This window comes from Puma concolor, chromosome D3 (assembly GCF_028749965.1).
Source record: "Puma concolor isolate L17-30 chromosome D3, mPumCon1.1.hap2, whole genome shotgun sequence".
Classification (NCBI taxonomy): Eukaryota; Metazoa; Chordata; class Mammalia; order Carnivora; family Felidae; genus Puma; species Puma concolor.
Window position 1 is genome coordinate 35,091,448 of NC_141678.1, and position 72,089 is coordinate 35,163,536.

Genomic DNA, 72,089 nt, shown 5'->3' on the forward strand with positions numbered 1-72,089 from the left:
TCTCTCGAGGCTGAGAGTCTCATCAAGTGGGAATTATCAGAAACCAGACAAGAGGCCCAAAACAGTCGCTTACGCTAAGTCCCATGTCAGCAAACCACCACTGAATTACAGGTTCAGCTCTCCCGGTGATGGAATCTTAACCAGGAATGTCAGCCCCTAAAGGAAAGGGACTTTGCAATAACCGACGTGCCCTCCTGCCACGTTGGGCCGACTGACCTGTGCGACATTTTCGAAGGGCACGTTCCACTGTCCACAGGACGTCGCTCACAGAAGAAGCCGCAGACCCGATCCCGGTCGGCTGGCTGTGCAGACGTGCTCCCTCAGCAGGTAAGCACCTATTGGGAAGGAGCACAGTAAACCCTAGAAACCAGCGAGGGGCACCAAGTCCACCGGGGCGAGGAACACACGGAGAGTCCAAACAGAAGGTTAGTTCACTCTTGGAAGCAGTATCAGACCAACTCCTTGTCAGCCACAGGACGCTACTTCAAAGAAAGGTGCACAAAAAAACAAGATGCTTTTGTTTGTTGGTTTGTTTTTCCTCAAATGGCTGTTGAATTTATTTGATCAATAATGGTCCTGGCAAAAATTAACGAATGCGGAGACAGTTGTAATGAAATACTAATTTTAAAAATCCATGACACCTTGATAGAAATTAGAGTTTACACAAACAAAAAAGAAACCTTCGATATTGCCAGTAAATATAAAATAAATGTAATATGACCAACAGGACAGCAAGAAGGCTTTTATACGTTTATATTTGACACCTGACCATATTTTCAGTCACCATAATATCTTCTCTCCAGATTTAAAAAAATAGTATGCTGATTTCTATAACAAAGCTTTTTTTCGTACAAAAATCAAACAATGGCCAACAAGTCACAACAGTGCAATAGGTAGAGAATAAAAAACCGCATCAAACAGGTGCTGAAAATAAATAGTAACTAGGAGAGGACAGAGCCCTCGTGGGGGGTTTGTTTCCATCACCTTGAGTGCGTGGGGTTTATCTTCACAGCCATGAGAGCTGACCTACCTCACGGGTGCCATTTATTCAGACAGAGCGTGACTGAACAAAGGTGCCCGAGAGCTGACCTCCCAGATGCCTCAGTCACCGGAGAAGTTACAGAAGCAAGAAAACGGGGTCGGGGAATCACAGCTATCATTTAAAGGAAAAGTTTTTTTCTATTGCTCAATCTTGTCAATTGGGAGTCCGTCAGCAGGTTCACTGAGATCATAGGATACGGGTAATTGAACACTTTTGTTTAAGAGCATATATGGCTTATTCAGGCAGAGAGACTTTTACATTCCAGCCCAAGCAAGCAATCTAAGTCATCCTGTGTTTAATGGAAGATCAGTCACACGAGAAGATCTCCGGGTTAAGGAACCGGTCCTGTGTGTGGAGGCCTCAGGTCAGGCGGCTACCTCCGACCAACCCACTGAAAAGCATGTGATCACCGGCAGCGGAGCCCGCAGGAGCCTGGCGGCTGCTCCTACACGGGGGCCACGCTGCCCCGGGGCCAGCGGGCGGGCTCCACTGGCAGCTCTGTGACAGGTCAGGCCATCCGGTGACTCAGGTTCATGGACTGGTTTAGGGCCGTCAAAGGAAAGGGTGACAAGGGTGGGCAAAGGTAACCTCAGTAACAGCCATTCTGGCCAGTCAGGAAATCTGAGGCAGCTCCCCATTATAGAATCTGCACCGAGAAGGTGTAAAAGGCACAAGCAAGAGTGACTAGTAAGCAGAGATCCCGGAGGGTGACACTACGGGGCAATCCACAAGGCAGGAACAGGATTTACCTTGTTTGGCTCCACCCCCCCCACCCCCACCCCAACCCAACCCCCGCCGAGAGAAAGAGATCCTGATTCTGCTGTAATAAAAAAGCAAAGAAAGACGATTTTTGGTTTAAAAAGAAGCCACTCAAGGGTTAAAATAGTTTTAAGTTAACAAGGAAAATTAATCTTCAAATAAGCTGACACTATCTGGAAAACTCATCTGTCCCCTACAAGCCCACAATGCGTGCACTGCTTTGTCCTCCCGTGTAACCTGAGCCTGACGCGGAGAAGTCATACGTGTGAGAGAAGAAAGAGTCTGAGGAGAAAAGACATCTTTACAGAATGTACAGCACAGAGTTGTGCACTCTGACTCTCGGGATTACAGTAAGATGCACGGGTCTCGTTGGGTCTGGGCTGCTCAGATGGGCGTCTCCTTCCTGTCTCTGCTCGGTGACGGCTTGGCCTGCTCCTTAGCCGCTTTCGTCTCCGGGGCGCCGTCTCTGGGCGGCTGGCCGGCCCCGCGCCTCTCGGGCTCCTCGTCGTCCTGCCCTGGCGGCTCGGGCTTGGCTCGCTGCAGCTGAAGCAGGCGGAGCTGCACCCGCAGCTCGACGATGGCCTCTCGCTCTTCGTGAATTGCTTGATTCAAATGATTGTTCTTTATCTTGAGGAACGACAAAAGAACAGTCGTCACTTAAGCAAGAAGGTCCAAAGGAACAGATTCAGGAATAGAGAACAGTTAGCAAGGGTGTGCTACACAGCAATCTATTCTGTTTTAGTCAACTCAGTTGTGAGACTGGAGACAGGAACACGGATGCGCAAATGAGACACGTCAACACCTTGACCCCGAATGCACAAAATTCAAGAACGAAACTGCTGCTAATTACAGAAGAGTGAACACATCTGGAAAACATAAATGTACCAAGAGAAAACAGTCCGCTTAATAATAATAAATATCTCAGTGTTTCAAGTAGGTGTATGTTTTGAACTGGCTCCTGACTAGCCCTAAGTAAGCAGAAGATGAGAGGGACTTGACCAGCAATTAGAGGGGGACGTCAGAGACAGGATCAAATCCCAGATTTATCTCAAAAGTGAACGTCCTTTGTCTTTTGTGAATGGCATTTCTTTACACCTGAACTGTGCTACTGAAGCAAACTACAGAAAACTATCAGTTCTAGATTATCTGCCTGCATTCAGCAAAGTCGAGGTAGCGAGACAGTAGCTAATCCCAGAATCCTACAAACCTCCCTCGGTAGCAGGCTACTTACTGGCTGCACGGCGCACCCTCTCCTCTCTGTGCTGTGGCATTTCTATGCAGCCTGCGTTGCCCAGGCTCCCTGGCAGCTACCTACAGCCACGTGACTGTGCCTTTGCTAACAAGGTATGAGCGGAGGCCCTTAACCACCAGGCATCCTTGGATTCCTTCCCCCTTCCTGCTGAGAGTGGGCAAGACCTAAGGCCACTCTGGACCCCAAATGTTTTCCACGTGGGGGGAGGGCTTCCCGTGTGGAGGGTGGCAGACGTGCATGTCTGCCAGGCGAGGGACATAACCGTCTTGTCCAAACCGCGAGAGTATCCTCTCTTACAGCGGCTACACCTAGATCCCAAGTACTGCAATTCTGGAATAGATCTTCCTACTTAGGATTTTCCCGTGGTCTGCCAAGTGTTAGGAAAGCAAAATAAAGTGCCAATGGGAGGCCCTTGTAAAGAAGGGAAGCCACCTGGTGGCCCAGGCCTCAACCGCTGCTCTGCTTCTCCCACGACACACCCGTGGCCGTAGCCAGTGTCCTGGGACGTGGACCTTGGTGGGCAGCCCCTCTGAACTCTGTCCACGGGACTTCTGTGGGCGGCAGTTTTGTGCGGGATTCTATTTTCTATGCAGTGGGAGGCTGATTTGCCCCAGCAGCTGAGTGCATCGGGACGAGGGAAAGCAAGCCGTCGCCCTGTTCTTAGAGCAAGACGAGAACGGCTCTCCTCTCTCAACCCCTGAGGTACATCTGGAGACAATGATTAATCTGGGGTAAGCAGGGGAACTCCGATCGCGATCACAGAAATCTCTTGCTTTTCACCACGCGGTTGCCTCCCCGATCCCTGGGGCCGACACACTGGCTGCTCCGAGGGTTAAGGGACAAGAGAAAGCTCTGTCCCCATTTTACCCACAGGAGAGTCAGGAGGCTTTTCGACCTCTTCCACCAGCATTGCTCTTTCTGCTCATCTCTAGGAACTGAGCCCAGATCTTTCGCAGCGGTTCGAGGGCAGTCGGGGCAGCCGCCACAGCCCAAGGACGCCCGCTGAGGCCACACTGTGCGGCGCGCCCGGCCGGCTCCGGTGAGACGTCCCCTCAGCTCTCTCCTCAGCCTCCCCGCTCGTTCCCACAGAAAGGAAGACCGCTTCTAAGGGAAACTTTCTGGAAGCCGGTGCTCACTTCTAGCTCCTCGTTCTGCCTCTGGAGGTCCTCCAGGATGATCTGCAGCTCCTCCTCGTCCTCGCTCTCGCTCTCGCTGTCGGAGGAGTACTCCTCGGTCTCGCTGCGGCCGTGCTGCTGGCGGCTGCGGGCGGGAGGCCGAGAGAGCCGGTGAGCAGAGGAGCGCGCACCGCTGCCCTCCCGCCCTTCCTTCCCCTTCACCAGCGCTCCACGGGTCCACTCAGTGGAGCCACTTAGGAAGAAACGGTAAAGCTGACCGGTTCGGATGCCCACTTCTTTTGCGTGGAAGTCTGAGAGTTGAAACAACTACGTGCATTTTTCAGTAAACGTTCTTGCGAACTTAAAACTAAGACCCTCTGCTTTCCTCTACCTCTGAATTTCAGCAATCTCAGCTCTGAGGCGTTCGATCTCTTCTTTTTCGGAGGCGATCTGTCGGCGCAGAAACTGCTCCATGGCTAGAAGCTCCTCCTGTTCAGTCAGGATCTCGTTCTCCTGAAATAATGACCACTGGTGAGCACCTTCGAGAGTACGAGTCTAGGGAATGTCACCTTTTGGGGTCTCCTATGTTGCCTTAAATTCTTTAGCCCCATATGTAACACAAGTTATGGGAAAGCTTGTACTACAAAGCTTATAATCCTGTTTCCCTAACTAATGTCATGGAAAGGCTGAGAAAAAGTAGACTAAGTTATTTGGGAGGAATATCTAGATTTTTCCCAAGACAAAAAATGCCACCTCAGAATCCCCTGTCCTCAATTTGCAAAGGCTCCCGATGAACCAGTACCCTGGGCACAAAGGTCTGTTTTTGATTCCCAGTCCCTCCTGAATGCCTTTCTACTTCTCAGTAAGGACCTCTCTTATCTATTTCGGGGTCAAGATAGAACTAGGAAAAGAAGGACCCAGGAGATACACAGCTGGTATATTACCTTAAAGCAAATCCTAGTAAAGGGAAAACATTCCCAGATGAAATCTTTCCTCCTCACCAAAATCCACCGTCCTCCTCAACCCACGTCCCCAGAGATGATAAACAGTAGATATTCTGCTTTCACAGATATGCATTTCTAAAACTGGATCACCAAAGGGAAGCTAACCCCTCCAACCTATGAGTCTAGAAATGAGTCTAGAAAAGAACCAAAGCAGACAAAATTTCAGAGGCAGAAATGTCAGGCTATGGAAAACAAGGAGTCTGAGGCAAGGGTCTACAGCATTGCCTTCTCAACTTCTAGGTATTGAAAGGATAAGCACCTGTGTTTGAACCTGAACGCCACTGGGGTCAAATTCTAGAGGGAAGTACTCAAAGCCTCCAGCAAGCACGAGCAAGCTCTCAGAGATGTAATATGCAGCGTTCCCTCCCCATGTGTTTCTAAACACAGATGCTTTCCCTTTACCCCAGGGGACCCATTAAAGCTCATGTTCTGAAAAATGTCAGACTGAAAAACTCTGAACTAAAGACATAATCTGGGACTTTATCCTGTCTTCAGGGGAAGAGCTGTGTTCCTGCTAGGCAAAACAATGTCCTTCTCAGAAGTGAAAGAAAAGGGGGACCCCTGGGTGGCTCAGTTAAACGCCCAACTTCAGCTCAGGCCATGATCTTGCAGTTCATGGGTTCGAGCCCCACATCGGGCTCTGTGTTGACAGCTCAGAGCCTGCTTCAGATTCCGTGTCTTCCTCTCTCTCTGCCCCTCCCCCCACTAGCACTCTATCTCACTTTCTCTCCCAGAAATGAATAAACATTTAAAAAAAAAAAAAAAGTGACAGAAAAGGAACGGAACTTGTAAAGCTTTAGGTACCCCACACAGGTGAATTTCTGGAAATACACAGACTGCCATCAGAACCTAGGACTTCATTTCTGGTTAACCTCTGGGAGTTTCCAGAACAGAGTGAGGCTGACTTGAGAAATGCAGAGAAAGACAGGAGCGCATTTCCAACTCTATGCCTGGAATACAGTAGATACTCAAGAGCTATTTGTCAAACCAATGAATGAATAATAAAGCAATTCATCTCCAACAAATGAGTTCACCCACAAAGAATAAAATGAAAATATCTAAACAGGTGTTATCAGCAACAACAATCAGATAAAATCTATACTGTTACATTTCAAGGATCCCAAACTTTGTGGTCAGGAAAAACACATTTTAAAATATTAAAAGTCTGGGCGCTTCCGTGGCTCAATTGGTTAAGTGTCTGACTCTTGGTTTCAGCCCATGATCACATGGTTGATGGGCTCAAGCCCTGCGTTGGGCTCTGTGCTGGCAGGGCAGAGCCTGCTTGGGATTCTCTCTCTCCCCCTCCCCCGCTCACTCACACACTCTTTCTCTCTCAAAATGAAAGAATAAACTTTAATTTTTTTTAAACTGCCATCTCATTAACATGAAACAAATTAATTACAACTCCCCTGTAAGTTACGGAAAACATTATAACTCAGCCCTGTGTGTGGATAAAATGAGATTAAGCATCTAGAACAGTGTCCAGTAAGTAGCAGTCAGTAGAGGATAGTTTCTCTTGAACACTTCAGCAAACACCACATAAAAGTTAAAACCAACAAATACAACAGGCATGATCCCATTAAAGCCACTTAATCATCTTTCGAGTTTCTTTAAAAGACTCACACCTCTGTGGTTGAGCTTCTCAAATTATAATATATGAGGACCATTTAGAGTCTTGCAACACACTCTTGAAGGACCAACGGGTCAAAGAAGAAATCAAATATCTACAGATGAATGAAAGTAGAAACACAACGTGTCAAAACTATAGGATGAAGTAAGAGCAACTCGAAGAGGGAAGTTTATGGTGATAAATGCCTTCATTAAGAAAAAAGAAAGATCTCAAACAACGTATCTTTACAGCTGAAGGAACTAGAAAAAGAACAAACTTACAATTGGCAAAAGGGAGGAAATAATACAGATTAGAGCAGAAATAAATGAAATAGAGACTAGAAAAACAATACAAAAGATTAATGAAACTAAGAGTTGTTTTTATTTTTGTAAATGTTTATTTTTGAGAGAGCACACACGTGCACAGTAGCATGCACAGAGGGGCAGAGAGGGAAAGGGAGAGAGAATCCCAAGCAGGCTCTGAGCTTTCAGTGCAAAGCCCAATGTGGGACTTGAACCCACAAAGATCAAGACCTGAACCAAAATCAAGAGTCAGACACTCAAACGACTGAGCCACCCAGGCACTCCAAGAATTCGTCTTTTGAAAAGACAAAATTGACAAACCTTTAGCTAGAATAAAAGGACTCAAAGTTATACATGAAAGAGGAAAAACTACAACTGATACCGCAGGAATACAAAGCATCATGAGAGACTACTATAAACATTTATACGCCAACAAACTGGATAACCTAGAAGAAATGGGTATGTTCTTAGAAACACAGTACCTGCCAAGACTGACCCATGACGGCATAGCAAATCTGAACAGAGTCGTACAAACACTGAATCAGTTCTCAAAAATCACCCAACCAAGCAAAAACCACAACCAGATGGCTTCACAGGTAAATTCTACCAAACATTTAAAGAAGTAATGCCAATCCTTTTCAAACTCTTCCAAGAAAATGGAAAAAAGAATGCTCTCAAACTTCCTTTTATAAGGCCAGCATTATGATTACCAGAGCCAGACAAAGACACTACAAGAAAAGAAAATTACAGGTCAATATCCTTGATGAACACAGAAGCAAAGAGATCATACACCATGATCAAGAAGGATTGATCTCTGGGGCGTAAGGATGGTCCAAAATATGCAAGTCAATAAATGTGATATACCACATTCACAGAGCACACTGTTGGTAGGAATGTAAACTGAACCCAGCCGTTATGAAAAACAGAACAGAAGAACTGCCATACGATCCAGCAATTCCACCTCTGGGCATATACCCAAAGGAAATGAAAAGAAGACTGAAGAGATACCTGCCCTGCCATGTTTACTGCAGCATTATTCACAATAGTCAAAATATGAAAACAGCTTCGTGGTCAATGCATGAATGGATAGATGCGGGGTGTGTACAAACACACACAGACACAGGAATATTATTCAGCCATGAGAAAGAAGGAAATCTTGCCATTTATGACAATGAACCTGGAGGACACCATGCTAAGTGAAACAAGCCATACATAGAAAGACAAATACTGTATGATCTCACTTCTATGTGGAATGTTAAAAAAAAAAAAAAAAAAAGAACTCATAGAAGTAGAGAGTAGAACAGTGGTTACCAGAGGCAAAGGGATGGGGAAAATGGCGAGATGTTGGTCAAAAGATACAAAGTTGCAATTACAAAGGATAAGTAAGTCTAGAGATCTAGTATACAGGCATGAGGACTATAGTTAATAACATTGTATTAACTAGTGGAAATGTACTAAAAGAATAGATTTCAGGTGTTCCCATCACAAAAGAAAAACGTAACTGTATGAGGAAACAATGTTAATTAGCTTCACCATAGTAATCACTTCACTATGTATAGGTGTATCAACCATCACGCTGTATACCTTAATTATGTACAATTTTTATTTTTAAGAAAGGATCTTGCAAAGTAGAGAAAAAGTTTAGCTTACCTGAGCAAGGAGAATATTTATAACTTCTTCATTTTCATTCATTTCTTCTTTGGAAACATCCTCTTTTGAAAGACTGGCAATCTCTTGTGCAATCTTGGTTTCACACTCCTATTGGGTGAGACAAATGAAAAAGAACTGCTCAGCCCCTATGTAACACATATTCAACAATTCCACACCATCACCAAACTTCCTTCTCACTTCCCAGAATTGCAAAAGTAGCAGTAACAGTCAGGTGACCCACTGGATAGATGAGCATTTGTTAACTGTGCTTCCAAAAAAGGTGTGCATCTTAGTCTGTGGTCGCACTATGAAAAATGTTTAATTCTGGTTAACGTGCTCACCATTTCTGGAACCCATCCATATAAATGACCTTCTGTGATCTTTTTGTTTGTTTGGATGTTGTCAATTTTAAGTATACAATTCAATTAGTTTGGCAAATGAATACAGTTAAGTAACCGGCACAATAATCACATTACAGAACATTTCCATCACCACACAAAGTACCCTTGGGTTCTTCCACCATCTGCTGGCCTCTGGCAACCACTGACCTGTTTTCCATTGCTATAGTTTTGCCTTTTCTTGAGTGTCATATAAATTGAATCAGTCAGTATCTTTTTTTATGTAGCTTCTTTCACTTAGCATTATGCTTTTTTTTTTAAGTTTCTTTATTTTGAGAGAGAGGGAGGGGGAAACAAGGGGAGGGAGGGAAGGAGGGAGACAGAGTGAGAGAGTGAGAGTGAGAGAAAGAGAAAGAGAGAGAGAGAGAGAGAGATAATGAATATCCCAAGCAGGCTTCACCCTGGCAATACAGAGCCCAACAGTGGGCTCCAACCCACAAACCATGAGATCATGACTTGAGCCAAAAAAGCAAGAGTCAGATGCTTAACTGGCTGAGCCACCCAGGTGCCCTCAGCATAATGCTTTTACTATTCATCTATTTTGTTGTTTGTATTGGTAGTTTGCTGAGTAATATGCCATGACATAAATGTACATCAAGTTGTTTATCCATTCACCAGCTGATGGACATTTGGATCCTTCCTGGTTTTGAACCATTATAACCAGAGCTGTTATGTACATTTCGTACATATATGCTTCGAGTGGGTACATATGCTTCCTTCTTTTAAATACTTAAAAGTGGGATTGCTTGGTCATATGGTAACCATATGTTTAACTTTATAAGAAACTGCCAAACTGTTTTCCAAAATTACTGTACCATTTTGCATTACCAAGAGCAACAATGAGCATTCCCGTTGCGCCACATTCTTGGCAACACCTGGTATTTTTATTTTTAATCATTCTTGTTGGCGTGTAGTGTTATCTCACTGTGGTTTTCAATATGTATTTCCTTTATGATAAACGATGTTGAGCACTGTTTATTTGCATGTGCTTATTTGTCATCTGTACGTGATCTTTAGTAAAGTGCCTGTTCAACTTTTTTGCCTTTTTAAAAAAAAATGTTTAAGAGAGTGTGCACACACACAAGGGGGAAGGGGGGCAGAGAGGGGAAGACAGAGAATCCTAAGCAGGCTCCTCACTGTGAGCGCAGAGCCCAACGGGAGGGCTCAATTCCATGAACCATGAGATCACGACCTGAGCCAAAATAAAGAGTCAGACGCTTAACTGAGCCACCCAGTCACCCCAGCTTTTTTGCCCTTTTAAAAACTGAATTCTTATTATAACAAATGTACCATACTCTGGTGGGAGAGCAGAGGGTATATGGGAAATCTCTGTATCTTCCTCTCAATTTTGCTACGAACCTAAATCTGCTTAAAAAAAATAAACTCTAAAAAAAAAATTTTGTTGTCTTAAGTTTTTTATATATTTGAGTCCTTTATCAGGTATGTGTTTTCGCAAATATTTTGTCACAGCCTCTGCCTTGTATACTCATTTTCTTCAGTGTCTTTTGAAGAGCATGTTTTATTTTTATTTATTTTTAATGTTTATTTATTTTGAGAGAGAAGAGAGAGCATGTGCATGTGTGAGCAGGGGAGGGGCCGAGAGAGAGGGAGAGAGAGAATTCCAAGCAGGTTCTGTGCCATCAGCGTAGAGCCCGACGCAGGGCTCGATCTCATGAACTGTGAAATCACGACCTGGGCTGAAACCAAGAGTCAGGTGCTCAACCGACTGAGCCACCCAGGTGCCCCTGAAGAGCAGGTTTTAGAATGCTGAGGAGATGTAATCTAACAATTTTTTTTTTTTTTTTTTTTACAGTTCATGGGTATTGTGTCCTATTTAAGAAATTACTGCCTGACATGAGTCAAAGTCAGTAAGATCTTCTATGCTTTCTTCTGGAAGTTCTTTTTAGGTCTTAGATTCACTTTGACTTAGTTTTTGCATATGCTGTGTAGAAAGAGTCAAGGATTTTGTTTTGGTCATTCTTTTCTTGCATACAGATATTCAATTGTTCCAACACAATTTGTTGAAAAGAAAATCCTTCCCCACTGAATTGTCTTATCATCTTTGTGGAAAATTACCTGCCCATATATTGGTGGGTCTATTTCTGGACTTTCTCCTCTATCTGCTTCTCTTTATCCAACATCTACTATCTTGGTTACTGTAATTTCACAGCAAGTCTTAACATCAGGTAGTACAAGTCCTCCAGTGTTGTTCTTTTTCTACAACTGTTTACATCATTTGTATTTTCACATAAATTTTAGAAGAGCTTATTAATTTCTACAAACCCACCTGTTTAGATTTTGATTGGGATTAAATCCACAGATAAATTTGAGAAAACCTAACATTTTAACAATATTAAGATATATCACTCCACCTATTTAGGTCTTCATTTTTCTTTTTAGGTCCAATATCTGATTGCTCATTGCTAATATACAGAAATACAGCAGACTTCTGTGTATCTAGTCTTGTATCCCACAATTGTGCTAAATTCACTTATGAGTTTTTTGATAGATTTTGTATGTAGACAGTCATGTTGTCTACATATAAAGGATTTTTGGGGCGCCTGGGTGGCTCAGTTGGTTAAACATCCGACTTCAGCTCAGGTCATGATCTCACGGTTTGTGAGTTCAAGCCCCACATCGGGCTCTTGGCTATCACAGAGGCTGCTTTGGATCCTATCTTCTCTCTCTCTGCCCCTGCTTGTTCTCTGTCAAATAAACATTAAAAAAATAAATAATTTATTTCTCAAGGTTGAAATCAACTTGACAAAACCTTTTGAGAATTTTATAAATGAACGAGCAGCTATAAAGAGATAGCATAAAGAAAACTGGTAGAGAAAGTAATCCATCCTTTCTAAAGTGCCTCTGGTTTGCTCTGTCACAATTCTTTTATCCAAGAGAGAGGAGAAGCAAGAGTAATGAAAACCAAACATCCGTTATCCCTGTCACAGGTCAGAGACCCTTCATTTCAAGTCTGAGAGGCAATGCCACGTGGGTAATAATTACAACCATGAGGGCTAATCGGTCAGTCACTGGTTCCAGACTGAAGCATGAAGAGAACGACAACAGGCATAGGGAAAAAAAAAAAAAAGACAGATAATCGGTAAGCAGGAGAAAAGAAGGAAGAAAAACACACAAAGGGCTTTTGCCAGTCTGCCAGTCCTAGAAGGCATGTGCAAACACCTCATGTTTCCTCTCTGACAAAGCTAACTTCCACATAAATGCAAATCTCTAATCTCAGAGCGACATAAATACATGAGCTGTCTTTGTCTGTTAGCACAACCACAATGGTGACCCACCACTGATCATGCTCTAGCAGTCTGATGGATGCTGACTAACGTTCCCTGGAAGTACTGTGGGGCCTGCCATTGAATCTGAACACAGGTTGTAAGAGGGTCCACAGATCTGAGATCTCAGCCTTTTGGCTAGGCAACCCACGGCCCCAGAACCAAGAAACATACATGAGAGGAGATGAAAAGTCTGATTCGTGTGCCCCAAACTTAGCAGGAGTCACAGGCTACTCTTCCTTTTATGAGGTGAATAAAACTGCCTCCTCATGTTTCCCAAGAGCTGACTCAAAGGCTTCAAATTCCCCAGCAGTCTCTGAAATGTATCACTATCCAATTGCTTCTGTTTACAAGTACAACCAAGCAGGAAATGACAAGCTTTTAGTAAAATCATGTTTGACTTAAAAAAAACAAAAACCAAAAAACCAACTTCCTAAATGATCATTTCCCTGATACCAAAATGAAGGATCAATAATCCAGAACTGGGAACACTCAGGGAACTTTACTTCAGGAGACATGTACATATTGTGTTTTAAGAGAAACTTAACTTAAAAAATTCCGGCGCATTCTGTTTATATTCTATTATCGACATGACGTACCAAAATGCCAAATTTACTCACTTGTCTCTTAGCTTCTCTCAGTTTCCTTTTGAGGGCTGTCAAAATTCTTTGTACTTCCCATAATCTTTCTTCTTTAGATAAATCCTTTATCCCAGCCTGCAAATCTCGATGTAAACAATTTAAAAGAAACTCCTAGAAAACAATATACCACACACTGAGTGGTATCCCATGTCTCATCATCGCAAAATAAAACCATATGAAATTTCTAAAGATGTACAACCAACTATTTTTCAATTATTAGTAAGGGAATTTTAATGGCATGAATTATTTTTTCGAGGCTATCACTGAAAATCCTTTTTTGCCTGGGCATTAGGTTCTCATCATTAATTTACATTGGTTCAGTAACAGTTCATTCACATCCCTTTCCCACAACACATCAACAACTAATGATGGGAGCTCAGAGCAGATAAAAGGAAAGAAAACCAAGCAAAAATTTGATAATATGTATGCAAATAAAAAGTATAACAATAATCAAATATAGGTAGATTTCTTGGCCCTGAATTTCGTAATCAGTTTTGCTAAACACACACACATCAAATGAACGGTATTTTCTGTCAGAACAGAACGCTGGAAAAGCACTGGATTTGGGGTCAAATTCTGGTTCTATACAGTTTACTAAAGCCACGTGACACAGTGAGTTAATTTCCACAAGTTTATTTCTATCTGGAAAACATGGCTGATAACAGCAACCCTGTCCAGATAAGTTAACACTTTTGGACTCCTTACAACGTGCCTGGCACCATTATCTCATTTATGGTAGTAATCTTCATGCCAAACCACAAGATGACCCATTTTAAAATGGGATCATCAAGGTTAACAGAGGTTAAGCAGTATGCCTAAAAATCAGTTAACTTTAACCACAGCAAGAATTTAAAGCCAGGTCTTTTGGGTTTCAAAATCTGTATTCTTTCTACCACAATATTCTGACTTCACCGGCATGAAATAGGGCCAGGCAGAGATTTCTGCCCTCAGCGTGCCACGGACAACGTGCCCGACAATTTCCAGACCCACAGAAAGTGCTCAGTGAACAAGAGCTCCTCCTCCGAACCATCCCTGTTGATCATCATCATCATCCAAAAGGGTCAGAGGAAAGGTAGGCTCTTTAGGGTTGAAGGTGGGGCTGAGCACACACACACCTGTCTTCTGATCTCCTCCTTGATGTTCTCCTGGGTCTCTGGCAGTGTAGGCATAGTGGCCATGTTAGACCATCGAAGAGGTTTGGTCACTTGCTTTAGTATCACATTTCCAAAGAGCTCTTGCACATGTGTGAAAAACACATATAGGACACGATTGCTAATCTAAGAAAAAATAAATAAAAAGATTTGCAAAAAAAAAAAAAAAAAAAAAAAAAAAACCAACCAAAAAAACCCCAAAAACCTATTCAAATTATCATTTTATTTCATTTAATTTGTGTCTGCTGCATAGTACATCCTTTAATCGTAGACATGGGAGTGACTTTTTTCCAAGGCAGTGACTGGACATGCTCTGCTAATCATTGACCAACTTAAGAGAATGGAAAAACAGCATATATTCAAGAATGTATTCAAGCACCATAAGGAATTTGAAAAAATAAATAAACAAAAGGACAGGAAAAAGGATGCAGAACTCAATGATCATCAATTTTCTTTTTTTTTTTTTTAGCAATACTGATCTTAAAAATCTTCTGTTCTTTACTCTCGAGTTATTCTGAGACCTTTAACACATACCAGTGTATGTAGCGAGGGACGGGGCAAGGAAGAGTACCGGGAGTTGTCAAGCTGGGCTTGACATGAGAGCCATTACTCTGGAAATCAATGCTTTGCAGGCACATATGGACAACCAGTGTTTAAATATCACGTTCATATGCTAGGAGATCAGGACATCAATTACTTTCTACCTAAAACTTAACAATACACTTGAACCTTCTATGAAACTACCATCCCTACTATAGTGATATTAAGTAACAATATAATATTTACCAAATTCTGAAATTCTGACTAGTCTGAACGATCAAACTGAAATTTGAGAAACATTTTGCTTCCAAAATATAGTCAATGAGCGATGAAAGAATCTTGAATACAAGAAAATACACCCTTACAACAACAGTGCATTGTAACAATGGCTGATAATAACCTAGTATACTGGTCAAAAAGAGAGCTTAAAATAATACAAACGTCAGCACTTCATTTTTTTTTGCCTTTTGTGTCTGGCCTGAATAAAATATCGAGCATACCGTATAACTCTAATTAAATGACAATAAACGCTCTGTGCCAGCACCCAGTCAACAGCAATAAACAAAGGCCAAGTATTTATGCTGTAAAGAGACACCAATTAACATACTACCAACTCCCTGAAATGCCTCCTCACATTAAAATTCTATAAAATCCTTCTCTAGGATCTATCTTTATGAATGAAATCATCAGGATAAATCCCTGACCAAACAAATGATGTCAGGTCCCTCTGTGCTGGAGTCTGATATAGGGTGTAATATAATTAAGCAATGAAGCTTAATGAAGCTATCTGAAGAAATAAATGAAATCTCCCAAAGTCTACAGATGAACTTTGTAACTGTGGGTACCATGGGCTCCTCCTCTACTCATGAGGGATCACTGTCATCAGGAACTGGTTTGGAGAACCACACCAAAGACTGTACAACACTCAAATTGCACAGCTACATGCTAGTCATGACACTGTCCGTGTTCCGAGAGAACAAGACCAATACTCTAGTATCTACTTTTGCTGGTTAACTGCTTGGTGTGCGATTTAGCAATAGAAAATGACTCCCCAGGGTCAGCATCAGAGGGCACGTGTGCAGGGAAGGCCATGTACCTGAACAGTTGGGCTGAGCACTATAGAAATGTTCTGTATATTCATTTTTGTTTCCAGTTCCTTCGCGATAACATGGTCCATGTGCACGACCAGCCAAGAAATCAGAAGATGATTACATTCTGGCAGCTCTTTGAGCAAGCGCTGGAATTCCTGCACCTTCTCGCTCTCCGTGCTCCGCCCACAAGCCTCTTCAAAGCGAGGCATCAGCTCTTTGGTAAGCAGATTCTCGGGAAGGTCTCGCAAATACTGCTTCAACAAACTGGCCACGGTGTTAGGCTCATATTCTTCCAAATTTGGAGACTCCTCTCTGTCATAGGCTGCTTTCAGCTCGTCCACCTTTGATTTAATTCCTAAAAACATCCAAATTCCGAAGGGAAAGAGGGTATCAAGAAAATAATCAAACACACAACTTTTTTCACCATGACACCCACTGCTGTGGGAAGAGATTTGAGGAGAGCCAAACATCTAGTTATGAAGCAATGACCTGCTCGAGGTTCGTACAATTCCTCCGTAAGGATGATAACATAAAAGACTACACTGTGAGGGTGAACTCAACCAAAAGCTAAATGATACCAGGAAAACTCAATATTCAGAACAAAAGTCAGAGCAATCAGGGAACGTTTTAAGTTTTAAAACATGCCAAGTGATTCAAGGGACATTTTTTTTTTTTCATTTAAAGCTAGGTAGGTAAAAATTCAGGCAAAAATTCAACTACAATCCAAGCGTAAGTCTTGCTCCCCAAAAAGGGCCAATGGCCTTTTCTAACAAGTCACAAGACTGACAACATACAGCACAACTCGGTATTTATAAGCATGTTCCAACAAGTTGTAGGTCATTACTTTTTATAAGCAAACGTTGTATCATAAATACAAAAGGTGGGTTTGCTATCTAAACACACTCTGTGAAAAAAAAGTGTCCATTAAATAATCCCCATCTAATTTCTATTTTTAAATTTGAATTTTTGTATATTTTCTTAATCTGGAACACAGCTGGAACCACCACAAAAAAAAAGCGAAACTTGGGTTTCTCAAATCCAATTGTTTTGTTTTTCTTACTGCACAGAAACACTGACACACAAAACGGCTGGTTTTCAAACATTTTGTAAGTTTTGAAGCCCTCAGTCCAATCTGAATTTAAGTGATATGGATTCAGTGCCAGCAAATGCTCATAAAAGCACAAGGAAGCTTTCTGTTGTGTTTAACACTTGAAATTCTAGGCCAATTACCTGAAACAAGATTAAGGCTGAGAGACTGTAATGGTCCAGGTGCAAATGCTTAAGTGTCATCTAACCTGAAGAGCATTTTATAATCAATAGTGCTTATTACATCTGGGCTTATGTGAAAACCTTCCAAAGGCATTACAAAAAATGTGTCACTTATCCAGTGCTAATAAAATCAATAACTCTAAATATGAAAGTAACAAAATAAAGCCTATTTCTGTATAATCTTCATTTTGACATAAAAGTTACAAAATACTCCCCATTTTCTTACTTTTATGACATGACAAAAACATGGTGAGTGATAACTTTAATTGAAACTCTTAGCAAAGACCTCTTCTCTCTCTCACATGTATTTATATGCATCTAATTTTTCTCTCCAATAGTGCCTACCCAGAAAACTGCACAAATAAACAATTAGAATGTCTCTGGTTTGTTGTTACTCTGAAGTTATCAAAATTGTTTTCTTTTTAAAGACTGGATGCTTAAAAAAACATCTCAGGTAGAGAGAGAGCATACACAAAATGATCTGTGTGTTTTAAAACTGGAACTTATAGGGGCACATGGGTGGCTCAGTCGGTTAAGTGTCCAACTTTTGTTTTATGCTCAGGTCATAATCTCATGGCTCGACAGTTCGAGCCCTGCATCAGGCTCCGCACTGACAAGTAGAGCCTGCTTGGGATTCTCTCTCTCTGCCCCTCCCCCACTCACACACATGTGCATGCACATGCACACTCTCTCTCAAAATAGATAAACTTTAAAACACAAAATAAAAAATAAAACTAGCACTTATAATAGGAATAAGAACCAAAAACACTCCAGCAGAAAACAGTCTTATGAGCATTCAAAGAAAGAAAAAAAAGTCACAGCCATTAACTCTAGTCCACGGTATCCTGAATATAGCACACTGTCAGAGCTTAAAAAATGATAAAAAATTGATCAAAGCAGGAGCTCAGCCTCCAGGAATCAATGATCAGGGGAACAGCTCCCTTTGAGTGCTCTGACACACAAACAGAGTTCTGCAACTCCAACTCCAAAAGAATGCAAACATCAAAAATAGGTCAAAGACAAAAGAATCCTTTGAACAAAGCTGTAGAAACTCTTCAGAGAAACTTTCACCTAAAACAAAATTCCTTCCTATCAGACTCAAGTGAGAGAAGCAGCTATGTTGGTATTATTTAAATATTTAAAAATCAATTCATCATTAGTTTTAAAAGTCAAATTTTCAAGTTCATTTAAATGTGTTTATTTTCATGTTACTAAAGAATTATAAATTCAAATGCAATGCCCTATCTGTGGATTATATTTTCTATAAAATGGTAGCATGTTAGCCAAAATATTCTTAACGATGATACGCTAAGGGGTACTATGTTAAGGGTTCCCCAATTATCAGAGATGCCTGTCCTTTCCCCAAAAGCCAAATATATCAAATCTGCCCTCTAAAAATTGATTGTGTGAACCAAATCAATGGAAAAACTAAGTGTAATGTCTCTATATTCTAAATGTGTATGATTTGACTTATCATGAAAATGTGTGACCAACAACAAGTTTTATAAAATAGATCTCCAGAGGCAGCTGGGTGGCTCAATCAGTTATGTGTCCAACTCTTGATCTCGGCTCTGGTCATGATCCCACGGTCGTGAGATGGAACCCCCACATCGGGCTCTGCATTGACAGTGCTAAGCCTGCTTGGGATTCCCTCTCTATCTCTCTGTGCCCTTTCCCCACTTACATACACACTGTCTTTCTCTCTCGAAATAAATGTGTTAAAAAAATAATAATAATAGGGGCTCAGTCGGTTAAGCGTCTGACTTTGGCTCAGGTCACGATCTCACAGTTCGTGGGTTCGAGCCCCACGTCAGGCTCTGTGCTGACAGCTCAGAGCCTGGAGCCTGCTTCAGATTCTGTGTCTCGCTCTCTCTCTGCCCCTCCCCTGCTCATGCTCTGTCTCTCTCTGTCTCAAGAATAAATAAAACATTAAAAAAATAATAATAATTAAAAAAATAATAATAATAAATAAATAATTTTCCAGTATCAAGAACTAAATCATGGGAAAGTAATGATTTAGAACACAGATGTTGCCACAGGTCAGGACTTCCATCCTGTACAGTACAAAAGAAAGAAATAAAATCTTTTTTCTTTAAGTAGCATACATTTAGCTGGATTTTAGACATCCAATATGAATTACATTCTTGCCAAATAAGAAATCTGAACTTTCACATGTATGGAAAACATAAACAGAAAATCAATTTCACTAATGTATGTAATAGCTGCACATGGCTGACAAAAACACTGACATTTGGGGCCTAAACATTTAGCAAATAACATTTCACGTTCTTTCAGCCGAACTCAGGAAATACATTCTATGATTAGGTCAATAAAAGTGTCTCCTGGCCAAGAAGCGTCCCTTAACTGAGATATCTTTCCTTGTCCTGCTGATCTCCCTCACAACACTGAGCCCTGCTCAGAGGGAAGGAGGTGAGAAGAATAAAGCATAGTCTGAGGGCACCCAACTGAAGGGACATGACTCATATACTTTGTTTAGACTCATCCGGGCTCCTGAAAACTGTGAACAACTCGTGTATCAAGGCTCCTGATAGAAGAGAATATCACAAAAAAAGCAAACTGCTAAAATACACACACACACACACACACACACACACACACACAGTGTGGGGGATGTCTGTGCAACTAGAAGGACTGAGGAAATGAGTAAGACTTATTAGGAACCATGCCACAATTTTCCTCACAAGTTCTTCTTTTCCCTTCCTTTGAAAAATGGAAGTGAATTTTTAAAAACCCCTAAGAGAAGCACGTGTGCCCAATACCTGAAACTCTGTAGATGCCTTCACACTTCATGCCATACTTCTCTACATAATCTACACATTCACGGAAAACCGCCGGCAGCCGAATGCCGTCGTACATCATGGTCCTCTCTACTGCATCGGCCAAAGGAACTCCAAAAATGGGTTTGAGATTCGGAACGTCAACCTGAGGCACCTCTGGTTCCTGAATTGGCTTCTTCTTTTTCTTCTTTTCCTTCCACTGTTTAACAACATCAGCTGCTGTCAAGTCTTTTGACTTCTTCTCTTTATGTTTCTCTTCTTTGTGCTTTTCTTCTTTATGTTTTTCCTCTTTGGGTTTCTCTTTTATTTTAAAATCCTTCTCTTTCTTTTTAGAAAAGCTGGGCTTCTTGAAAACATGGATTCCCTTGGACCTCTTCATTTTGGAAGGACTTTCAGCCTCATCTCCAGAGCTATCTTCCTGAAAGGCAGCATAGCCTTCAGCTGCCAAAGAAATGCAGGGAATATAAGTCATACACCTGTTTCATGTCAAACCGTCCATGAACTTTTGGAAAACAGGACCAAAAACAGTGCCACCTGGGACTGGCTACCTTGCTTTTCACTTCATGGCCAATCCCTCCTGGGTGCTGCCAGTCATGAAAGGGGTTTCTTCTCAGCTAACATGAGATGCTGCACTGACATCTCCTGACCACAAGAGGGCGAATGCGGCGTGCCAGTCACCTTTGTAACCGGGTTCATGTGTGTGCCCGTGGAATTTTGGCAAACCAAACCAAATATTGTAAACACACAACAAAGGATCTGCAGAGAGGGCTAATGCAAGGAGTCCTTCTATAATATATGATGAAAAATGATGAAAAATCATCATCTGAATAATGGCCTCTTATTTAGATTTTTTTTTCATATATTTGGTCCCTGTTATTGAAGCAATCTGACACCACGACACAAATGGCCCTGCCGTTCAGATGCTCCGGCCGTTCCCCTGTCACACTTTGCCCTCCTGTCACTAGCTGTGAAGTTCTTTCTGGAGACCAGCAGGGGCTGAAGTCTCAACTGGGTAGAGGGCAGAACCAGGAAAGTTCCCTAATCTCTGGATGGCGGCCGAATGCATCAGCCCACTTCTCTGCATCTAGAGCCCTGGTTTTCACACACTGACACTGGTTTTATATCCTATCAGTTATCCTACTTTGGTTTGGTTGTTATTTTAAAATATGATTTTCCTGTTCTTTTCTTTAGCCAGCTACCTTAATAAGCCATTTCATAACGAAGATTAAATTTAAAAATTTCACAAATTACCCTCTACTTAAAATACCACAAACGCCACAGCAACCAGAAGAGCAGAAATCTTAAGGGCGAGAATACCACGATACAGAGCAGCTGCAGTTCTCAGACACTGCTGGTGTGAGTGCAATCTGGTACGACCACTCTGAAAAATCGTTTTGCAGGATCTACTAATGCTAAAATAAGCATGGCCTTTTAAGAGAGCAATCCCACAACAGAAATGTATAACCACGTACAACGACATTCACAGAAGCACCATTCACAAGTCAAAAACTGAAAACAACCCAAATGACCAATAAGAGAATAGATACATTCTAGCATATTAATGCAATGAAACAAAATCCAGTAATAAAAACGACAAATTACTGCCACGTGGAATAACACGGATGAATCTAACAAATACAACTTTGGGCAAAAGAAACTAGACACAAAAGGAAATATGCTTTCATTTACATAAAGTCAAAATCAGGCAGTTTCAAGCTATACTGAAAGAAACTTACCTTTGGGAAGTGTGGGGGATTCCCTCTACAGGGATAATGGGAGGGAATTTCTAAGCGTGCTGATAATGCTCTATTTCCAGATGCTTGTAATTACAAGGACGCATGTCCATTTTGTGACAGCTCATTCAAGTGGCACACAATTTGTGCATTCTATCTCAATGCTATACTTCAAAAACAAATTGACTTAAGTATAACATGAAACTCAAAACAGAGCACCTCATTTGCTTTTAACATACTAAAGAGCTATGCTTAAACAATTTGGCTTTCCTACAGAATAGGACCTATACAGAGAATGCATCGTGGCATCTGCTTAAGACAAACAAATAACTACCTTTTTCACAGTTCCAATAAAGTGTACCCCCACTGGCCTACACAACCCAGCCAAGAAAGTAATATTCTGTAAGGGTAAAATTTCAATATCTACTTTTTATACATTATTTAAAATGACCCATTTACGAAACTTCTAACAAAAACCTTTACCACTTCTGGAAATTCAGTAATTTTGTTCGCAAGAGTAAGACCCTAAGATACAACTCTGGTATACAAAAATTGAGACCCAGAAAAGTAAAGAACAGAAAACGCCAAACAAGAATCTTTGCAGACAGCAGGCACAGTGATTAGAGTAAAAGTTTACCCAAAATATACCAAAAGCGTAGAGAAAAATGGCACTTACTCCTTTTTTCTTTTTTCTTAAATTTTCCTTTTTTCTTCCCATGGTCTTTCTCATCATCAGACACTATGTCAGGAGGCTCATGAAGGCTGTCATGGGGAGGCGAGGGCTCACCAGTGCGGTACAAGCCGGGAAACTTGGTAGGGCTGATCTCCTCAGAGCTGGGGGTTCGGGTAAGACCACTGCCATGCTCCACCCTGCGGTGCTCACTAGGGCTGCTGGTGGGGGGCAGGAAGCACTCAGTCATTCTGCCTCCCTGACGAGACAGTGAGGAGGGTTTCTCTGTTACCTATCCATTACACCTGCACAGAGGGAGAAAAGATCATCAACACCAACCAGAACACAAAAGCACCGCACAAAACACGGCGATTAACCTTGCATTTACAAATCAAAAATATTTTTCTTTACAACCCTTTTGAAAATACTCATTCATTTTAACATCTCAAGTTACATTCCATTCATCACACATTTCAGTTCCCAAAGAGGCAGAAAGCACTGGCACCTTTAAGTATTAGAAAAATGAACCAAATGAAAATGAGAGTTCTCAAAGTCGAATACAGAGTTCCTCTTAAAAAGAAGGGGTTTCATTTTGACTGTTCTATCCAACATGCAATCTATTTTTCTTTAAGTCATGAAAAAACAACCATGAATAATAAATTACACAGACAGCATAATACAACTGCACATGAATAGTTCAGAATGAGAATTAAAATTTACAATATTTATAGCGATGTATTTGATGATTCACACAATTATAGATCATTCATTATAGTTCTACAGTGCATGATATTAGGTAGTTCATGTGTTGATAGTAACTTATTTTGTATTGCAGTTATGTTAAAAGAAGGGAACTCTTATTTGTTCAATCCGAAAGACACACTAAATAGATTCACTAGAATGGACACTATACAGGACAAATGCAATAAGAGTTCAAGGTTTGGTCACTTTTTCTTCCTCTTTAGACAGAGGTAACACAGTCTATGTACATTATTCAAAAGTTACTTGGATTATTAGTTCTTATTCCACTTTAATATCTTTATGATACTCACTTGGAAAACTATTAGAATCACTTGTTTCTCTTTGCATTCACTTTTAAGGTTATTTTGCAATTTAATAAATCCAAGAGCCCTAAATGACAAGACTAATAAATCTGACCATGAACAGACTCAAAAGAAAATGTAAAAAAAAAAAAAAAATTCTGCAGGGCGCCTGGGTGACTCAGTTGGTTAAGCATCAGACTCTTGGTTTCAGTTCAGGTCATGATCTCACGGTTTGTGGGTTCAAGGCCTTCATTGGGCTCTGTGCTGACGGCGTGTGATTCTCTCTCTCCCTCTTTTCCTGTCCCTCCCCTGCAAGCTCTCTCTCAAAATAAATAAACTGTAAAAAAAAAAAAAAAAATGTGCAATAGCTAAGTTCTTTAAAGAGCTAAGAGCTCTTACAAATCAGTAAAAATATGAACAAATCAAGACACCTACACAAAGGACATGATATAATTCACAGAAAAATGACTAATATCCATGCAAAAATAATGTTCAGGTACAGTTTTAATTTTTAAAGTATAAACTAAAACAATAAGTTACTTTTCTAATATCAGACTGGCAAAGAACAAAAAAGTGTATAATACCCAATGTTGGTAAAGATATAAGCAAAAGACTCGTAAGACTCTCTACTAATAACACAAGTATAAATTAGCATAATCCTTTTTGAAAAGCAATTTGGCAATATCAAAATATAAAATGTACTCTCTGATCCAGGCATTCCTCTTTCAGGAATTTATCCTTCACATACATTTTTGTAAGAAATCAAAGATGTGCACATGAAAATATTCATTTTAGCACTGTAAAAGCAAAAACATGATCATCTACGTGGCTATCAACAGATCAATTCAATTATGATTTATCCACATAATGGAATATAAATTAACACACAATTTCTGAAAGCATGTAAGAAATAGTTAACTATTGGGGCGCCTGGGTGGCTCAGTCGGTTAAGCATCCAACTTTGGTTCAGGTCATCTCACGGTTCGTGGGTTTGAGCCCCGTGTCGGGCTCTGTGCTGACAGCTCAGAGCCTGGAGTCTGCTTCAGATTCTGTGTCTCTGTCTCTCTCTGTCCCTCCCCTGCTCACACTGTCTCTCTCTCTCAAAATAAATAAACATTAAGAAAAGAAAAAGTTAACAATTATTAACTCTTGGAAGTGGTAAAATGGGAGAAAGATTTTTATTCCTTCTATGTAGTTTGAAACTTACCATGTGCTTTTATTACTATTATTGTAAAAAATTGAAAAAAATGAACAGAGCATGTTTTTAATTTCATAAAACTCATGCAGCATTTAAAATCAAGCTTTTAGTACTATTTAATAATGTGGGGAAAAACAACTTTATTTACAGCACAATATCAATATTTAAGTACATAAACATTTATGCAAAACAAATCATAAGAACGAGAATGTGAACAATTTTCTCTGAATTGAAAGATCGTAAGTGACGTAAGTTTTCTTCCTACCCTTCTACATTTCATAAATTTTGTACCCACTATGCATTATTGCATAAAAAGAGGAGAGAGTTCCATTAGAGCATCTGTAAGCATCACTCTAATTCTTCTGTTTTTCTGTTTGGCTATTGTTTTTTAAAAGTACATTCTATTCTCTCTTCAATCGAAGGCATCGTAAGTTTTGACACTCACAGGATTTAGGTGGAGCTGGGGCCCAACAGCATAACAGTTACACATTACAGGTGAGCAAACTGAGCTCCAAAGACGGAGGAGCCAGAAGACAGCCCCCGAGAACACAGCCGTACAGCACAGAAATAAAACCCCTTACAGGCACCCGTCCCACGCACACTCCACCACTTGGTCTCGTGCCTCCCTGGCTTTGCCAAGGCTGTCTTCACTCCCGGGAGTCCAGCCCTCCTTCCAGCACTTTTGCATGGCCAATTGCTACCCCTCCTTCGACGTGGCGCCTGAAAATGGGCATGAGGAATCTTTTTGAAGTGACAGAAACAGCCTAGATTTGGATTGTGGTGATGGTTACACACACTGGTTAATTTGCTAAAAAATCACTGAATTATACACTTAGAGTAGATGGATCTGATGTGTATGTAAATCACACCTAAATAAAGCTGTTTAAAAAAAAAAAAAAAAGGTCAATTACCAGCAACTCTTTCTCCAGGAATCCTCCCTCATCACTCCTTTTCTGTGCCCCCCAAATCTCTGGAACACACCTCCAACACCTCCAGCACTGCATGCACCGTGCTGTGTTTTCACTGCCTGCACACCCACTTGTCCTGTCCAGCAAATGTGTGAGCTCCAGCATTTAACACAACACAGAGCATTATGGGAAGTACTCAAACATTTACTTAATGAACTACTTAGTTTTTTCCATGTTCTCAACATATTGTGTCTGCTGATGAGACGAAGACTAGAAGGAATGAACCTGACCTTTAGCCGTACATTTTAGTTAAGGAAACAAAGCAATGGAGCCCGAATTTTATTTGAGCTCCTGTGGTTTCAGCCATGTTCATATACATTAACTAACCTTAGTACATAGTGTTAGAAAAGAAGTACTTTTTCGTGTTCACAAACAGGGGAACCAAGGCTCAGAGGGCCGCAGTAACTTACATTAGTCACACAGCAAGGAAGAAGTAAAACTGGGATCTTCTTTCCACTACGCTGCCCTTTGCATGTAACACCCAGAAGAGAGGACATTCATGCCAGAACAGCACAGTTAAAGGCACAAGCAGAAAACACGGGGCTTATTTGCAGGATGGCTGCAAGCCTGGTCTGACGGGAGCAGTTCCTGGGAAGGAGGATAGGGAAGGCTCGGAAGGACAAGGTGGACTCTGAACTGAAAACCAACCGAATGCCAAGCTGAGAACTTCAGCCTTGATGTAGGAGCTGACTCATCACCAATTCCAAAGCCAGTAGTGACAAAACTGACACTGAAAGGAGTCAGAGCAGGAACATGCACAATCAAATGCCACACAGGCATGTGGTCATTCTCTCCCGTGTTCCTGCGGCGTTTTGTAACTTACGCCTATGCGCACACTCACACACATTCTCCCAGCTCCTTTACTATCATTACTCAGTTTCCATACTAGACTGATGAAGAAGACACGTTTGTTCATAAAGTGCTTAATAGATTATCTTGCAAAAACTACTTTAGAGAAATATTTGTTGACTTGCTTCCCTATAGTTGGGAATGAGTGAAAGGAAGGGCAGCAAGTAGCAGCATATGAAGGGGTGAAGGCCTGAAAACAGGATGATTTAAAGGCAACAACAACTGGTGTTTCCATTAGGGCACACTGTTTTGAGAACTGGGGAGCCGCAGCAAGCCTAAACTTCACCAAATAAAAGGGCAGAACAGGCCTCAAATGGTCCAATTTGTTTAAGTATAAATAGCCAAAGATAAGAAAACAAAAATTAGAAATTCCTACTTCTAAATTTGTAAACATTTGAAGAAAGAATACCTATCACTATTCCTCCTGGTAAGCACAACTAGAAATCCTGGATAATAGAGTTAAAAATAAACAAAAAACAGACAAAAGACAAAAGGCAGAGAAGGCTGGTGGGTTAGGGACTTCAGGATTCTAACAACAACAGAGCTGTGAGTTCCCTGCATTTTCTTTTTGCCTCTACATCTCAGATGTGCTTCTCAAGAAGCCCGAAACCCAGAATCCCAGACAGGCACAGATAAAACAACAAAAACCTGCTCTCTCTAGCCAAAGGACCAGGAAAGGTCTTTCAAGACGAAAACTTCCAGATAATAATGGTCTACCCTAGGCAAACACCAAAAAACCTGAAGTTCTGCCCCTATCTGCACCAGTAAGAGGGAGATTAGATTTGTGCCCTCAGGTGGTGGCCCAGCACCCCCGCTGGGGGTTGTCAAAAAAGGACAAGTAGGGAACTGGGGCCTTTCACACCTGCCAGCTGGTTAAGAGTGCTCTGCTCCTGCAGGGGTGTCTACGGAGACCAGGTGAAGAATCTGGACCTCCACCCCACACCCCCAAACTGTAAGTAACTGGGCACCCTGCTCCACTGCTGCTGGGTAGTCTCACAGGACACCTAGTGAAGAGTCAGAATTTTTCATCATCACCCAGTGGTAGTGACGCCACCCCACCTGAGTGTCAATGGAGACCACATGGGAAAATAAAAGCAAAAGAGAAAAAAATTAATTCTCCAAAGAAAAGGTTAATTGTACAGAAAGCAAATCACAACACGTAGAATTAAAACCAGTAATTACATCACATGCAATGGACTAAGCATTCCAATAAAAAGGCAGGGATGGGGCGCCTGGGTGCCTCAGTAGGTTAAGTGCTTGACTCTTGATTTTGGCTCAGGTCATCTCACAGTTCATGAGTTTGAGCCCCACATCAAGCTTGGGATTCTCTCTCCCCCTCTCTCTGCCCCTCCCCCATCCATGCACACCTCTCTCTCTCTCAACATAAATAAATAAACATTTTTTAAAAAGACAGAGATAATCAGACTGTACAAAAAGCAGATCCAACTGTATGCTTTTTACAAAAGGTCCACTTTAAAAATAATTATTACACATGGGGCGCCTGGGTGGCTCAGTAGGTTAAGCGTCCGACTCTTGATTTCGGCTCAGGTCATGACCTCACGGTTCGTGAGTTCAAGCCCCACACTGGGCTCTGAGCTAACAGCTCAAAACCTGAAGCCTACTTCAGATTCTGTGTCTCCCTCTCTCTCTGCCCCTCCCTTAGTCGCACTCTCTCTGTCTCAAAAATAAAAATAAAACATTAAAAAAAAATTAAAACTGTAAAGGAGGGGAGCCTGGGTGGCTCAGTCAGTTAAGCATCTTTCTCTCAGGTCATGATCTCATCGTTTGCGAGTTCAACCCGATTGGGATCTGCACCGACCCTGTGGAGTCTGCTTGGGACTCAATCTCCTTCTCTCTCTGCCCCTTCCCCACTCACGCTTTTTCTCTCTCTCAAAATAAATAAATAAACTTTAAAATAAGATAAAATTGTAAAGGAAAAAATGGGAATGGGATGGCAAAATCTTAGCAGCAAAATCATTAAACAAACTGAAAATATTAATGCACAAACATTAAAATACTAAAGATTATATGTTGCATATAAAATACAGTACAGAACCAGGAGTTGCACTATACTAAAGGTAAAAGTGTTACCTCTGCAGTATCTGACAAAAAGTACTAAAAGTATAAAGCACTTTTATGACAGTTACCACTGAGGTAAAGCAAAGAAAAAGTTTCATAAAACTAGACTCAATGGTTTAAAAACATTCACTTTTCCTAAAAAATAAAATAAAAAATAAAATAAAATAAAGTAGAATAGAATAGAAAAATAAAATAAAATACAATAAAAGAAAATAAAATAATAAAATAAAAGGGCACCTGGGTGACTCAGTTGGTTGAGTGTCTAACTCTTGATTTTAGCTCAAGTCACGATCCCAGGTCATGGGATCAAGCCCCATAGGGCTCTGCGCTCAGCATGGAGCCTGCTTGGGATTTTCTCTCCCTCCCTCCCTCTCTCTCTCTTTTTCTCTCTCTCCCCACCCCATTCCTCTACCCTGCTCTCTCCAAAATTTAAAAAATAATAATAAATAAAAATAAAAACATCTACCTTTTCTCCAAAGAACTAAGAGACTAAAATTATTCTTTTTTTTTAACATTCATTTATTTTTGAAGGTGAGAGAGACAGAGTATGAGTGGGGGAGGGGCAGAGAGAGAGGGAGACACAGAATCCAGAGGCAGGCTCCAGGCCCTGAGCTGTCAGCATACAGCCTGATACGAAGCTCGAACTCACAAGCCATGATATCATGACCTAAGCCAAGTCAGATACTCAACCGACTGAACCACCTAGGTGCCCCGATATACATTATTCTTAAAACAGTCTTTTCTGCTCTGGAAACAGTATTAATCAGCTCATGTAATAAGAATCATCCATGCAAAAGGACAAAGCAATATAAGTAGGGAAGAAAGAAAGATTACTAAATTAAAGTCTCCCAAAATGAGCTTCTGAGAATAACTCTAATGTTTTATTATACTTGATAATATCTACACAGAAAAAGACCTATGCCAGAAAACCAAGAACTTGCTTAACTAGTTTATAAGTCAAACAAATTCAGCATTTTATAAACGTTCTTTATTAATAAATACCAGGCTAAAACTCAGTAGAAGCAGGTCTTCCTTGTTTTTACAGTTTTAAAAAATAAGCTGTAAACTAAGAGTCTCCAATCTAAATCTCCACAAGAGAATCCAAATACGGGCTCATTAATACATTACCTACTGAACCTCTAACTAGCATTAACCTACTATTTGGGAATGCCAAATTTTGTAAATAGTATCTGGACACACAACACATTCTTGTTCTTCAAATGATGTGGAAAGAAACTTTCTCAGAATTAAAGTTCAGATCACAAGAGACCACTAAGCACCCCACATAGTAACTGAAGAGACCCGCACTGAAGCACGTTACGAAGTTTCAGAGCGTAAGGGGACAGAATGAGATTACTAAGAGATTCCTCCAGGAAAAATACTAACAAAGATCAGGGCCAATATGTCAACAGAAACACTGGAAATTTAAAGACAATGAAGAAATATCTTCAAAACTCTAAAAGAAAATTAGTTCCAACAACCATTCAAGTGTACAGGTAGAACACAGACATTTTCAGACACACAGCATCAAGGAATGTACTTCCCATACACTTTCTCTTGAGTTCCAAAGACCTGAGTGCAACCCTGGAAAGCAGCAAAGGAAGCCCCAGGAAAAGCAGGCCTGTGACCAACTACTGACGCAGTCCACAGTGACACAGGAGGAAGAGTTCCCAAGGACAGTGGGATGTACAGACCTCTGACCATGTGGAAAAGAACAGTAAAAGAACAGCTCTTCTGGTGAAGAGCTGCTGGGGCTTTTGAAATAAATTGGTCATAAGAATAGGATAGAAAAACAAATAAAAACAGAAGGTAACCAACCATTAACTGTAAGGAAAAGAAAAAGGGAGATGAGAAAATGAAATTGTAGTCTATCGCCTAGCTCAGCATTACACATTTGTCCAGTCATCATAATGAAAACAATGAACACTGACTCAATCAAGCTCTGTGACAGGCAGGATTGCATCAGAGGGCTTAAGGGAGGGAATTCTGGAAAAGGTATGAGACCTAAATCCTCATCTACCACAACACCCAGTTATTTGACAACACCTACAACTGGTATCTTAAAAAAACAGCAGTGTAAATATATTATTTAGAAATAAGGAAATAAATAACAAAAGAAATAAGACTGAGGGGGGGTGCAAGAATGAGGCAGGGAATAGCGTTTTCCATTGTAAGTCGTCCAGTACTATGTTGGGGGGGTCCTCAAGATCATCCCATGACCCACATAAGTCCGCATATAGTCATACCCAAGGCTGAGATTTATTACTATGAAAGGTTGGCAAAAACAGCAAAAGAAAAGGCACATGGAGAGAAGTCCAGAGGAAACCAGGCTCGAGCTTCCAAGAGCCCTCCTGCAGTGAGCTCACAGAGACAGGCTGAATTCTTTCAACAGTAACGTGTGAAGTGCTGTCTGCCAGGCAGCTCCTTAGACTGAGCGCAAGGTCTTTGTGGAGCCTAGCACGTACAGGACTCCAGACTCCCAGAAAGAAAGCAGGTTATTCAGCAGAAACCGCACTGTTTTTACCAACAGTTGAGACACAGTAAGCCACTCTTTTCATCTAGGAAAAGTTGAATGTACTGTGCAAAACATAACATCAAGTTTTCCTGTGACAGCCAGGACTGACTTTGCAGGCAGGCCTTTCGATGGACAGCAGTCTCAGCCAGCTGTAGTAACCCTACACGAGCACTACTGGATACCTTAGACTATCTTAAGAATTATTCTGATACAATTTTAAAACTTAAAAAAATCATGTCTCACACACACAAAGAAGGATGCTGGCAATCTTATTTTAAAACCAAATAAAAGAGAAAAAGGGATTTCTCTTAAAATACGAATGTTACCGTCCAAGAAAAAAAATGTTTTAAGTTTATAAACAAAATGGGACCTATATAATCCTTCAGATGAAGCAGATAGGGTTTAGAGGGGTTCATAACATCAGCAGTGAGATTATCCCCATGATAGTATGCTTGAGGTTTATGACCTATGCCCAGTAAATGCACACGAGTATTCACATTTACAAGCTTGACGACAATTTCTCATGCACATCCCCACAGATCAATTGCCCTTGTTACATAATTAGTCCTTTCAAATCTACTAACAACTATTTAGGGCTGTACCTTAATAGAGATTTTACTTTTTATGTGAAGTTATTGTTTCTTTTCTATACCCTTCTTATATATTCTAAGACTTCATCTTTAGTTTCTCCCCTACCCCCAGGTGTCTATCCAAACAAACAAACATTAGAGTCCCACATGCCACTCACAGAAATTCACTGAATGACATAGTGATTTCATGTTTTCTACTCAGCTTTCTAACATTATCAGTGTCACTGATTAAAATAATATGCCTACGGGTGCCTGGGTGGCTCAGTGGGTTAAGTGTTGTCTGACTCTTGATTTCAGCTCAGGTCATGATCTCATGTGAGTTTGAGCCCCACACAGGGCTCCATGCTGACAGTTCAGAGCCTGCTTGTAAATCTCTCTCCCCTTCTCTCTCTGTCCCTCCCTCTCAAAATAAATAAACTAAAAAAAAAAAAAAAAAAAGGAAAAAAAAAAAAGAAACAATATGCCCAAGATATTCATGTAAAAGAAAATTTAAAAATTTTAAATTCTGAAGTTCATTATAATGAAAATGAATGCATTTTCAATGCTGACAACTACTATACAATTAATGACAAGAAAACAGAAAAACTAACAAGTTAGTTCAGGAAATTAACATAATGCAATCTGTAAAATCAACCTCCAGATGAGAATGAAATCTGAAGTGCATAAGAAATAGACTCATAAATACAGAAAACAAAACTAATGGTTGCCAGAAGGGAGAGGGGAGGGCAGTTAAGCAAAATGGGTAAAGGGTAGTGGGAGGTACAGGCTTGCAGTTATGGAGTGAATAAATCACAGGGATGAAAGATACAGCATGGGGAATATAGTCAATGGTATTGTAATAGGGTTGTGTAGTGACAGATGGTAGCTAGGCTTGTGATGAACAATGCATAATGTATAGACTTGTGGAATCATTACCTTGTACACCTGAAAGTAACGTAACAATGTGTGTCAACTATGCTCCAAGGTAAAAAATAATATAAAAGAGCATAGCTTATGTCCTTTATTTAAAGTGAAAGTTCAGACTCTAAGGATTCGAATGTCAAGTGTTGGAAAATGAGCAGCCAAAACATACAGAAAATAATTCCACCTTCTGTCTACAAGGTAGGCTGGAAAGGACACAGTTCAGTCCTATGTGCAGCTGCCCAAATCAAAAAGTAGAGATGTATATTAAGTATCAGGGGAAAACCCACAGTGGACTCTTGCCTTTAAACAAAATCAAAGTGGTATCACTAGCAGTCATTCTATACACAGGACAAAAAAAGTTTTCTTATTAAAAAAAATCATAATACATATCATTCGGTACTTATCAGTGAAACAGAACATTTTTAGAGGTATGGTATACCCTTTTGAGGGGTGAGAAGACAGGCCTCCTTCCCGCCACATTTCATAATCAGATACTTCCTGCCACAGTTCATAATCAGATAATCTATTCTCAAGGAAATCTTACATGAGAATTTAACTGGAGAGTATAAGGACAAACAAACTTTATTTAACAATAACTTTTAAGACACACACCAAAGGAGGTACCTGGTTGGCTCAATAGGAAGAGCATGCCACTCTTGATCTTGGGGTTATGAGTTCAAGCCCTATGTTGGGTGTAGAGATTACTAACAAACAAACAAACAAACAAACAAACAAACAAACTGAAAATGCACACCACTGGTTGCAACAGAAACTGGGCAGAAATACCTAGTCGATGGTTCCCAAACAGTGCACTGAGGCACCCAGAGCATCATAAGCCAAGTCATAAAAGAGCCATGGGGCATCTTCAATTTGAGACAAAGAGCAGTGTTCAACATCTGTCAGACACTGTACAAACTACCAGCTAAAAGAAGTTCAATTTCAACATTAGGTTGAGCTACATTCCTGTCAATGGCATATTTTTGTGAAGTGAGATTTTGGGGATAGTAGCTGTAATTTTTTTTTAAGTACCATGTGAAAATCAACATGAGATAAGAAATGACAGTGGTAATGTCCAATCTGATTACAAAGTTATTAATATGTACAGTATCCAGCAGGCACAGGCAAACCATTTAGTTATTTAAGAGTGAAATAAAAATGTTATCTTCTCTTTCAATTTATGTGTATTTTTTTCAAATATGAACTAAATTGTCATGACATAAATACACATTAAGTTGTGTGAATATAACAACATAACATGGAACTATTAGACATTTCCATTAGACTGACAGCATATCCTAGAGCAGGATATGTACAAGACGAGACTGAAATATCATGTCATTAAAAAAAAATAAAGTTACAAAAGATGCTTGAAATCAAGTCCAAATGACTCAGAAGGCAACTAGAAGATGATCCCACTGGTCAAAAATTAATAAAATAATTGCCAATGAACTAAAATGTATCAAGTATATTTAAATCCATGAGTTCATAATATACTCAAAATTCACTGGTCACTTTGTAGGATGCTAGAGAACCATCTCATTATTTGGAATAGCTGGTAAATAAAGGGGGAAAAAGGCATTTATCCTGAACTTCCATTACAAAGTGTTGATGCAGCAAATTTATTTTGATCAAAATCTTCCACCTAATAAACAAAGAAATGAAAGACTATCACCACTTAATAAGTGAGTTAAAAATGGGTACTGGTAATGATTATCAATGGCTGCTAATATCTTACACAGAAAAGAAACACCTTAATGTGCTCTCTGATGGACACACACATCAGCCTTGCAAAAATAAGCAAATAAAATCTCAATCTGATTAAGCTTCAAAATCTATAGGGTATGGAATTTAGTTTCTTTAGTTAATATTTTGTAAGAAAAAGAGAGTGGGGAGGGTAAACATATAAAAATTAAGAGACTTAAGACCAAGAATGAGAAGACAAGCCACACTGGATGAAAATATTCATAAAAGACTATAATGTAACAAAGGACTGTTATCCAAAATGTACTAAGAACTCTCGAAACTTAACAATAAGAAAACAAATCCATTTAAAAATGGGAAAAAGAGCAGAACAGACACCAAAGAAAATATACAAATGACAAGTAAACATATGAAAAATGCTCCATATCATTAGGGAACATTTCTAATTAAAATGATGAACCTGATAAAAAAAAAAAATCTAGATTTAAAAAAAATGATATAACTATATTTAAAATTGTTGGGGCACCTGGGTGGCTCAGTCAGTTAAACGTCTGACTTGGCTCAGGTCATGATTTCACGGTTCATGAGTTTGAACCCCACATCTGGCTCTGTGCTAACAGCTCAGAGCTTGGAGCCTGCTGCAGATTCTGGGAGAGAGGGAGCTCTCACTCTGGCCCTCCCCCACTCACACTCTGTCTCTCTCAAAAATAAACATTAAAAACATTAAAAAAAAAATGTTTTTGTTAACTACGTATGGCAAAGGATGTTAACTAGACTTCTTGTGATCATTTTGCAATATATACAAATATGGAATCATAACATTGTACACCTAAAATAAATGTCAGTTATGCCTCAGTTAAAAAAAAACCAAACAAGGAAACACTGTATACCTATTAGAATAGCCAAAATCCAAAATGCTGACAAAACCAAATGCTGATGAAGATATGGAACTATTATTCAGTGCTGGTGGAAATGCAAAATGGCAAAGTCACTTTGGAAAACAGGTTAGCAGTTTCTTATAAAACTAAACATCCTCATACAACATACAGTGCAGCAATCACACTCCTTGGTGTGTTGATATTTACCCAAAAGAGTTGAGAGAACTTATGTACACACAAAAACCTGCACATAAGATGTTCATGGCGGCTTAGAGAATTACATTTATTCATAATTGCCAAAACTTAAAAGCAACCAAGATGCCCTTTCATAAAGGAACGGATAAATAAGCTGTGATATATTCAGACACCAGAATATTATTCAGTGATAAAAATAAATGAGTGGAATCTTAAATGGAGGAAGAATTTTAAGTGCCTGTTACTAAGTGAAAGAAGCCAATCTAAAAAGGTACATACTGGGGCGCATGGGTGGCTGAGTCAGTTAAGCAGAGTTCAAGCCCTGCGATGGGCTCTGTGCTCACAGCACAGAGCTTGCTTGGGATTCCATCTCTCTCCTTCTCTCTCTCAAAATAAATAAATATGTAAACATTTTAACATAATAATAAATAAAAACAAAAAAATTTTAAAGGCTACATACTGTACTGACTCCCATTATATGACATTCTGGAAAAGGCAAAACTCTGGAGACTGCTAAAAGATCAATGGTTGCTGTGGCTGTGGAAGGAGGTAGGGAAGGAAGAACAGACAGAGCACAAAGGATTTTTAGTGCAGTGAAAACATTGGGTGATAACACAATGGTAGGTACACGTCACGTATTTGTCCAAACCCACAGAATGTACAACACCAAAGTGAACTTTAATGTGGACTGTGGACTCTGGGTAATTATGAAGTGTCACTGTAGGGTCATCAAGCATAACAAATGTACCACTCTGGCAAGGGGTGAAGGGGGTGCTGATAATGGGGTAGGCTATGCATATGTGGGGGCAGGGGGCATATGGGAAATCTCTATCTTCTGCTCAATTTTCCTGTGAACCTAAAACTGCTTTTAAAAAGTCTGTGAATTTAAAAAAAGAAAAAGTAACCTAAGGAAAACCTAAGGAAGCTAAATTTAATGTCATAATATGCTCATTTTCTTAAAACACTAAACTTAAGTTGAAAAACTTGGATGGTATCTGCTGCTTTCCAATTGTGTTACCACACTAGCGTGTTAACAATATAGACTTCAACGAGCCTCTTCTCCAGTTTTACATCCACACTTTTGTTTCCCATGATTTTCCTAAGCGGAACGTCAAAGGTCTTGATTTATTATTTTAACTTCCGAAGAAACTACTTAAAATTGCCAACATCTTAAAATTGCTACAATTTATAAATTTTCCTTACAAAGTCTTCTTTCTAGTATAGGAGAGGGGAGCTTTCTTCCTCATCTTCCCTCTCTTTTTTCTCTTCAGTATTTCTGGATCCAAACTGGGGGCACCTGGGTGGCTCTGAAAGCAATTCCAAATGTTTCACTAGTATTTTTGTTTTTAACAATTTTTTATGCAGAAGCTTCATATCTAAATATTTGTACAACTTTCTAAGGCAATCAGTTTTAAGGACTTCACTCAAAGAAATAGGCCTAGTTGGGGCGCCTGGGTGGCTCGGTCAGTTAAGCGGCCCACTTCGGCTCGGGTCATGATCTCACGGTTTGTGAGTTCCAGGCCCGCGTCGGGCTCTGTGCTAACAGCTCGTTGGAGCCTGGAGCCTGCTTCGGATTCTGTGTCTCCCTCTCTCTACCCCTTCTCCACTCATGCTCTGTCTCTCTCTGTCTCTCAAAGATGAATAAACATTAAACAAATTAAAAAAAAAAAAAGAAAAGAAATAGGCCTAGTGCCTGGTACGCAGCAAGTGCTCAACAAATATTGATTCCTTCACTCCATGTACTACAACTGTTTAGAATGGAAGATATACATGTTTAAAGATATACATGTATCTTTGTATGTGTATAAAATATCTCTGCAAGAACATACAAGAAATTAAGTTGTTCTTCCTTTGGCAGCACCTTCAACGGCTGAGAAAAACACAATCATATTTGTCTCATGCAGACTCCCTTCCCTCTGTAAGGAAACTGGGAAATATCCCGACACAGAGCTAATTTGGTAAATAGGAAGTATATTGGGCTCTGGAGTCTGATGATCTGGGCTTGAATCTTAACTCTGTCTGGAACACAACTATGGGTTTTGACTAAGTACCATCACCTTTCAGAGACCAAATTTCCTTATCTGTACAAAAGAATACTGACATCTGGCAAGGCATTGGCAAGATTAAGTAGAATGGAATCCCTCATATATAGTAGGCACTCAGTAAGCAATAAGATTAGCCAATATTTACTTGTGCTGTAAGTACTTGTGTACTATATTAACTATAAAAAAAGCAAGAGTATAAAGATGTCTGGACAGAGCACCTGGGTGGCTTAGTCGATTAAACGTCTGACTCTTAATTTCAGCTCAGGTCATGGTCTCACCCTCTGAGATCAAGCCCTGCATTAGGCTCTATACAGGCCCGATGCCTACTTAGGATTTTCTCTTTCCCTCTCTCTCTGCCCCTCCCCTGCTCATGCTGGCGCTCGAGCTTACACTAACTTTAAAAAAGAAAAAAAATGTCTGGACAAAACTTGAAATTTTCTAAACTATATTTCTCCCCCATCTAACACTCTGAAAAATGAGGTTTTTCCTGCCTTTTCTTTGTGATTGTCCCTTTGAAAACCCCTCAAAAAATTTTAAAAACACCGTAAACACATTTAAAAAGCCAAGAAGAGGGGGGCCTGGGTGTTTCAGTCAGTTAAGCATCCAGCTCTTGGTTTCAGCTCAGGGCATGATCTCACAGTTCTTGAGTTCAAGCCCCGTGTCAGGCTTAGCGGTGACAGTGTGCAGCCTGTTTGGAATTCTCCCTCTTTCCCTTTCTCTCTGCCCCTGCCCCCTGAGCGCTTGCATGCTCTCAAAAATAAATAAATGAACTTTAAAAAAACTTAAACTTTAAAAAAATAATAAGCCAAGAAGAAACGTGGAAAAAAATACTGACACTACATGTGGCAAATATTTTATAAAAATTTTTAAAAAGAAAAAAAGGGGCATCTGGGTGGCTCAGTCGGTTGAGTGTCTGACTTTGGCTCAGGTCATGATCTCACAGTTTGTGGGTTCGAACCCCACATCGGGCTCTGTGCTGACAGCTCAGAGCCTGGAGCCTGCTTCGGATTCTGTGTCTCCCTCTCTCTGCCCCCGCCCCCACTCACACTCTGTCTCTCCCTCCTTCAAAAATAAACATTAAAAAAAAAAAAAAGTAAAAAAAAAGAAAAACAAGGGGTACCTGGGTGGCTCAGTTGGTTAAGCATCTGACTCTTGATTTTGGCTAAGGTCATGATCTCAGGGTTTATGGGATAGAGCCGCACATCAGGCTCTGCACTGAAAGCATGGAGCCTGCTTGGGATTTTCTCTCTCAAAAAAAATAAACATGCATACTTTACATACTGTATGTTAGCCAATTTGACAATAAATTATATTACAAAATAAAATCTAAAAAAAATTAAAAATTAAAAAAAAAAGAAAAAAATGGTAGAGGGTATAAACACAAAACACACAAAAAAGAGATTTTAAAAATTAAGGAATAGGAAATTAAAGACATTTTCTTTTTTAACTGCAAATCTTCTGAAGATGAACAGGTCTGATACCCAATAATGGAAGGGTGTGTAGAAAGAGACACCCTAATATATTAGTAGTAAAAGTGTAAACTGATACATTTAAAAGGGCAATTTAACAAAACCTATCAAAAATTAATATTCTCACCTAGCAATTCCACTATTAAAACCTTATCCTCAAACACACAAAAGTAAGCAAGAATATAAGTAAAAGGATACTTAACATCACATTTATAACAGCCAAGAAACCTTTATTTACATTGCATCTCTATACACATCTAAAATCCTTTAAAAATAAAGCACTGAGAAGAAGAATATGCTGGCTTACTGTATGCTACATGAAATTCACTTGAACTATACAAATACCAGGTAGCCTAAAAGTTAAGTGTAGTGTAATAGATGGAATGTTGGCAAAATGCTGGCATAAGAAACAGCAAAAGTCCACCCCTCCCTAAAAGCAACTAAAAACTGTGAGAATCAACTTTTCCAGAACAGCAGAAACTAACCCAAAGCTTGCCGCAATCCCAGGATTACTTATTCAAGACACCGCTAAATCTTGGTGAAAACACAGAGCTTTGTGGCACTTAACTTACTCTCATCCTACCCTGAGCTCCGCAGATCAGTGGCAGCCATGAAAACAGCAGCACACGTTCCCAGCACTGGCCGGCAGAACAAACCTCATTCACAAACAAACTGAAACTATTTGTTTTGACCTACCTAAGGGCTCCCTGGAAGACTTTCTGAAAAGTCGAGCTTTATCTCACCTAATACTGCTACCTCAGACTTTCCCCAAAGCTAAAGCCACTACAGGACACAAAGGGTATTTGCCAAAAACATTTACAGGCAGATGTTTTCAGCGCTGCTGCCTGATGCAATGAGTAAAAGCTGGGGCAAACAAACTGACCAAAAAACCTTGAGTGGTAAGGCTGGGCGATGAGATGTTTTGGGAAATAAAGACCTTGAACAGATTCCTGGGAATCTAGGACGCAATGTGTATGCCCAGGGCTGTGCACATGCTCAGGAATTTTGCCAGCTCTTGACTTTTTTTTTTCTTCCAGTACTTGGACTATGTCATCCCACCACTTCCTGGCCTCTATGGTTTCTGCTAAGAAGTCAGAGCAGTTGGCTGTTAAATGATATTGAGGATTCTTGTATGTGGGGAGTCACTTCTGTCTTGCTTCTTTCAAGATTCTCCGTTTTTCAACTGTTTGATTAAGAGTCTCAGTGTGAATCTCACTGAGTTTACTGTACCAAGAAGGCTCACTCTGGACGACCCTGACCTTTATACAAACAGGAAATTAAGATTAACCAGAGCTGTAAAGTGGCCGAGTGCTCAAGGAATACTTCAACAGTAGCACAACACCCCTCTGAACATAGTGGGAGATGTTTTTGGTATGAAATGTTTTAAGGAAATACCTGTCCAATCATTAGCTGACCAATAAGCTAACAGAACACAGACTTCAATGGGCACACATAATAAAGAATATATATACTTTAGAAAATTAGTTCAGAAAAGTTTCTAAACAACTAACAACAGTTACAAGTAGCAACAACCCTGGGGAAAGAGGAGAGCCTAATTTCCAGAACTGCCATTTTATAATACTCAAAATGTCCAATTTCAACAAAAAATTATGCACATGTAAAGAAACAAGAAGGACTGGCCCACACACACAGGGAAAAAAAAAAGCAATCACCGGAAACTCCCTAAGGAATCCCAGATATCAGACTTACTAGACAAAGACTTTAAGATCTGATTTAAGTATGTTCAAAAGCTGAAGGAAATGATGCCTAAAAAACTAAAAGAAAGCGTAAGAATTCTGTCTCACCAGGTAGAGAACATTAATAAAAAGACAGAAATTACTTTTAGGGGCACCTGGGTGGCTCAGTTAGTTAAGCATCCAACTCTTGATTTTGGCTCAGGTCATGATCTCATGGTTCACGGGTTCAAGCTCTGCATTGAACTCTGTGCTAATGGCGCAGAGTCTGCTTGGGATCCTCTCTCTCCCTCTCCCTCCACCCCTCCCCTGCTTACGTGTGCTCTCTCTCTCTCAAAGTCAATAAACACTAAAAATAAATAAATAAAAATTAAAAAATTATTTTTTAAAGAATCAAATAGAAATTCTGGAATTGTAAAGTATAACAACTGACATGAAAAATTCACCATACAGACTCAACATCAGATTTGAGAAGGCAGGACAAAGACCAGTGATCTTAAAGACAGGTCTGGGGATCAGAAAGAAAAATTAATGAAGAAAATATAACAAAACCTAAGAGATCTGTGGTACACCATCTGGCATACCAAGTATAGTGGCAGTCCCAAAAGAAGAGGAGAGAGAAAAGTGAAGAAATAATATCTGAAGAAACTGTGGCTAAAAACTTCTCAAATTTAATGAAATATTAATCTATATATCAAAGAAGCTCACTAAACTCCAAGCAGGAGAAATTCAATGAAATTCACACTGAGGCACATCTTCATCAAATAGTTATAAAAACAAAGAGAGAATCTTGAAAGAAGCCCACAGAAGTGACTCATCACATACAAGGCATCTTCATTCATTAACAGCTGACTTCTCATCAGAAATCATACAGGCCAGAAGGCAGTGGGATGACATAATCAAAGTACTGGAAGGAAAAAAACTGTCAACCGAGAATCTTTATCTTGTATAATTATCCTTCAGAATTGAAAGAAAAAAATAATACATTCTGAAGAAAAAAATCTGAAAAAATTCATTGCTAATTGGCTTATCCTACAAGAAATGCTGAAGGGAGTCCTTCATGCTGAAATGAAAGGACACTAGACAGTAATTTGAATCCACATGAAGAAATAAAGAACGGCAGTAAAAGTAACTACATAGGTAAATATAAAAGATAGCATAAATGTATTTTTCATTTGTATCTATTTTCTCTGCATAAAGCAACAGTTTTAAATCAGATGGACATACAAGGTATAAAGATACAACTTGTGACAACAGCACTATAAAGGGGAGTGGAGCTATAGGAGTACACTGTTGAAATTAACCTGTTATTAATCTGAACTAGACTAATACAAATTAAAATGCTAATCATAACCCCAGGTTAACCACTAAGAACTAACTCAAAACTATGTAGTAAACAAAATATAGGAATTAAAATAGTACACTGCAAAGAAACAGAAAAGGCAATAATGGAAGAAATGAAGAATAAAAAGAATTTTAAATATATAGAAAACAAACAGTAATAGGGCAGGAGTTCTTATTAATGAATAATTACTTCAAATATAAATTGGTTGAATTCCCAAAATTAAAAGGCAGACACTAGCAAAACAGATTTTTTTTTTTTAAGATGAACTATCCCATAAGACACTCACTTTAGGTTCTAAGACACAAGTTGACAATAAAAAGATATTTCATACAACCAGTAACCAAAAGAGTGCTGGGAGGACTGGCTATACTAGTAACAAAATAAATTTTAAAACAAAAATATATTCTGAGACAAAGAAAAATATTTAATGATAAAACGGTAAGATAACAATTACAAACATATATGCACCTAATAACAGAACCCTAAAAGACATGGAACAAAAAAACTAACTAAATTGAAAGGAAAAACAGTTCAACAAGAGTTGAAGACTTCAAAATGTATAGACTAACTAGACAAAACATCAATAAGAAAAAGAGAAGACTTGAACAATTACTTTAAACTAAACCTAACAGAAATCCACAGAACACTCCACTCAACAATAACAGAATACAGATTCATCCCAAGTGCACCTGGAACATTCTTAAAGAAAGATCATATGTTAGGCCATGAACAAATCTGAATAAATTTTATAAGATTGAAAGCACATAAAGTATATTCCCTGACCACAATGAAATAACAATGAAAATCAATAATTTGAAAAATAATTTTTAAATTAAAAAATATGTAGGAATCTTAACCAACATTTAACAGAACATCTGACAGACTTAGAAGGGAACTTTGTCAAACTGATCAAGGGCATCAGTGAAAAATCCATAGTTAACATTACAATTAATGGTGAAAGACTGGAAGCTTTCCTCCTAAGACCAGGAACAGGACAAGGAGATTTGTCCTTGCCACTTCTATTCAACATTGAACTGGAAGTTCTAGCCAGGACAACCAGGCAAAAAAAAAAAAAAAAAAAAAAGCATTCACATTGCAAAAGAAGAAGTAAAACTGTCTCCATTCACAGATGACAGAATCTTACATAGAAAACCCAAAAGAATATATTAGAAAATTATTAGAGCCAATAAATGAGTTTAACAAAGTTATAGGATACAAGATGAAGATAGAAAATTAACTGTGTATGATGATACAGTCCAAAAATGAAACTTAAAAAAAATTCCATTTGTGGAGGTAAAAGGTACAACATAGGGAATATAGACTTTTCAGACCGGAGGACTCAACAATGTTAAGACAAAATAATAATGCCCTAACTCAAAGGGATATATAGATTCAATGGAAACTGTATCAAAATTTCAACAATCTCTTTTGCAGAAATGGAAAAGCTGATCTTCAGTTTAACATGGAATTACAATGGGCCCTGAATCAAGCCACAAAAAATAATGAAACAGAAGAAGGTGGAAGACTTACACTTCCCGATTTCAAAAGGTACTACAAAACTATAGAATAGCCAAAACAATGTAGTACTGGCATTAGTATAAACATACAGACCTACAGAATTGATCTGAGTCCAGAAATAAACCCAAACATCTATGGTCAACTGATTACCAACAAGGGTGCCAAGACTATTCAATGGGAAAAGAATGGTCTCTTCAACAGATGGGTATGAAACAACTGGATTTCCACATGCAAAAAAACGGACCCATATCTCAGACCACACATAAAAATTCACTCAAAATGAATCGACACCGAAACATAAAAACTAAAACCATAAAACTCTTAAAAGAGTACTAGCCTAAATTTTTACATCCTTGGATTTGACAATGGATTCTTAAATATGACAACAAAATCATGAGTAACAAAAAGGAAAAAATGGACAGACTGTACTTCATCAAAATTAAAAACTTTTACTATCAGAAGATGTTATCAAGAAAGTAAAAAGACAACCTAAAGAACGGAAGAAAATATCTGCACATCATCTATTTGATAAGGGTCTAGCATCCAGAATAAACAAAAAGAACTCTTACAACGCAAAAACATAGAGACAACCCAATTTAAAGTGGGCAAAGGACTTGAGTCGGTATTTTTCCAAAGATGAGCTACAAAAGCCATTGAAAAGATGGTCAATATCATCAAATCAAAACCACAATGAGATACCAATTCACACCCACAATGATAACTAAAATTTTAAAACCCAGAACATAACAAGTGTTGGTGAGGATATGGAGATACCAGAATCCCTACACTGCATGATGAAATGGTACAGCTGCTTTGGGAAACAGTTTGGTACTTCCTCAAAATGTTAAACGTAAGAGTCGCTATACGATCCAGCAATTCTGTTCCTAGGTATATACCCAGGAGGAACATATATCCACACCAAAACTTGCACATGAATATTCACACCAACATTATTCACAATAGCCATAAAGTAGAAAAAACTCAGTCACCAACTGATCACTGGATAAACAAAACATGGTGCAACCAGGCAATGGAAGATTATTTGGCAATAAAAAGGAATTAAGTCCTGATATATGCTACAATATGATAAACGTCGAAAACATTATACTGAGTAAAGGAAGTCGGTCACAAATGATAATATATATGATTCCATTTATACAAAATGTCCAGAGTAGGCAAATCCAGAGAGAGCAAGTAGGTTAGTGGTTGCTAATGGGTGGGAGTAGGGGGAATGGTGAGTGACTGACAATGAGTAAAAGGTTTCTTCCTCGGGATAATAAAAATGTTCTAGTTGACTGTGGAGATGGCTGCACAACTGTATGAATATACTAAAAACCACTAAATTGTACACTTGAAAAAAGCAGGCTTAAATCTTTGCCATGTTAAAAATCACTCCCTTAACCCTTTTTACCTTCTGCTAACACCTCTTTCCATTCTTCACAGCTAAGACTTATTTATTCTTGAAATAATGTACATTTATTTTCTTCACTCTCTGACCTTCTATTAACTCCTCAATTCAATAAAACCTAGTTCCTTCCCCAAAAGTTAATTGTATTAAGTAGAATTTAAGTTAAGCATTAAGTAGAATGTTACAACTGATCTTAGTTATTAAATTCAACAGACTCCTAACAATCCTTGTTTAACTCAAGTTCTCAAAGCAGTTAGAGCATAGCTTTTTTTTTTTTTAATTTTTTTTTTTCCTGGAGAGTTGGTTTTGAAGTATAACTTCCTTTTGAAATGATTCCATTTTGGCTTCTATGACATTTTCTCATGATTTCTCTGCATCTCTAAACACAGGAATTTCCCTTTCCAGGTCTTCTTCCTCTATCTGGCTTTAAATGTTATTTTCCATTGTCTATTTCCAGGACTATTCTCCATTGGTAAATTCTTCCTACATGGTATTACCTAAATCAAAGGTTTCAGCTACCACCTAGAATACAGCCTGCTGACTTGCACAGTAAGACTTCTCGGAGACTCCAAATCCACACACCCGACTCTGCAGCCAATGTTTCCACTTGAATGTTTCATAGATTAACTCCCTATTCAGTATATCCAAAAGCTAAAATACTGTTCCTCCCCAAGTTTGCTCCTCTTCCTGAAGTCCCTGTCTCAGTACAGAGTTGACCCTTGAACAACATGAGTTTGAGCTGTGCAGGTCCACTCGTATGTGGTCTTTTTCGATAAATACAGTACTGTACACGTATTTTTCTTCCTTATAATTTTCTTAATAACACTTTTTTTCTCTAACTTTACCGTAAGAATACAGTATATAACATACATGACATATAAAATATGTGTTAATTGACTTTTTGTTATCAGCAGGGCTTCCAGTCAACAGCAGGCTATTAGTGGTTAAGTTCTGAGGGAGTCAAAAGTTATACATGAATTTTAGACTGCGAGGGGGGTCAGCACCCCTACCCCCTGCATTGTTCAAGGGTCAACTGTACTTTACCATTGTCTATTCAATCACCCAAGTTAAAATCCAACTGTAACTGAATGCTATGAATTCTACTTTCTAAATGTTTGTGCTAGGAACTTACTCCTGTGTATCTCCACTGATGCTACCTTAAACGTAGGGTCTTACCTGTCACCTCAATTATTACAAAAACTCCTAACCAGTCTCTCTGCACCCTGCCTTACCTCCCCTCCCTCCCTTCTGAAATCTGCATTCTGTAATACCAGAATGATCTTTCTAAAATGAAAACCTTTCAAGAATCTTTCCTGACTAAAATCCATGAACTCTATTATTATCTATAGGAAAAAAACCCTCTAGAATCCCTAGAATGGCATGCAATGCTCAAGGATCTATCTAGGCAGCCTCATCTTCTGCTACTTCCCACCATAAACCCAATGCTATAGTTGTAGAGAACGACTTCTAATTTTTAAAAGTGTTCTATGCTCTCTCTAATCATGTCCAGCTTTCCTTCTGCCTTAAGTTCCTTTCTCTCATTTTCTGCCTCAGTCATGCCTACACCTTCAAGTTTAAGAATTTAAAGCATGAGGTACCTAACACAACACCTAACACACAGCAGGGAGTTAATGGGTTGAGCTGGCCTAGGCTTCTCTTTTCTTTATCCTGTCTCAGTGACTCCTATTTGCTCACAAGATAAAAGTCGGAATTACTTCCACTGTGTATAAGACTATCCATAATTTCGCCTCTGCCAACTCACTATGGCAGCTTAGACCCCTGTGCTTTTGCTCACACTCCTACCTAAATGCCCATCCTTACTCTTTTCATCCCCTCCTATACATAACGTTTTCCTTACCGCTGCCACCTTTCTCAATCTCTTCTTCTCTTCCCTTAGGAAACTGGCCACTATCTCCTTTGTACACCCTGTATACGCCCACACTTTGTCCAGTCAAAATAATCTTAAAAACGTACTGTCCTTGGTAACGGTTCAAGTCAGAGATAGAATCTGACCCTTCTGAAAGCAGGGGCAGTGCCTTATCCATCTGGAAGTCTTCTTCACCTGGGACAGTACCCGCTGCTATGAAATTATTACTAGTAATTCTCCCATACTAAATGACCTGCATTCTTCCTTATTCCTCCCACATATACTAACTTAGGTTTCGATCAGGAATTTTCTTTCAAAAAGGACATATTTGGGGGTTACATTCAGGCCCAATCTCTCCTTGCCAAGCAAAGTGCTGTGCAGACACAACGATACAAATTAAATATGCATTTTCTGACACTTCTGGTTTTCTAAATTAGAAAGACCTAAAATGAGAGATTATTTTGAAGAGAGAGCAAATTAAGTTATGGTACATGGCCTCAAGATTCTTTGTTCAAAGAATTACCGCCCTATGGTTACTGTTAAACTAGCCTACTCCACTTAAATCTATGGATCACTTTGAAAAGTGGGAACCACTCTACTAACTTCCTTCCTACCTCTCCTACTGCCAATACAGTTTACAGCAATTACTCATTTTCGGGAAGACACTCAGAAAGGAACTATCAAATCACCAAGATAACTGGAAACGTGTCAAGTGAGGTTACCTTTCTTATTCGCAGTCCCATTTTTTCATTTGGAAGTGCTGCCTCCATAATCACCAAACCAAAAGCGAGCTTGCTCCTTATCACCCCTTAAATATTTTATGAATAACTCCCAAGTATGATGGAATGCTACCTAAAGTTGCAGCAGCCTTCGAACATGCCCACTCCACTAAAACAATTCAGCGAAAGCTTTTCTAATCAGGCTAGATGGTGTGTGAACTCCATGTCCAAACGACTGCACTTCTCTTACCATGCACATTCAAAGTATCTCGACTTCACATTTTAATTACTGTCAAGAACGCTACTAGGCCTTAGAAGTAACAAGCTGCTTAGGCAAGAGGGAGGCTCGGAAGTAATGAATCGCAAAACTCGAAACAGCGTAATTATTTCAGGTTAAGACTGAGGTGTGGAATATTGTGTAAAACCTGTTCCACTCTGCTAAGGACAAATTTTAAAAGGGGGAGGGGGGTGCGACCTCAAGAAGAGCCTTTTGGCACAAGCATACTTGAGAATGAGTTGTAAGAAGGATTCTCAACTCCAGATCTGTCCCCATTCGCACTGAAACCTGAACGAAAGACCGAAGCACTCAAAGGAGCTCCACTGCTTCCATGCCAGCGGTGGGAAACATCAAGAGCCTTTTCCTAGCCCACTGGGCAAGTCCCGGAGACGGGTCAATACTCCGGGTGCGATGAAAAAAACAGTGATTATATAAAAGACAGAGTCCCCTCTCCTCCGTTCCGGTGCCCAAGAGCTGCCCTGAGGCCTGGAGACTCAAGGGGGGAGGGGCCCGGTTCCCGACCCTCCTCCTCCGGACCCCGAGAGCACCAAATCACAAACGCGGGTGCCACGAGGGAGGCCCGGCCGGCAAATGGGAAGAACGGCCGGCAAGGGGGCGAGAACTGGGGAGAAGCCTGCCCGGGATGAACCCGCACTCGGGGCAGCCACGCCCCCCACCCCCAACTCCAACCCCGCGCGCGGCGAGCTCCCAGCCCCGCACGCTGCCTGACAGACGCCGCTGCGAGGTGGGTGCGGAGAGCGCCCCGCGGGCAGGCGAGGGGCACCGCCACGACCCCCGCACGCCACCGCTGGCCGCCACTGACCTGTGCCTGACGCCGCGCGACCGCCCGCCCCGCCGCAGCCGCCGCCTCCTCGCGCTCACCGTGCCGCCGCAGCCACCGTAGGCGCCTCCTGCGCTGCGCCCCCGGCCGGCCTCGGGCGCCCCATTCCCACCCCGCCCCAGCCTCCGCCTGTTTACAATGATTGGGACAGAACGGGACGAGCCGGCCCAGCGCGCACGCGCATTCCCTCCTACCGCCGCTGCCGGCTTCCCGGGTCCTCCTCTCTGCGCTGACGGCTAAAGCCGTCAAGGGCAAACGCCCTATGCCCTCGCGCGGGGCACGCTGGGAGGCGTAGTTCTCCGACGCCCAGCGCCCAGTTTACGTGAGGGCCCTTCGTCGAGGAAGCACACTACAACACCCTGGAAGCACCGCGCCTCCTTCGGCCCAGGGGCTCGCTAAGGAAGCTGAGGGGAGCGCGCGAGAGAACGCGCCGCGCGGGTGCTCCTCGAGCGCCTGCGCAGTCCCCGGTCTTGGGGGACTGGGTGGGATGTAACACCTACCTCCAGCGAGTATCAGTGGAGGTTTGGGGGCAGCGGCTAGGGTGGTCTTGAGAAAGGAAAGAGCTTTCCTCTCCACCCTCTGGCTGGCTGCTCCTCAGCTCCCGAAATGCAGACCTTTTGTGCCAGCAGGCTTCGGTCGTCCCAACCAGTTAAACCAGCCTAGGAGGCCGGCCCAGCCTGCCGCTGGGTGGGGCATCTTCCCGGCCTTGGACTGGGTGGGGAATCTTTTGCTTGGGTGGGGACTCTTGCTGTGGGCTTTCTTTAAAGGAAGCTCCGTGGGCCTCTGAGGCGAAACTTGGCCTAAAGCTCTGTGTCGGGACCCCTCTAAGAATTCCTACAATAGGTGTTGACAAGGGCCAGCCCTTGGTGCGCGCCGTGCTGTGGGACTGCCGTCTTCCACCGCCCTCCTTGGTTCAACATTGGCAAAGGAAGACCTGAATTAGCACTGCTTAGGTTGCAAGGAGAAATAACAATCCTGGGGAAGGCTGACAATAACTCAATTTCCCCCCAAGGCTCCTAGGCTTGAAGAATTATTCTGCTAATGCGTGGCTGGAAATCGGGTCTTTTGAAGTGTTTTTGTTTTATAAAAGTTGGGTGGTTAATCAGGGGAAAGATATGCTTTGGGATAAATGGCCTTCCCGATCATTTACATACCTACGTGCAATACTGTCTTCAGAACTTCATTGTATTATGTAGATGAATCCGTGTGATCTGCCCTGCCCTGTACCTCCCAGATAAACCGACAAGTTGACAATAGGTCTCTCCCTTGCACACGTGTTTTCTACTCAGTAAAGTTCAGCCCCCTCAGCCTGACTTTCAAGAGCCTCCCACAATTAGACCCCAGCAGGGTCTTTGGTACCCGTTGTTTCCTGATTGCTTGAGAAGCTTTCTTTTTGCCCTTCTGGCAGCAGAAGAGTGTCCTCTGACCACTGAGATGGGCATGTTACAACGTCAGTTACAATACTCTTTGCTTCTGGCAGCACTATTTGGGCCAAGGGATAGGCACTGACCTGAGTTGGGCATTATTGAGCCCTTGCTTGAAATTGCTACATGGACAAAGAAAAGGGAGGGGGAAAAAGCCGCTTATTGGGGTAACTGCTGATGGCCATATTCTTCATAAGGTGAGCCTTTTCTGCAGTAGCCATGAATGAGGCCAAAACAGGAGGGGAGGGTGGGTTGGAAAGAGAAATCAATTGCTGACAGCATGAAGACTCTGGTTTTAGTTTCAAAGGCCAATTCTTCTTTAAGTGCTTTGAGCATATGAGCCTCGCTGGGGGAGCCGATACAGTTGTTTGTTTATTCTTATTTAGGGCTAATTTGTGTGGTTGTATAACATTTGTTGGTCGCCTCCTGAGCATTCATTCCTCCCATTTAAGCCATGGAGCATAACCATTCCCTCTGGCAGCTTCTGAGATGGTCATGTTTCTGAGATGGTCATGGAACCCAGTCAGAACCAGTGAGTTCCACAGAGACCTAAGATGGATCTTCTAATAAACTGCAGCCTCCTTGCTCTTCTGGTATGGTGTTGAGTATATGAGGTCTGAAAGTGGGGCAAGTGTTTTGTTCCTTCAAGGGGAAAGCCTGAAGGGATAGCATTTAGGGAAAAGGCACCAATAAAACCTGAAGATGAAGTCAGTACTGTCAAATGAGTGCTGGAAAGGAGAACTCGGCGTGTAGTGGCATCATTAGAGCTGCACTGTCAAACCTCACCTGTCTGATTTAACTTATAAACTATCCTATAGACTGTTTAGAATTGTGAGCCATAGGGATGCCTGGGTGGCTCGGTCGGTTAAGCATCTGGCTCACGTCATAATCCGCTGGTGAGCTTGAGCCCCACCTCGGGTGTGTGGGATTCTCTCTCTCCCCTTCTCTCTCCGCCCCTCTTGAGCCTTCTCTTTCTCTCAAAAATAAAAGTAAATAAACAATAGTTTAAAAAATTGTGAGCCATCAATTTCCTATATTGTTTCAGCCAGTTTGGGAGAAGGGGAAGTTCTGTGACTCAAAATTCTTAAAGTCCTAACTAATTCAGTTGGATTTCTTTTACATGACTAATACAGGTCCCCACTTAAAAAGAAACTGTGGAACGGGGCACCTGGGTGGCTCAGTTAAGTGGCCAACTTTGGCTCAGGTCATGATCTCAAGGTTCATGAGTTCGAGCCCACATTGGGCTCTGTGCTGATAACTCAGAGCCTGGAGCCTGCTTCAGATTCCATGTCTCCCTCTCTCTCTGCTCCTCCCCAGCTCTTACTCTGTCTGTCTTTGTCTCTTAAAAATAAATAAACATTAAAAAAATTTTTAAAGAAAAAAGAAACTGTGGAAGAATCTTTCAGCAGCAGCTATGTGACATGGTCAACAATTCCTCTGCACACAAAACAAGTACATAACTGGACAAAATTGTCAGAAACAACCATTTCAAGGCTCTTGAAATCAAACACAGACAATTTGAGAAATATTGATTCTTGAAAAACTGCTAGAAATTCTAATAGAGATAGTAGATGTCTGTGACATCTACTCAGGCAAGACATGCCTGAGGCTGCTTCTGTCCTGCCCCACCTGTTGCCGCAGAACTCTAGTTTTTACTAGTGTGGACTGGGCTAGCTAAGAAAACTAGCTACTTTTTTGCCAGAGGGGATGGACTTCATTCCTGCTGGGAGGTAAAAAACCCATGGCTTGCCAGCTGGAGGAAATATAAAATGGTGCACCTGCTGTGGAAGACAGTATTGGTGGCTTCTCAAAATATTAAACATACAATTACCATTTGATCCAGCAATTCCACTTCTTAGTATATACCCAAAAGAATCAAAATCAAGGACTCAAAGAGCTATTTGTACATCCATGTTTGTGGTAGTGGAAGCAACCCAAGTGTTTATTGATGGATGAATGGGTAAATAAAATGTGGCATATATATATCTATATATATATATACACACACACACACACACACACACACACACATACATACACACACAAACACACACAAAGGAACATTAACTAGCTTTCAAAAGGAAGGAAATTTTAATAGAGGTAAAACAAAAATCATGAGAACTGAAAGGATAAATTTACAATTCACTTATGGTTATAGATTTCAAACTCTTCTCTCAGCAATGAAGACAGAAAGTCAACACGGACATAGAAGACCTGCATTACAGTATCAACCAACTTGAAATATTTGACATGTAGAAAACTCCAACAGCAGAATACACATTCTTTTCAAACAAATGAAACACCATCCAGAATAGATTATATATAGCAAGTCACAAAACAAGCCTCTATAAATTTGAAAGGACTAAAATATCCAAGATATGTTCTCTTTCTACAATGGAATTAAATTAGCAAAAACAAATATAAGAACCCCCCAAATATCTGGAAATTAACACATTTCTAGGGGTGCCTGGGCAGTTCAGTCAGTGAAGTGTCTGACTTCGGCTCAGGTCATGGTCTCATGGTTTTTGAGTTGAAGCCCCACGTCAGGCTCTGTGCTGACAGCTCAGAGCCTGGAGCCTGCTTCAGATTCTGTGTCTCTCCTTCTCTTGCTGCCTCTCCTCTCCTTGTGCTCTGTCTCTCAAAAATCAATATTAAATTTTTTTTAATAAATAAATAAATAAATAAATAACCCATGGGCCAAAGGAGAAATCACAAGGAAAATTAGAAAATATCTGGAACTGTATGGAAACAAAAATACAACATATCAAGTTTAAGGGAAGCAACCAAAGCTGTGCTTAGAGGGAAATTAATAGCATTGAGTGCTTACATTAGAAGGAAGACCATAATTTAAGCTTCTGTCTCAAGAAGGTAGAAAAAGAGAGGTGAATAAGCCTGAATTAAGTAGAAATAAGGAAATAGGATAAAAATAGAAATCGATGAATCAAAACCAAAAGGAAATAGAGAAAAAGACCCAAAAGCACATTCTTTGAAAAAATTAAATTGATAAACCTTTAGCTAGACTAAGAAGAAAAGAAGGGTATAAATTACCAAAATGAGAAATGAAAAGAGTGACAACACTATAGACCTTACAAAAATGAAAAGTACTATAAGGGAATACTTATGAACATCATAATTCCAATAATTTTAAAAATAGTTGAAAACAGAAGCATTCCTAGAGGGAACAAATTACCAAAACTAAATAAAATAAAATAAAATGAAATAAAATAAAATAAAATAAAATAAAATAAAATAAAATAAAATAAAAAGAAGTAAAAAAATGTGAATAGACATATATCAGGGTAAAAATCTTGAATCGGTAAATACAATTCTTCCCACAAGGAAAAACCCATGCCAAATGTCTTCACTGGTGAAATATATCAAATATTTTAAGGGAATAAATAATACCAAATCTATTAATACCATTTTAGAAAATAGATGAGTAAGGAACACTCCTCAATTCATTTTATGAGGCCAGTATCACCCCGGTACCAAAACCAAACAGCAACACAAAAAAGTAGAATGTCCTTCATAAATTGTACACTTTAAAAGGGTCAAGGGGCATCTGGCTGGTTCAGTTATAAAAGCATGTGACTCTTGATCTTGGGGTTGACTTCAAGCCCTACATTGTGTGTAGAGATTACTAAAAAAATAAATAAACTTAAAAAAAAAATAAAAGGGTTAGTTTTATGGTACATGAATTATATCTCAATAATGCTGTTATTTTTTTAAGATATGAGAATTGAATTAAATATTCTAAAGGCAACCCACCCTTGGATGAACAAAGTAGAAAAATCCAATGCTGGGGTGCCTGGGTGGCTCAGTTGATTAAGTGTCCGACTTCAGCTCAGGTCATGATCTCACGGTTCGTGGGTTCAAGCCCTGCATCAGGCTCTGTGCTAACAGATCAGAGCCTGGAGCCTGCTTCAGATTCTGTGTCTCCCTCTCTCTCTGCCCCTCCCCTGCTTGTACTCTGTCTCTTTCTCTCAAAAATAAATAAATATTTTTTAAAAAGAGAAAAAAGAAAAATCAACTCCTGTTGCCTGTATCCTTAGGACTGGCACCTAAACAGTTCATTGGGTCATAGCACTGTTATATGGTTGAAATTGCCTATTTTTATGTTATTAAATATAATGTATATATAATTATATATGTGTAAACAGATATTTAATAATACAATAAATGTTATATATACTTATATAATATATATATTTAATAATATAATAATAAATGTTATAGTTTTACATGTCATATAAAGATATAATATTTAGAACTCATGACAACAACAGGTGTCAGAACTGTATAAGCACTGAAAAGAATTTGTGGCCATTTATTTGCATTCTATGACAAGAAACTCTTGAATCTCCTTGGCTCCTGAAGGAATGATTTTATAACCTCCAAAGTCTGTAAATTAGTGTGAACTGACACCTTTTGGTTGAAACAATCATAAGTCAAATGTAGGTATAAACTGCATTCCGGTGTCCTCCCACCAGTCCTCCCTAATCCTAAAGATTTTCTAGGACTAAATAAACTACAAAGCTGATTCAGATAGAAAAATGTACCTTACAAGCTTCCATCCAATATAGCGAAACTATGTCCATTTCCATCATATGCTGTAAAGACAGTGCATTGTTTAATCATTTCTCGGGGAGAAAGGGTAAAATTTATGTCTTAAATTTAAATTTTTTTTTTTCAACGTTTATTTATTTTTGGGACAGAGTCAGACAGAGCATGAACGGGGGAGGAGCAGAGAGAGAGGGAGACACAGATACGGAAACAGGCTCCAGGCTCTGAGCCATCAGCCCAGAGCCTGACGCGGGGCTCGAACTCCCGGACTGCGAGATCGTGACCTGGCTGAAGTCGGACGCTTAACCGACTGCGCCACCCAGGCGCCCCTATGTCTTAAATTTAAAGTACAACATTTGCTTTTTAAAGTTATCAGTGATAACACTGAGGTTATTTAGAATAATACTAATTTGGATCAGGAGCTTATGGATCATAGTTTTGCTCTAGACAAATCTAAACATCTAAAAGTATCTTCTGCTTCCTAGTGAACTGGGACAGAGGACTGCCCCCCACTCATTGCACCCCCTACCTCCCCCCCCACCCCCTGCTTCTGGGATCTGTCAGTAATAAATCTTGTGATGTTACTTCTTCTGTATGCATTAAAGCTATGTTTTCTTCAATCAAAAGGACCCCAGGTTTTCTCTTTCCCAAAGTGGGAGCTCAAATGCTGAGGGAGTTCCCTGTCAACCCTATGTGGGTGGCTTGTGCCTCTTCACCCAGCAGGTCATAATGTGCATATTCTTGATTTAAATTTTTTTTTTCAACGTTTATTTATTTTTGGGACAGAGAGAGACAGAGCATGAACGGGGGAGGGGCAGAGAGAGAGGGGGACACAGAATCGGAAACAGGCTCCAGGCTCTGAGCCATCAGCCCAGAGCCTGACGCGGGGCTCGAACTCACGGACCGCGAGATCGTGACCTGGCTGAAGTCGGACGCTTAACCGACTGCGCCACCCAGGCGCCCCTGCATATTCTTGATTTAATACACCAGCTATGGGCCCCTCCTCCAACACACCTTACATATTTTAAAGTATCTTTTTTTCTATGATGACAATTAACTGACTTGGTTTGACCAAGTACAGATTACAAATCATTCTTACCTCGGAATATTGAAGACTTGGCTACAATTCTCCTAGCTTCTAGTGTCACTGTGGAAAAAATCCAATGCTATTTTGATTTTTGATCCTTTGTAAACAAATACCTTAAATTTTCCCCTTCTTGAAGAAAAATTACTTTTCAACTCTCTATTTTGCCCATAGCTTTATGAAACTTCAGAATGATATGTCTTGAGCTGGGATTAATATTATTCTTTTGTGGGTTAGGCACTTTGTGGAGCTTTTCACCGGAAACTCACGCACTTCAGTTGTAGGATCTTTTCATGAATTACCTCATGGGGACCATGCACTTCTCTATTCTGTATTTCCGTAATTCCTACCATTTGCCGTTGAATCCTTACAATGCTCCCCTACTTCTATCGTCTTTTATCTCCTATTTTCTGTCTCTTTGTCTTTTTACTTAAACTTCTGGGAAAATTTCTTCCACTATATTTTCAACCTATTTTGAGGTTTCTCATTTTGGTTTCATACTTTTAATTTCTCTTAAATTTTCCCTTTAATTTTTTTTTATTTTTTATTTTTTTTTTCAACGTTTTTTATTTATTTTTTGGGACAGAGAGAGACAGAGCATGAACGGGGGAGGGGCAGAGAGAGAGGGAGACACAGAATCGGAAACAGGCTCCAGGCTCCGAGCCACCAGCCCAGAGCCTGACGTGGGGCTCGAACTCACGGACCGCGAGATCGTGACCTGGCTGAAGTCGGACGCTTAACCGACTGCGCCACCCAGGCGCCCTAATTTTTTTTTATATAGCATCCTATTCTGTTCTTGGATATAATAACCTATCTTTTCTTCCCGAACCTAGCAGTGAAACATATATTAAAAGTTTTCTTCTCCTCGGGGCACCTGGGTGGCTCAGTCAGTTAAGCGTCTGACTTTGGCTCCGGTCATGATCTCACAGTTCAATTCGTGAGTTCGAGCCCCACGTTGGGCCCTGTGCTGACAGCTCAGAGCCTGGAGCCTGCTTCATTTCTGTATCTCCCTCTTTCTGCCCCTCCCCCACTCGCACTCTGTCTCTCTCACTTAAACATTAAAAAAACGAGTTTTTTAAAAGTTTTCTTTGGACTTCAAGCTGTAGTACAAAGCTGTAATCATTAAGACAGTATGGCACTGGCACAAAAACAGACACTCAGATCAGTGGAACAGTATAGAGAACCCAGAAATGGACCTACAAACATATGGCCAACTAATCTTTGACAAAGCAGGAAAGAATATCCAATGGAATAAAGACAGTCTCTTCAGCAAGTGGTGCTGGGAAAACTGGACAGCGACATACAGAAGAATGAACCTGGACCACTTTCTTACACCATACACAAAAATAAACTAAAAATGGATGAAAGACCTAAATGTAAGAGAGTAAACTATCAAAATCCTCGAAGAGAAAGCAGGCAAAAACCTCTTTGACCTTGGCCGCAGCAACTTCTTACTCAACACGTCTCTGGAGGCAAGGGAAACAAAAGCAAAAATGAACTATTGGAACCTCATCAAAATAAAAAGCTTCTGCACAGCGAAGGAAACAATCAGCAAAACTAAAAGGCAACCGATGGAATGGGAGAAGATATTTGCAAGCAACGTATCAGATAAAGGGTTAGTATCCAAAACCTATAAAGAACTTACCAAACTCAACACCCAAAAAAAACAAATAATCCAGTGAAGAAATGGGCAAAAGACATAAATAGACACTTCTCCAAAGAAGACATCCAAATGGCTAATAGACACATGAAAAAATGCTCAACATCACTCATCATCCAGGAAATACAAATCAAAACCACAATGAGATACCACCTCACACCAGTCAGAATGGCCAAAATTAACAACTCAGGCAACAACAGATGTTGGTGAGGATGCAAAGAAAGAGGGTCTTTTTGCACTGCTGGTTGGAATGCAAACTGGTGCAGCCACTCTGGAAAACAGTATGGAGGTTCCTCAAAAAACTAAAAATAGAACTACCCTAAGACCCAGCAATTGCACTATTAGGTATTTATCCAAGGGATACAGGTGTGCTGTTTTGAAGGGGCACATGCACCCCCATGTTTATAGCAGCACTATCGACAATAGCCAAAGTATGGAAAGAGCCCAAATGTCCATTGCTGGATGAATGGATAAAGAAGATGTGGTTTATATACACAATGGAGTATTACTTGGTGATCAAAAAGAATGAAATCTTGCCGTTTGCAAGTACATGGATGGAACTAGAAGGTATTATGCTAAGCGAAATTAGTCAGAGAAAGATATATATCATATGACTTCACTCATATATCATATGACTTCACTCATGACTTTAAGAGAAAAAACAGACGAACATAAGGGAAGGGAAGCAAAAATAATATAAAAACAGGGAGGGGGACAAAAACATAAGAGACTCTTAAATATGGAGAACAAACAGAGTTACTGGAGGGGTTGTGGGAGGGGGGATGGGCTAAATGGGTAAGGGGCATTAAGGATCTACTCCTGAAATCACTGTTGCACTATACGCTAACTACCTTGGATGTGACTTAAAAAAATAAATTGAATAAAAAAGAAAAAAATTTTAAAAAGCAATGGAAATACAAAGTAGAGTCTGAAAAGAAAAAAACAAAAAACAAAAGTTTTCTTCTCCTTGAATAATCTCTGATTCTTCTCATGTTGTGACTTTGATGGTTTTGTGACCATTGTTTGTGTTTGTTTTGGTCTCTGATTTCCAGATCAGAGATTTTCCTCAAGTGTTCAGTGACTCTTGGTAGTCGAGCTATATTTGAAAGTGTGAAACTAAGAAGCTTGTATATATAGGTGGGGCTTGGCACTTATTGACCTCATTCCTTGTTGCGTGGTCTGGCTGGGCTGTTTTGTTGAATGTGTCATGCTGTTGGTTTCCCCTAAAAGATGTTTCCCCCGGAAGGAGTTAACTAACCTTATCGTGACAATCATTTTGCCATGCGTACATGTATGAAATCATCACATTGTACACCTTAAACTTAACATATGTTACATGTCAATGATACTTCAGTAAAGGTGGAAATAATTAAATTCCTATTAAAAAAAAAAGGAGTTTCCCCCTTTTCCTTTGGCACCTGAGGTGCGACAGTGGAGGCATGTAGCTCTTAGATTTCTGACTGTAGGGATCCTAATTGGCTGATGGTCCCAGATGATGTCCTCTGGAAACATCACTGCATTCTTCCCAAGGCCACACTTCCCACATTGGCTGTGTCCCAGTCGGTGACTCAGAGTGGCAGGAATACTAAGGCAAGCCCATTCCTACAAGATGCAGGATTCCCCTCTGGGGTGTATTTGACTTGAAGACACTCCCGGTCTTGCCAAAAGTTTCTTAGAACTGCACTGTAATCTATGGACATTTCTTCATTCTTCCCTCCTTCCTTCCTCCCTCCCTTCCTTTCGTCCCTCCCTCCTTCAGAGGGGTCATACATATGTCATGACTGAGAGCTCTTCCAGCTTCCTCATTCTTTCTCACAGTGTTTCCCCTAATAAATCTCTTGCACATCTTATCCCATGCTGGCATTTTGCCTCTCAGAGGACTCAGACTGTTGCAAATTGTACAGAAATTGGAGCCTGGGAAACCAGATGGAAGGATGAGATTTGGAACTTATTGACTTACCACTTGGCAGGTGTTCAAAATGCTATCCTGAGTGGTAGTTGGGCACATACACGCCTGGCACGAGGTTGTGACCCGGTTGCTAAAGATTTTACCAACGGCGAGCTGGAAAAATTTCCAGGGAGAGAAGAACACTCCTGCAGATAAAATGATTCAGGAATTTGAGAAACATGAGGAGAACCATGTCCTCCAGGACAGTCGAATTAGATGGTTGCTGATAAATTGTATTAATACCCTGCAGAAGGATGATTAGAGACTCAGCACCATTAATAAGCAGTTAATGGCTAAGAGTCATAGGCCCTTTTGGTGGCATACAAAGAGGGCCCTATCTCCTGTAGCAGTCGAGCAGACATAGATGTGCTCCAGGGAGGTCTGAATTCTCAGCCAGAGGCCAGTCTGCTATGCTAAGGTCAAAGTTCTGGTTGGGCAAACCTGAGCTGCTCCCACCACGTGTCCTGGGTGCTAGGGCAATAACCTGGATGGGGACATGCTGGGCCTGATGATGGAGGAAAGAGATTCCACCAAAAGAGTTGCTTGAACCGGCTGGCAAAGGAATAGGGCAAGCCTGGGGCTCAGGCAGCAATCAACACTCCTTGCAAAAAGCAATGACCAACACTCAGGGAAGCAGAAATGTCTGAGTTTCCCTGGCAGGTGGGAGAGGGAAGAATAAAGAGGCTGAGGGAAGGGGCACCTGGGGGGCTCATTCGGTTAAGCGACCAACTCTTGATTTTGTCTCAGGTCATGATCTCACAATTCGTGAGTTTGAGCCTCGCAGCCGCGTCTGCACGGACAGCACGGAGCCTGCATGGGATTCTGTCTCCCTCTCTCTCTCCCCCTCCCCGCTTGCTCTCTAGCTCTCTCTCAAAGTAAATAAAAATAACCTTTGAAAAAAGGTTGAGGGAAGTGGGCATGTTGGAACAGATATATTAGGGGTGGCCAGAAGACCGGACAGAGGATTACGTCCCACAGGAGGGTCCCAGGACACGCTACTCACCAAGGCCATTGGAATTGTGCTTGTTAGAGGGGCACCGGCAACACTAAGGGATTCGGTGATCTTCTCTGCAAGTCAGGGATGATGGTAAGAAAGCACCGAGCCAGGTTTATCAATACTCAGGAGGAAGATGGGGCCCGAAGTAACAGAGGCCAGGTGGCTGTCATTACTATAGTGCCCAGGAAGGTCAAAGGAGCTCAACTGGGGTGACTGTGGGATGATATTTACCCACAGACACTGAATTAACAGGTAAATGTACTATCATCCAGACCACAGCACTCTGACACGTCTATAAGGATAAGAGAAACACTGTCAGGGGCGCCTGGGTGGCTCAGTCGGTTAAGCGTCCGACTTCGGCTCAGGTCACGATCTCACTGTCCGTGAGTTCGAGCCCTGCGTTGGGCTCTGTGCTTACTGCTCAGAACCTGGAGCCTGTTTCAGATTCTGTGTCTCCCTCTCTCTCTGACCCTCCTCCGTTCATGCTCTGTCTCTCCCTGTCTCAAAAATAAATAAAACGTTAAAAAAAAAATTTAAAAAAAAGAGAAACACTGTCAAAAACTTTGCAAAATTTGTACACACAAGGAGCAGGTATAATTAGACCAGGTAACTGAGCACTAATTATTTGGAATCCGACAGAACTGAATTTGAATGTTGATCCTAATTCCTACTGTATGTCTGCAAATTTTTCTTAAAGGGCCAGACAGTAAGTTTGCTACGTTTCCTCAGGCTATCTGTTGTTAGAACCACTCCATTTTGCTGGTGTAACAAAAAAGCAGCCATAGACAGTATGTAAACAAATGAGTGTGGCTACGGTCCAAAAATTCTTTATTTAGAAAAACAAATGAAGAACTGGATTTGGCCCTTTGGCTCTACTCTGCTGACCTCTGTTCTATGAACATATTTTCTTAACTCAATTATGTCCTTTGCAAAAAAAGTTAGCCTCACACTAACTACTCTGTAAGGTTGTTCTGGCACCTATATAAAATAATATGATAGTTCTTAACAGTTGTCATCCCAAGAAAAAAATTTGTAACTCTGTGTGGTGATGGGTGTTAACTAGACTTATTGTTCCGATCATTTTGCGAATAGCAAATCGTGTTGTACACCTGAAAGTAACGTAATGTTATATGTCAATTACATAAAAATAAAAGAAAATTCTTACTTTAATCTGGGGGAAAAAATGAACCAAGACAGTGAAATGTACTCCAAAGTCAAATAGATTTGGGGCTGAGTCTGGGGTTTGTCGCTTACAGATGTCCCTGGGCAAGTTTCTAAACCTGTCTAAGCTCTATGGTCAGGCTGGATTGGACCAAGCCTGAAAAGCGTAATTTGCACAGGGTTGTTTAATGGAGCATTAGAATTTCTGGTTCACTGTTATATCTGTGGTTCTGGCTCTGGTTGTAACCACACAAATATGCCATTTGTGACTCAACCAAAAGCATTCATTTTAGTTCCTAGTCTTTCCAAAGCACTTAATAGTTTTGTTTTGTCATTTGGTCAAACAGACCTTAGGTTCCTGAGCCTCCCACCCTCCCGCAACTTCCCCTGGTGCCTAGCACAGAGCTTTCCAAACAGGAGGAGAAAGGTCAAGCCTTGTTGAATGAATGCAGCATCTCAGTCCTGTGGGATTCAGCTCTGCTTGTGGAGACATGCTTTTAATGACCAAAAATCTAGTTTGCAAGTAAAGGAATCAGGTATTCCATCTTTTTATTGAAGTTGAAACAAAAAGAAAAGAGCTTTAACCAAAACAAGTCTTTGAAGTTTGCCATCAAAAGGATTTCCTTAGAGTGGCTGTTGAAAGCTTTTAAAACTAGACAGGCTTTTAAAAATAAAGTGGGTTACCATCTCCTGGGAAGTTTATGTGTGGGTCTAATTACAACAAAGGAGTATCAATTGAAATAACCTTTATAGAGTCTTTGAAATGGCTGGAAGTCTTTCTGGTAAATAAAGGATGAGAAATGTCCCTCTAGTGAATATTTAAGAGTTCCTTTGTTAAATATTTTACTTTGCAAGACAGGAGCTGCAGGTTTCTAGAAGCTGAAGGAGTAGCTAAAAAACTCTTACATCGTTGGTGGAATTGTAAATTGGTACAGCCTTCCAAGAGAGAAATTTAGGGTATCTAACAAAATTTAAAGTATGCATAAACTGTGATCCAAAAACTTATTCCAATGTTATAATAGGACAAGTGTGGCATGGTCAAGAATATTTATAATATTGTTATTTTTAGTAATTAAAACATTGAAACTTAAGGGTCCATGACAAGGAATTGATTAAATCAATTACGGTATATCCACTGCGGCAGAAGACAGTGTGTCTTTTAAAAATACTATGTATTTTTATTTTTTGGCATGAAAAACGTCCATGATATCCAGCAAACAGCAAACTTAGTTATCTGGACAGAATATGTATGAGAATGTGTTCACTGTCTCTGCTTTGTTTGAACTATTTATGAAAACGATGCATTATGAAGGAAGAAAATAATGATGCTTTCTGTTTGGAAAAAAAAAGCAGCTGTGATTTGTGTTTTCACTGCTCAGAAGACAGAGCAAAGAGCAGACCATTGGGCTAAGCAGATTTACGGTCATCCTATCCAATTTCCTTACATGGGATATAGATAGGAAGACAGTTATAAAACTCCTCTAATATAATTCTTTACTTAAAAATACAAGCAGTACAAAAAAAAAAAAAGTAGTACATCTTTTTTTTCCAAAATGTGTTGCTGAGGACTGCGATACAAACTAAATGATATACTTTTCAAAGGAAATAATACAGTAATTTATTCCAGCATTAGAAGCATTACAGAGATGATCAAAATTATGTCATAAGTTTAAAAAGACACACATATAATATGTAAAGATAGAATAGTGTCATAAGTCTGAGCTATCTAAACTGAAACAATTAATATATAATAAATGTCAATTACTTAGTAAAATTTTGATTGGTGTATTAGAATTTTGGTGGAATTAGGGGATGACTTCTATAGATCATATTGCTAATAAACTTGTCCATGATCATTTTAAAAGATACTTTCTTCTTTTTTTTAAATGTCTATTTATTTATTTTGAGAGATAAATAAATAATATTTTATGAGCAAGGAAGGGGCAGAGAGAGAGGAGAGAGAATCTGAGCACAGAACCCAGCATGGGACTCAATCTCATGAACTGTGAGATCATGACCAGAGCCAAAATCAAGAGTCAGACGCTTAACCAACTGAGCCACCCAGGTGCTCCTCTCTTATTTATTAGTCAAGTGTATGCAGCTAATGGACACATCTGAAAATTCTATTGATGGAAGCCTTGCCTTCATCTTTCCCTTTTCTCCCTTTCTCTATCTCTCGTGTCTGAGAGACATCTCTGGGTTTATACTGGATTTATATGCAAGAATTGAAAAGATAGATGTATCTGGCATTGATTAATATTTCCCAATGTCATTTTCATTAACAAACTCCTCTAACAATAAACTATATCTCTAACCCCATTAGAATTTTTAATGTGTATTTTCCCCCAACTTTTTAAATGAAAAATGTTGCATATATAGAAAAGTTGGCAGAATTATACAGTGATATACCCACTATTGGACTCTACAAGTATTAATATGTTGCTGTATTTGTTTGATCATAGATCTATCTATTCTCCATCTATGTTCTCTATCCACCCACCAATCCATCTTATTTCTTAGTGTGTTTCTTTTTTTAAGATTTTATTTTATTTTTTATCATTTCTTTTGAGACAGTGTGTGGGCAAGAGCAGGAAAGGGACAGAGAGAGAGAAAGAGAGAGAGAGAGAGAGAGAGAGAGAGAGAGAATCCCAAGCAGGCTTCGCACTGTCAGCTCAGAGCCTGACATGGGTCTCGAACTCACAAACCGCAAGATCATAACCTGAGCTGAAATCAAGAGTTGGATGCTTAACCAACTGAGCCACCCAGATGCCCCTAAGATTTTATTTTTCCAAGTAATCGCTATACCCACTATAGGGCTCAAACTTACAACCCCAAGATCAAGAGTTGTGTTCTCCACTGACTGAGCCAGCCGGGCGCCCCCCTTTTTTTTTATGTATTTCACAGTAAACTGCAAACATGAGTATGCTTTATCCCTAAACACTTCAGCTTGCATATACTTAAGTAGATCTTAATATTTGCCTATAGTTCTTTATTCTCTTAAGAGAAGTCTGCATACGGTGAAATAGACAAATATTAAGTGTACCACCATTCTATGAGTTTTGAAAAATGCAACACTCAATCCAACCCTTATCTAGATCTGACCTCATTTTATACACCATAGATTAGGTGTGCGTATCCTAGAACCGCCTATATGTGCAATCATTCAGTTAGTACTATTTTGTGAAAGGCTTCTTCCACTCAGTGTGTTTTTTGAGAGTCATTCATGTTGTGTTTCACTAGTTCATCCCTAGTCATCACCGAGGGATATTCCACACTGTAAGTGTATCACAATTCATTTCCTCCATTCTCCCCTTGATGGACATTTGGTTGTTTCCGCTTAGGGGGAAAAGCTGCTATGAACCAGCCAAGAACTGTGTGGGTCTGAGTCTTCCTCTCACTTGCAGGATTCAGACTAGCCCAACACAGGTTCAGGGATGCTGGCAGAAGATGTGAGATCGCTAAACCAGACACAAAGGGTTTTGTTGCTCACAGCAATGGCAGTAGCCAGAGTTATCAATATCTGTACCACTTCCCTAAGCCCATCTCCAGGGGGTGACATACAGGGCCAAGTGACAACAGCAAACAGGAGTTATGTCACAGGGGACAAACCTTGAGCTTAGAGAACCTGAATCTGATGGTCCTGGCGGGAGACTTTATCTTCCACTGCTGTTCTCTATACAAACATAGCGCTGAACAAAAGACAACCTGTACTTCGCTCACAAGCCGCAAGCTGTGCAAAACACCAGAGAGCCACGGAGAACTGTCTCCTTACAAAGCATTCCTGCACAATCCTTTTGTGAACGTGTTTTCGATTTCCCTTGGGGAAAACCCTAAGAACTGAATTGCTGAATCATAAGATAGATGTTTATGGAACTATCAGAACTTTTCCCAAAGTGATTGCACCATTCTTTACGCCCACCAACAAACAACGTATGAGAGTTCCTGTCTTTTCAACTCTCCCCGCGTTGGTGTTGTTAGTGTTTTCAATTTAGGCCATTCTGGCTAGTTGTAGTGGTAACTTAATTGTAATTTAATTTGCATTTTCCTGGTAACTAATGATGTTGACCCCTTTTTTATTTGCTATGGGCCATTAGTACGTTTTCCTTTGGAAGGTGTCTGCTCAAATCATTTGCCTTTTCAAAAAAATAGTTTTTTTGTCAGTCTATTACTGACTTGTAGGAGTTCTCTCTATGGATGCACATCCTTTACTAAATATATATTTAACAAATATTTTCTTTTTGCTTGTTTTTTTATCTTTTTAACTGTGCGTTTCATGGAGTAGGATTTAAAAATTTTTGCTGACGTCTAATTTATCAACTTTTAATTTTATAGTTACTATTTTCTGGGTCTTGTCTAAGAAATCTTTGCTTACTTCATGGTCATGAAGATTCCTTTTAATGTTTTATTCTGGAAGCTTTGTAGTTTTAACTCTTAAGTCTAGGTCATGATACATTTTAAATTATTAATTTTGTAAGGATTAGGTACAGGTGGTTCATTTTTTTTCCATATGAATATCCAGTTGTCCCAGCACCATTTTATGAAAAACTTTTCCTTTCCTCACTGAACTGCTTTGGTAAAAATCAAGTAATTGTGTAAATATGCATCACTTTGGGGGTGCCTGGGTGGCTTAGTCAGTTAGGTGTCCAACACTTGATTTCCACTCAGATCATGATCTCACAGTTCATGGGTTCAAGTCCCACATTGGGCTCTATGCAAACAGTGCAGAACCTGCTTGGGATTCTCTCTCTCTCCCTCTCTCTGCCCTTTTCCCATGTGAGCACACTCTCTCCCTCCTTCTCTCAAAATGAATAAATAAATACATATTTTTAAATGTTTATTTATTTCTGAAGGAGAGAAAGAGCATGAGCGGGGGAGGAGCAGAGACAGAAGGAGACACAAAATCCGAAGCAGGCTCCAGGCTCTGAGCTATCAGCACAGAGCCTGATGTGGGGCTCAAACTCACAAACTGAAATCATGACCAAGCCAAAGTCGGATGCTTAACCAGCTGAACCACCCAGGCGCCCCAATAAATATTTTTTAATGTGGGTCAATTATAGGTTCTCTACTCAGTCCTACTAATTTGTCTATCATTACACCAGTACACTGATTACTGCAGCTTAATGGTATTCTTAAAGTCAGATAGTATAAATTCTTAAATTTTGTTATTTTTCAAGATTACTTTGGGTTTAAAAAAAATTTTTTTTAATGTTTATTGATTTTTGAGAAAAAGATGGAAAGGCAGGGGACGGGCAGAGAGAGAGGGAGACACAGAATCCAGAGCAGGCTCTAGGCTCTGAGCTGTCAGCACAAACAACCCAAAAAACTTTGGGTTTTTTTAAATGTTTATTTATTTATTTTGAGGTTGAGAGAGAGAGAAAGAGAGAGACAGAGAGAGAGAGAGAGAGAGAGAGAGAGAGAGAAAATGAGTGGGGGAGGGGCAGAGAAAGAGGGAGAGAGAGAATCCCAAGCAGGCTCTGCCCTGTTAGCACAGAGCCAGACACAGGGCTGGAATCCATGAACCATGAGATCATGACCTGAGCCAAAATCAAGAGCAGAACACTTATCTGATTGACCCACCCAGGTGCCCCTTTCAAGATTACTTTGGATAATCCAGATTGTGTGCATTTTCATAGAAATTCTAGAATTGGTCCTTGCAATATAGATAGATGATAGATAGATAGATACATAGATACATGGATACATAGATAGACAGGTAGTTATTTAGTTTTTGCGTAGTATGTAATAGAAAAGTTATTTTAAGTATAATAATAGGAAAAACATTTAAATAACTGCATTATTTTTTAAAATGTTTATTTATTTATTGAGAGAGAGAGAGAGAGGTAGTGCAAGTGTCAGCAGGGGAGGGACAGAAAAGGGAAAGAGGGAGAGAATCCCAAGCAGGCTCCATGCTGTCAGCACAGAGCCCAACTGGAGCCTTGAACTCACAAACTGTGAGATCATGACCTGAGCCGAGATCAAGAGTCAAATACTTTACTAACAGGTGCCCCTAAATAGCTGCATTATTATATTTCTAAATCCATATACATAAGGCAACTTTTTTATTTGATAAGTTACAGATATCATGTAATTTGATGAACATTAATTAGGTAAGAAAAACCTGACAATATGTTGTGTTTGTTTTGACTTTTCAGAATAGGATATTCTGATTACTCTTATTAGACTGATTAGATGTGCCCAATTACAATAGTCATGCTCTGGAAAGACTAAGCATGAGGGGCGTCTGGGTGGCTCAGTTGGTTAAGTTAAGTGTCCCACTTTGGCTCAGGTCACGATCTCATAGTTCGTGACTTCAAGCCCTGCATCAGGTTCTCTGCTGTCAGCGCAGAACCTGCTGCAGATCCTGTCTCCCTCTCGTGCTGCCCATCCCTACTTTAATTCTTTCTCTCTTTCTCTCTCTCTCTCTCTCTCTCTCTCTCTCTCTCTCAGAAATAAGTAAACATTTAAAAACAAGAGTAAGCATGAAAAAAATTAAAACAAATGAAGTAGTCATTGTGTTGTTCACTTAATGATAATACATATTTGAATATCCTATTTTTAAAAAAATTTTTAATGTTTATTTATTTTTGAGAAAGAGAGAGACAGAGTGCAAGTGGAGAAGGGCAGAGAGAGAGGCAGACACAGAGTCTGAAACAGGCTCCAGGCTCTGAGCTGTCAGCACAGAGCCCGATGCAGGGCTTGAACCCACAAACTGTGAGATCATGACCTGAGCCGAAGTCAGACACTTCAACAACTGAGCCACCAGGCACCCCTGAATCTCCTATTTAAAGTAGCATTTCTAAATAAAAAATTTGTACTAACTAAAGAATTACCAAACAAAATAGAAAAGTGAAATTATAGAAACCCTTGAAGAATTATCAGGAGTTAAACATGTACTTTTGAAAGTTTAACAGTATAAATACCTGAAAATGTTGAGAGATATAATAGGCTAATATTAAAAATCTATAATACATATCAAGCATACAGACAACAAAGTTGGCATATATATACAAAGCTGATATATATACAAAAATTAGGAATACAATGCCAATACAATTTTTTATTCACTTATACTGCTTAATATTTATTACTTTACTAAAGTTGCTTAATGCATATTTTCTCCCTTGTCACCTTAAAACTTCCATCATGAAAACAACAACTCATTTGCCTAAGCTTTGAAATAGCAGACTTCTTAGTTATTATATTTATCTTATTATTCAATAACACTAATATGCTTATGAAATGCTTTTTGTTATCTTAAAATTTTCTGGGGACTTTGATACATCAACAATTCTGTCACTTTTACTACCTACAGAATGTTGTAAAATGTGGAGGTAAGAAATTGTGGCCTCGTGACTGCAAAGCTTCCAGTACAACAGGTTTAAGATGATCATTTCTGTCAGAGAAACATATTAATGGAAAATTGACTTGACTACTGAAAGGTCTCTTCTGCCATCTTGTAGTGCATGGCAACCCTTCGTGAAGAGTAGTCTCGTGAAGTGTACTTGGCCAGAGAGTAAATATGAGCAATTAAGGATATATATGTATACATATATGTGTACATATGTATATAGATATATATGTGTATATATAGATCTCCTTATATATCTCTATATATCCATATATATCCTCAACATAATATATCCTTTATGTATATTTATGTAAATATAAATAAATAAATATATATATATGTATAAAGCAGTGAAAAGGAAAATGAAAAAATAAACAGACATATTTATTTTGGAGCAAATGGTAAGTCAAGGTGTCCTGACATTAATTTTAAATGATTTTCAATTTAAAATGCCATATATGGTCAACCTACAAGTTGCATGAGAAAGTAAATTAAGCTATTTGCACACATACAGGTAGTTCTTGAGATGAGAGGAAAGCCAAGAAAAAGGAAGACGTGGGCTATGTGGGATGTAAGAGAGTGAAGCTGACCCAAAAGCCTATTGAGAAGAGGCACATTTCCTTTCTTTCTTTCTTTCTTTTTTTTTTTTTTTTTGACAAGAAAAAGAAAGGCACTTAGAATCTCCAGAAAAAACAGTTGTACAGGATGGTCATGGTTCAAACAGGAAGCAACCTAGAAAGTAGCATAATTTTGAGCAACTGGTAGAGTATTAGAAAAGAGAATCTTTTTGGCCTTACAATCCTAAGACTGTCACCTAAGACAGCGACTCTGGAGTGCTGACATTGACCACATACAGAAGGAACTAGGGTCCTAGCATTTTAAAAATCTCTGAAGTTAATAACACTACATAGCTACAATAATGTATAAACTGTTTAATGGTTTTCAACTTCTAAAAATAACCTTCAGACAATCCATAGAAGACTTACTAAGAAACTTAATTTGAGAGGTAAAATTTGGAGAAGAATTCTAATTTTACATCCTGAAGAGACAAGAAATATTGTATAAAATTAATGGAATAAGATATGGAGGTCTAAGTACATTATTTCAAGTTATGAAGGTTAAAAAAAGGAACTAAAAATAAAATAACTATCAAAAATTGAGGGGCGCCTGGGTGGCGCAGTCGGTTAAGCGTCCGACTTCAGCCAGGTCACGATCTCGCGGTCCGTTGAGTTCGAGCCCCGCGTCAGGCTCTGGGCTGATGGCTCGGAGCCTGGAGCCTGCTTCCGATTCTGTGTCTCCGTCTCTCTCTGCCCCTCCCCCGTTCATGCTCTGTCTCTCTCTGTCCCAAAAATCAAAATAAACTTTAAAAAAAAAAAAAAAAATTGAAACGAGAAGGCCAAATTGTGTAGGTTAAATCCTTATATTTGGGGGCTGGGAGCTGTTGGACAATATCTATTTAATCTAGAAGCAGTGATATGGACACAATATTTAGAATTATGAAAGTAACTACCAGAAGGATGAAAATTAAAAAAGTGATTGCCCAGGAGAATACGCCTGGTGTAGGAAGAGACATGACGCTTTCCATCACAAATCCTGTGGTTTTTTTTTTCAAAAAGCAATTTACATTTATTATGTTGATAAAATTTTGTTTAAATAAGAATAAAATTTAGATTGAAATATATCAGCATTGTGGCATCAAAAATAGACCAGAGCAGCTGTCTTAAATGCTTGCAGTTTTTGGTTAGAAAATGCCACTTGGTTTATTTTTATAAATTTTCCACATAGCTTCAAACTGCTATTTGTTATTTTTTGTTCAGAAATCATACATTGTGAATAGAGGCCTTTTTTTTCTCTATAAGTGAAAAGCCGAATTGGGCTTTTTATTTTCATTAATTTGTTTTTTAATTTTGTTTTAAGTGGGCTCTACATCTAACGTGGAGCTTGAACTCACGACCCTGAGATCAAGAGTCTCATGCTCTGGGGGCACCTGGGTGGCGCAGTCGGTTAAGCGTCCGACTTCAGCCAGGTCATGATCTCGCGGTCCCTGAGTTCGAGCCCCGCATCAGGCTCTGGGCTGATGGCTCAGAGCCTGGAGCCTGTTTCCGATTCTGTGTCTCCCTCTCTCTCTGCCCCTCCCCTGTTCATGCTCTGTCTCTCTCTGTCCCAAAAATAAATAAATGTTGAAAAAAAAAATAAAAAAAATAAATAAATAAATAAAAAGAGTCTCATGCTCTTCCCACTGAGCCAGCCAGGTACTTCAAGGGCTGTGATTAGATATATACATGTTATTGATTGGGGGAAATATTTGTATATATTCTTCGGTGAAATGTCTACTCGAGATGACTACTTTTAATGAGGTTGTTTGGTTTGTTAATGAGTTTTAGGAGTTCTTTATTTGTTCTGGATCTTGATTCCTTAATAAGGAATATCTAACAGATACAGGATTTTCAAATATTTTCTCCCATGCGGTGGATTTCCCTTTCACTCTGCTTCCTCACTTTACACCATGGTTTTATATAGACTAAATTAAACAGTGCAGAACTAAGGATAAAAGAATGAAAACTACATAATGGTCTACCCCACCCAATGAGCCAGCTGTGTCCATTGAGTGGTAAACCCCCATACAACTCATGTGTGAGCTGGTTCATCTGACCTGCTCATTGGGTCAGCATCTGATGGCTCTCAAACTTTCTGTTTGAAGGATAAATTTTGTTTTTAATTACCGAATTATTTTTAAAAATTGAAACAGAACAGTGACCATTCTAACTTGTAACAAAGTAAGCCTCTTTAACCTTCAGTTGGGAAATGCTGCCCTGCCACAATACATCTGATTTATGAAGTCACTGCTTTGAAACCATCCAGGCCTCATCAGGGGGCTCCCTCTCCAGGTGTGGAAAATGCTGTTCTAGAATTTTCAGGCCTCCCACTTCCCGGATCAGACTCCCTGTCAGACTCTATCGAATGAACCATTCAGGTGGGTCCTCTTCCATCCTGTGCTGGTGAAGAGAATTTGAAAATACAGTTCTTCTTTTTTTTTAATTTTTTTTTTCTTAATGTTTGTATTTATTTTTGAGACAGAGAGAGACAGAGCATGAGCAGGGAAGGGGCAGAGAGAGAGGGAGACACAGAATCGGAAGCAGGCTCCAGGCTCTGAGCTATCAGCACAGAGCCCAATATGGGGCTCAAACTCACAGACTGTGAGATCATGACCTGAGCCGAAGTCGGACGCTCAACCGACTGAGCCACCCAGGCGCCCCTGAAAATACAGTTCTACAATTGAAAAATGACATTGGCATTTTGCCAAGAGACACACATTTTGTGAAATCCCCTCTGCGCTGACTTGAGGAAGATTCAAATTTTGTCTCTCCATCTCTGACTCCTAGGTGTCCCCTGATGTCTTGGCAGTTAAAACAAGTGAATTCTGAGGCAAAAAGGCAGAACTGTCCTGGAGAAGCTCCAAGCTAGAGTGGGGACCACAAAAGGCACATCTGCTT

General features: G+C 40.1%; 1 protein-coding gene across 1 annotated transcript; it reads right to left on the reverse strand.

Annotated features, from left to right (window-relative positions):
• Positions 1-738: 738 nt before the first annotated feature.
• Positions 739-48,579, reverse strand: RALBP1 (ralA binding protein 1). Its single transcript, XM_025931189.2, has 10 exons — positions 48,393-48,579; positions 22,315-22,613; positions 19,888-20,346; positions 15,844-16,193; positions 14,172-14,333; positions 13,036-13,167; positions 8,734-8,841; positions 4,560-4,681; positions 4,190-4,313; positions 739-2,428 (listed from the first exon to the last, which is right to left on the reverse strand). Exons 2-10 carry the CDS (start codon positions 22,556-22,558, stop codon positions 2,186-2,188), a joined length of 1,944 nt encoding a protein of 647 aa, XP_025786974.1. The 5' UTR covers positions 22,559-22,613; positions 48,393-48,579; the 3' UTR covers positions 739-2,185.
• Positions 48,580-72,089: the final 23,510 nt, after the last annotated feature.

Coding starts and splice junctions, on each gene's coding strand:
- RALBP1 (XM_025931189.2), bottom strand. CDS start 22,558: ATGACTGAGTGCTTCCTGCCCCCCACCAGCAGCCCTAGTGAGCACCGC. Junction 16,194..19,887: donor AGGCATCTACAGAGTTTCAG/GTATTGGGCACA, acceptor GGATGTTTTTAG/GAATTAAATCAAAGGTGGAC. Junction 4,314..4,559: donor GAGATTGCTGAAATTCAGAG/GTAGAGGAAAGC, acceptor TCCCGCCCGCAG/CCGCCAGCAGCACGGCCGCA.